The 72089-nt window shown below is 42.2% G+C and overlaps 2 protein-coding genes, 1 non-coding gene and 1 pseudogene across 3 annotated transcripts; 1 reads left to right on the plus strand and 3 right to left on the minus strand.

Annotated features, from left to right (window-relative positions):
* The first annotated feature begins 29494 nt into the window (after positions 1-29494).
* On the plus strand, positions 29495-32896 carry LOC147420070 (pentatricopeptide repeat-containing protein At2g13600-like). The gene has a single exon (XM_086504220.1). It carries the CDS (start codon positions 30014-30016, stop codon positions 31874-31876), a length of 1863 nt encoding a protein of 620 aa, XP_086360346.1. The 5' UTR covers positions 29495-30013; the 3' UTR covers positions 31877-32896.
* TRNAC-GCA (transfer RNA cysteine (anticodon GCA)) lies at positions 29683-29754 on the minus strand. The gene has a single exon. It is a non-coding gene; the product is annotated as a tRNA-Cys (tRNA).
* Positions 32897-38051: 5155 nt separating the features above from the next.
* Positions 38052-39935, minus strand: LOC147420072 (uncharacterized; annotated as a pseudogene).
* Positions 39936-40529: 594 nt separating this feature from the next.
* On the minus strand, positions 40530-40988 carry LOC147420073 (uncharacterized). Its single transcript, XM_086503967.1, has one exon. It carries the CDS (start codon positions 40986-40988, stop codon positions 40530-40532), a length of 459 nt encoding a protein of 152 aa, XP_086360093.1.
* Between the last annotated feature and the right edge of the window lie 31101 nt (positions 40989-72089).

Consider the following 72089-nt stretch of genomic DNA (forward strand, 5'->3'; position numbering starts at 1 on the left):
AGGAGGTAAGGTTAAATTCTTTTCTTTTCTTGTGCTATTCATGTGGTTACTCATCCTATTAGCCTCGTTGGCCTCATGGATTTGCTTCCACAGATCATCTAGACCGTTACAGTCCTTACCCATTTCTGCCAATATTTTAGGCTGGAACCCGTCACTTGTCTCATCTGTGGTATTTGGCACTATGATAGGCTCTCCTCTGGACTTATAGGCATTAGTGAGTCTTTCCTTTGTTTCTACATGTTTCTCTAAAGCTGGTTGGATAGGGGTTGGAGCTGGTGCCTCATGCCAATGTGCAGGTTTACCGAGCGTGTCTTCCATCAATGCTTGAGCTGTTTCGATCATCTTTTTACACATTTCCAACCTTTGTTTTTCTATTTCTGCATATGGATAAGTCATCCACCTTTGCTCCTGGGTTTGGTTCTTTTTGAGTCTAGCTTCATAAGCTTTTAGAAGAGCATCCAACTGCTCATTTACCTTGTCTGCCAGTACAGACCCTCCTGATCCCGCACTTTTGGGCTCTGCTATTTCCTTGGGTGCTATGGTTTCCGTGGTGTGTGAACTTAAGCTAGCTAGATCCTCTAACCTCTCTAATCTATCCTTTGTATGTCTCAACTCCTCGGATAGAGCTGTTTGCTCTCGTTCCTTCCTTGCTTTCATACGCGCCTTTCTAGCTTTCCAAGTGCTTCTCTGATCTTTCGTTTTTGAACTTTGGACATCGGTTTTTGGTTCTTCAACTATGGGTTCGTTCGTCATTCTGTGAGCTTGGGCTCGTGTTACTGCCTGAATAGGTATGATTGTTTCATTTTCCGATCCTCCACTGGAAGGTACTATTTCTAGCATGTTCAAGGTAGTTTTTGCTCCTTTGCTCGGGTTTTTAGGGCAATCGAGAATCAAATGAGTAACTCCACACTCAGTGCAATATGCGTTGACTCTAATGATTTCATCATGAGGACAGTCCTGTAGCCAATGGTCTCCGCCACACTTGTAGTAGGGTCCCTTGGGCTGTTGAGGTGCTCCTTGTGTCCCTCTTTGTTGGTAAGCATGTCTCTATCCGCCCATGCCGCCATTGGCTATGAACATCAGTGTTCGTTCATCTAAGCTATATCTCCCTTCTCCTGCTGCGTGTGCAGTTGTTGATGGTCCTGTACTTCCTATCATGCTCCATGGTTCTAGTGTCGAGGGTTCTTCCGGTGGATAATAGACAGAGTTTGCTGCATATCCATTGGGATCTTCATAATATGCATGCATAGGCACCAAAGCCTTATCCTCTGATTCAGTCACGGTTGGTGTGTATCTTATACCAACAACTGGTCGTAATCCTGGTAGGGGTGGTTGTTGCCCCAACACTGGTTGTGGTCTTTCTACACCTACAGGTCCTGGTAGGTTGCCTACTAGATATCTAGACATCGGTGGAGCTTGAGGAGAAGCTACCGGAGCTTGGGGGGCCTAAGGTCTCTCTCTCACATACCCCTTGTTATAATAACATTCCTTGGTCCCATGGTTTGTCCATTTTTGTTCGATAGCACACCACTTGGGCTGTTTAGCCTGGGGTTTGGCGTACAAGTTAATCTTTTTTAGCACTTCATCTACAAGTTGCTCCTTGTTTATAGCTACTTCTCCTTTTGGTGTTGTCTTAGAAGACTTGCTTCCACTTTGTTGTGAAGATGAATCGTCGTCAAGGTCCTTGAACTCCCCCTCTTTGTAGACCGCACAATTGTCCACAAGGTAAAGAGCCTCCTTTGTCAACTCATTCAACGTCAAACTCCTCTTCATATGTAAGTCTTTCTGGAGAGTCGCATTCCTTAGTCCTTGGATGAATATCAACATGAGTCTGGGCTGAGTTGGCAGTTCTTCAACAAGACAGAAATTAACATATCTTTTTAGTCTTAGGGCTACCTTTCGTACAGATTCCCCATCTTTCTGTTTGAATTTATGGATTTGTGAGACGGTATTATGAGCTATCCCCCTTTGTGAGAATTCCTCGATAAATTCGTCAAACACTTCCTCCATAGACTCAAAGTCTCTACGCTCTACAGAGTCAAACCAAGTGGCAGCATCATCCTCTAGGGTTAGTCCAAACCCTGCAAATTGGGTAGGAAAGTCTAACACCTCTTCGGCTCTAATTACACGCACAAAGGCTGCTACATGATCTTTTGGGTCTCTGCTTCCTGTGTATTTCTTGTTTATCCATTTTTGCACTTAAGAAGGTCTAATTCTCCGATGGTCTACAAACCTTATCATTGGATCTCCCCGTCCTGATCGATATACCTCCTCAGGTCTTCTGTAATAGGCTGGTTCCTCTCCCAGTGGTGCTCCTAAGCCATAGTTTCTAACAGTTCTCGCCAAAGATGGTTCATCTCTTCGAACTCGCTCTATGGGTGGTCCTCCAAGCTCTGTTGACCCTTGAGTCTTTGGCTTACTCTCTCCTTGATACCTTGAATAGAGTGGTGGTTCTTGCAAATCCCTTAGCCCTCGTGCGGCCTGATAACCATCTCGGTTTCGGTCTTGTTCTGCTGTTGCACTCTGTCGGAGCCATGCCTGCAATGATGGATGGTTTGCTGGTGGGTTTTGGTTGCTGAATGCTTGCAGTCGGGTGGAATGTGAGGTAGCGTCATACTCATCAGAAAAGGGATTTGTCGACTTACTTCGGATGTAGGTGTCTCTTTGCACTTCTTTAGGGGCATATGCTGATGCTCTTGGACCTGTTGCCATTTCTACCTCCTCTGGGAGAATACGTTGGTATTCTCGCCCATATCTATCAACAAAAACTATACCCTTCCCCATAGCAAATTCATAAGAGAATAAGTAAAGAACCTTGTCTTTGTTTAATTCGTTTACGTATGGTTCTTCGCTGCGAAAGTAAGAGACTATACCCTCACTCTCATGCTTGTAGATTCCCACGTTCTCGTTATAAGTTGGAACCCTGGTTGTTTTCCTATCATACATAAAAATAGCTCCGGGCCGATCAATGTTTGGTGGCGGTTGTTGAGCTTTTGAAACCATTTTCCCTTTCGCCACGTTATCTCTATATCTTTTGTAATCTTCAGGGTTACTAACTATTAGATAGTGGTTCCCCTTTTCATCTCGGAATCTATCTCCATCATCATAGACTCGGATTATCTCCAATCTTTGAGCTGGCCTCTCTTCGATGCAAATGCACTTGCGTCTTCGATAGTCAGAATAGACTAGGGCTCCCCTCGAGTTTGTTCCCTCTAAGAAGATCATCGTGAGTTTGGAATCATTCAAAGGATTTTGGGAGGTGCTTCCTCCTGGCATCGGTCCGTCATAGGTGAAACCTCCCGGCTGTTGACTACCCATCATGAAGAAATATTTGTCTGACGAAGTGTGAGTATCACTACCTTCCTCAATAATCGGTGCTAGTGGATCTAGCCTTGCCTGAGTTACACTCTCTTCAGTGGACACTAAGCTACCTTGGTCACCTCCCACCTTCTGGTCTCTAACAATGTATCTTCCTGATCTTAAATTCATCAAACTTATCAATGCAATTGATCACAACTCCAACCAATCACCTGGAAAAGGATCAGTCTCTGCACAACTTCTTGCTTTGTTGCTGAATATACCTGTGCACAAGCGTTTAATTTCAGCAATCGAATCAAAGCATTTATCTGTTAGAGGTTATCTTAGTAATGATTGGTATAACTAGAGAGTTAATCTCAACCACTACTGTATTTTATACACTGCTGATGTTCTGGATTGGGTCTGCTAATTTGAAACTGTACTTCCCTCAGATGTTGGTCAATTTACGCGAAGAAGTCTGAATTCAATATTTGCTCCGTCAAATGGGCAAACAAGGTCCAAATTCACTTCTAAAAGAAGTTTTGGAATCCTTAAGCCAAATGGAATCTCACTGTCTGAGCCCATTCAAATTTTCTCTTCAGTAAGCCCCAATACACATCCTACGCGTAGGATGTCTCCTGCTTTGTTTTGCCTGGATTTTTGCACTATGGTTTTCCCTTGATGTATTGAGCCCACAACTATTTTTACTTTTTGATTTGGACACCTATTAGCTGGTCAATGAGTCAAAAATCTGTTTCGACAGCCTGTTGCTGATCTTGATTAGTCTAATCAACTCCAATTTGGACCAAAATTGACTAGGAGGCTTGCCTCAGGCTTTACAACACCTTGCTATGCTCACTGTCAAAGTCTGGCTTCAATTTCTAGCTTTAGACATCCTACGCGTAGGATGTCTTTTTCATCAGAATGGCTTCAAACTCAAAGCAAAGGCTCCCCTTGAGTTGCTGATCACTTTGGTATACTCAAAATTTGGTTTGGAGTCCAAAATCACACAGAAGACATCCTACGCGTAGGATGTCCTTTTGGCCTGTTTGACCCCAGACTTGTCCACAGTTTCCCTTTGATGTTAGTAACCCAGTGGTATGTTTAGATTTTGGTTTGGATTTCAAAAGTCCCAAATTTTAGCTGTTCTTGCCTTTTTTAGTCAAAAGTGCTAAAGTCTGCTCTGAACCCAATTTTCTCACGCAATTGAGGTGAAACCCCTCTCAGTCACTCAATATATCATGCAAGACATGCTCATGCAGCCATCTTATGGTTTTGGTCTCAAAATAATGTTTTGGCACAATTTGGGTAGGATGTCTGGCAATTTCAGTCTATCTGGCCTTATCCTGTCAAGATATGGTCAAATTTTCCACTTTCCAGTTGAAATTAGGGTAAACCCCACCTTCTGAACACATTGGTCAACTCAAAATTCCAAAATTCCCACCAGATTAGCATGTAGACATCCTACGCGTAGGATGTCTCCTGGATTAAAATTAATTTATTTTCTGACAGAAATGCTCCTGATGCTCTGTAGCTCTATCAGAAACACTCACAGTAACTTTTGGATTTCTCTTAGGCTTTCAAACACACTTTTGCGTTTTTTTTTTTCGTCCTTTTGCAAACTTGTGATGAATTTATGAAGCAAGTATACATACATGAAATGCTCTAGATCCTGAATCATGATGTCCTACTTACTCTACTCCTACTCATTATGTGAAATGGTGATAATGGTGTTTTGGTTGCTTTCTGGCCTCTCCGGACTCTCAAGCTCTCCATTCACCGCTTCTACCACTCCAACTCCTACTCAAGAACTCAACTACTACCTAAAACTATCTTGGTCTACCTAATCTACCTAAGTCGAAGGATCTAGGCCAGACACACGCTTCCTAAACTCCCTCTAAGACCTAGAGAGTCCTCCACCCTCTGATCCTATCTAAATGTAAAACGAGACTCTTGGAAAGCCAAAAATCCCAATCCTCAAGGATTAGTCTCGGTCACCTACCTAAGGTTTTCGTCCCCGGCAATGGCGCCAATGTTGGACAAATACGCCGCGACGGACGTCAGCACAACAAAAACTCACCTAACATATAATGTCAGCTAAGGACGAAGCTTGACCCACCGCAGGCGCGTGGAAGCAAGCATAAGGTGTCAACCTACACTCGACCGACTCCTAACTAATTCCTACAGAGGTCTCTACCAATTGTCTAAGTCACAGCCTTCAAGAGTGCATAAGAGGAAACTTCCTACAACGCTTTCTAGAGCCGAACGCCCATCAAATAATCTCGAAACACCATAGAACTTGAAGGAGACCCTACTCATACAAATAGGTCGCTCTCCCTAAGATCTATGAACCAAAACCCCAACACAAAACACTCGGTGCAAAATCACGTAGGATGTCTGGCCAAAATCTGCAGGTCTTTGCTTCCAAAATCTAAAGTGTCTAATGTGTAGTTCTACTCAATGTGAATGCGTGGATATGCTATAGTGCAAAATCGAACAACGTATGCTCACCCAAGCACCAGATGAAGCTCATAGAAGGAGCTTGTAAAACCGGACCGTACGCGTGCAATGTAGGTATTGGCGCGTAGCTCTCGTCGGGGGTATCACGATGCACTTCTCCGCACTCAATTCCGACCACTGGTGCACACGTAGCGTCAAGATGAAGCTCACACTCTCTCTCTCGTACACAGTACGCTCACTCACGGACTTCAAAACTTCTTTTAAAAATGACAAAAGGGTCCTTCACTAAGGTCAAAAAGTGGTATATATACCTGACAATTCTCAAACCCTAAAGTTCCAAAATCAACCATCTACTCAATCTAACTATCAAAAATGGGATACAATCTGGAAACTTCTGTAAGTCCCAATATTTACAAGGTGAAAAATCAGGTTTTCCTCAATGAATGAATAATTACAAAAATAATAATCTTCCGAGTAGTTAGTTGCCGTGGGGTGTGTCCAGCTTCTAGCATGTTGTCACCCACGTCAGTGGAGTTAATGGCTTGAATCATGAAGTTTTATCCCATCACAACCACCTAACCGTGCTATTTAACGGAGGAGAGTATCTTCTCCCACCAGACAGCGTGAGCAGACTCGAAGTGGCCCGATTGGCTTGACATGGCGCAGGATTCTTCTCTCACACTTCCTGCCAATCCAACAGAAGGGTTGCATCCTTCGACTCCTGAGGGCCCTACCTCTCCAGCCGCCTCTACAGCTCCCCCAGAAGGAGGAGGCAGAAGCACTGCTTTATAGGAAGCTTTGGACAAGCTGTAGATGGTAAGCCTCTTGTTATTCTTCCTACTTCCCAAGTTCGTAAAACTCAAGTAGATTTAGCGTTGATGCGGATGCATGTACATCTAGGGAGTTATGGCAAAGATTGTGCAATGATTTTGGTACAAATGAGTCTAGAGAGATGCCTACAGTCAAAGGACGATCTTTTAGACATAGAGATGTTGTGTGTTAGCATTGTGGTCATACATGGCATATACAAAGGCATTGTTTTCGATGGATGAGACAGCGCAGGAGACAGTAAAAGAAAGATGCTATCACTTTGGATGATGTGGGAGCAGTTGTAGCATATGTGGCTACGCATGACGGAGATGTCGCCTTTGCTTCCATGTTTACTCTTGACTTTCTTATGTCAGTTTTTGACGACACGTTACCTTCGCATTGGATACTAGATGTGAATGCTAGATTTCATGTCACGCCGAGTCGTGAGTGGTTTAGCACATATGCTAGTAGTATGCTTGGACATGTGTGTCTAGCTGATGGTTCAGTGCATGACATAGTTGGTGCAGGAGATGTCAAACTATTATTGCTGAGTGGTGCATCATATGTTGCAAGATGTATGCCATGTGCCAGGTTTGACGCAGAGCTTGATCTCTGTGAGTTAGTTACAAGACCCGAATGCAGGTAGTGTTGGATGAGCACAGTTTCAGATTGCATCATGGACAGCTAGTCATAGCGAGAGGTGCTAGTGTTAGCATGATTCATTCAATGAGAGTATGTCATGTACAAGACGACACACTCTTTGTGAATACGCAGCCATGCAGAGAGATAAGGCATTTCTCCTTTGCGGATAGGTTGAATGATGCTCCAGTTTTTGAGCATGTTGAGTCAGTTGTGCAGACAGTTGTGCAACAGGGCATGTCATTCGTGGATACGATGACGGATATGGATGGCTTGAGTGTTAAGGATTCAGTTGTGATTCAGTCATTCATGGATATGCTTAGGCCAGAGGCTGATGCATGTGAGTTAGAGCTAGGCATTGCTCTTACCACATAGGGTGCAGGACAGACAGATGCTCTTGGCACGCATGTGACATGCGATGGACACAAGGATAGATTCCAAGGATTGGATTTCGGGTGTCAGAGTGATTTCCATGAGTGGAGTTCTGAGCCAGATTTGACTGAAATGGTCAAATTGGCAGAATTGCTAGGATTGCATCAGCATTTGGGAGTCTCATGTATGAGAAACTGATCTCGAGACTCGAGCGTGCATTTGCAGTGGGAGCAGTTAGTCGTGCAATGACTGACATTGGCCTTGAGCATAGGGGTACTTTGCAATGTATGGTGAGATACCTGCAGGATGTGTGCGGCTTTGGTGAGGAGTATGATGTCGATCACTCTATACTTTCTCTATGATTAGAGCTGGATGCACACAGATTGAGTGAGCCAGTGGGCGTTGGTTGAGGTCATACTTGTGATGGCCTTGTACAGGTTTTGTACGGTTTTCTTTTCTCTCTCACAACCACATTGGCCTTTATGTGGGAGGTTGTTGGGGTAAAGCCCCATGTGGCCGATTAGTCCAGGTGCCCACCCACTATACTTATTCATTATGTACATAATAGAATAAGGGGGCTCACATGTAGAGAGTAAGTTTTAGCCCCTACAAACACAAGGTCTCCTCTTCTTCTCTCTTCTCCATTGCTGTACAGACTCTCACACGCTCAGGCTCGCGCACTTCATGGAGGTTGAGACCATCCAAGCCCTCCCAAAAAACCAATACGTATTTGTTTTCAAAAATTCAAAAGATTCCTCCTATTGAGAAGCAATCCAACGAGAGAAGTAGACTCAGGGACCCCAATAGATATGCTATCCTAGCTTCTCTACCTGAGTGGGAAGATTCAGAGGTAGCAAACTCTATAGGGAAGGACTCAAGGGAGGATACGGATTCAGAGTCTCGGCTAGAGACACAAGTAAATAAATTTGATAAAGAGGTTACCATTGACCTCAACAAAGACTCTCCAAGCTAGAAACAATTTTTTTCGTGGTGATTTAGTTTCAATTGTGTCAGTCATTTGGAACAGGATCAGAGAAGAATTTTTCTGGATAATTGGCTTGAAAGGAATGAAGGCATATTTAACAATGCTTACCAGACTAAAAGTCTAAGGATAATCTTTGCTCATTTTCCCTTGCAAGTTAACCAGCTCAAGCTTGAACAATGCAAGATCTACAAGGCCAACCGAAAAGTGCTAACCGACAGTATGGGCTTCTACAATAGTGCCAACATCAACAAGCAATAAGAAGTTCTGCTGGATGGCTCCTACACCCATCTCCAGTGTGTGATTGATGAATGTAGGTTTGAAGAAGAAAATCTTAGAAGGAAACACTTCAACAGCTTTCGACTTATAGCACATCTTCAAGACATCCTCAGCTCACTGCCGAGCTAATGGTTGGAAGGCAGCTTCTTTTTTATGTGTGGAAAGTCAACTCTAGCTGTTGAATGTTCTGTGGAATCCTCCTGGAAAAGCCTTTGTAATTATTGGAGACTGATTTTAATTTTGGTACTGTATCCTCCTTGTAATCCCCCATGGAAAATCAGGTTGTAGCCTATCCCTAGCCCAACAATTATATGTAATTTTGTTTCTTTTCTAAAACAACTAAGTCGCCCTTTATGGGAAAAAAAAGAAATTGGAACTCAGCAACACCCCATCCATTCACTCTTTAATGCATTGGAAAATTCAGACTTCTTTAAGTTCTCTGACATCTTTGAAGTTTGAACTTTTCTCTCTAAGGGTCTCTTTCCATGCTGGACAAATGTCAACATTTCCCAATGTTCCTTGATCCCCCCCCCTCTCCCACACTTGAGATCCTTGAAAGTTGAAGAACTACCTAAAAAGATGTGAAAACTAGGAAAAAATTATGAAGAGCGGCCTAAAAAGATGTACAAATGATGGTAAAAAGCCATTATCTACTCTTGAATCTTGTGTAATCCACCTTGGACAGTTAAAGAGCAAGATTTTTAGTGTTAAATTTCACAAATGAGTGAAAAGATGTGATGTCAATTCAATCTCGTTTCTACTAGCACAGAATCCACTTCATGTGGGCTGTATATTCCACACAAATCACCCCAAAATGTGCACATTTATGGAGCGTGGAAACAGACCTAAGACACTCTCTCTGTCTCTCTCTACACACACACACGTATATATATATATATACATATATATATATATATATATATATATTGAGGCTGTCCGGGGCGGGCAACAAGAAGAGTGGCCTCTAAGCACTCTTCTAGGCTCCCATGCTGCTCAATTGGGTTGGGGTTGGAAAAAAACAACAAACACACACACAAACCCGCAACCTAACCCTACACAAATTTGGGGCACCACCTAGTTTTGGATGCGAACTAGGACGCATAAAGAGAGAGAGAGAGAGAGAGAGAGAGAGAGAGAGAGAGAGAGAGAGAGAGATAATGCTCGGGCTGCTTTGAAATGTATCGGCAGTGATCAAGCAAACACAATTATATATGTAAGAAAGAGAGAGAAGGGGGAGGGGGTGCTTGTTGCATTAATACCTTCTTACAAATCTGTCATGACCAATCAAAGTGAGATTAGTATTTATTCAACATAGCTTGAGTAAATTACACCACAACACATCACAAAAAAAGCCACCCCAATCGCTGTCTTAAGGCCAGGGGAGTCCTCTCCACCCTGTCGCCCTCTTACAGTATGTGGGATTTATGGCTAAATCGATGACAACACCCAGAGACAAGCTATCAAGAACTTTAAAAAAACACCAAGACACTTACACATCATTGTTGTCCATTACTTCACGTTGGAAGAGAGACAAAGTATCCAAGCTTAGTCCAAATCCACCCTCCTTGATTCAACAAATGTTGGGCTTACACTAGTAGGGAAATGATAGATTTTCTACTCTCAATTGAATGATCACTCTCTCTTACAATGGAATAGAGTTCCCTTGCTAGTCACCCCTAATACAACACATGCATATGCATAAGACAATGAGCTTCCACTCAAGAGCTCCTTCTAGAGAGGTTGAGCTTGGCTTCTCAAGCTATAGCATAGTGCTCTTGCTTATGGCTCCCCCCTTTTGTGCTAGCTACACCCTCCTTTTATAGTAATTTTGAGGCCTAGGGTTACTCCTCTTACCATGGTTGGGTTAGATTTTCAGCACTTATCTAATTTCTTTTGCTTGGAATTATCAAGAAGTTGGTGGGGATAGATGAAGAAGAGAGAGAGGAAAGAAGTGGACGTGATAGGACTTTTCATAGTAGGTTAGTGTTAGTAAATTAGTAGAGTTAGTATTTTTATTGATTTACAAATGGAATTGGATATTTACAATGGGAGTATCCATGTAGGATACAAATAAGGAAGAAAAAACTCTTAACAAGTAAGAAAATATGGATTTCTTACAATGTTGATACTCCAAGTGTCTTGACTAGGGTCAATTTTTACGCTTGTTAACGTTCCACTAGATTTGACGGTACGTTTTTTCTCCACTCTTGACGTTTCTTGAGAGCCAAGGTAATTGAATATGAGTAATCAATCAACATGGTGCTGTCTTTCAAGAGAAGAGGCTGAATTTTGTGGTTTTTTTGATAGATATGGGTAATATGGAAGAGGAAAAATGAGACTAGGTGGTCAATTTTGGAATGGAAGTGTGTATAGGAGACATGAGTTCACCATGGTTTCTCTTATTCTTCAAGGTTGAGAAGAAGGTGAGTAGGGTGCAGAGAGGAGTGGTGAGAGAGGTGGGGATGATGAGTGGAGAAGTGTGTGTGAAAGAGGAAAATGATAAAGTGGAAGAGGGAGTGTGGCAGCATGGCATGGGCAAACTGGGGTCCACCAATAAAATCATAGCTCACATCTCCTAGCTCAAAAAAATATGAAAAACTTTGAGGCAAAAGTTCAGCCCACGAGCTACAACTTTTGTTTGTATCACCTTTTTAAATTCGGAGAGCAAGTGACCTTTAAAAAATCAGCAAAACCGATCGACTATCTTTTCCCACTGCACAAAGTCCTTGTGGAGTCCTTCTTTGGATGATTCTTTTGAATGCCTCCAAGAGTGAGCCCTCCATAGTGCATGCATGCATGCCATATACCCTTGACCTTATTTGGTAGGTCTATAATTGAAGATATTGTTGAGATCATGATATAAATGAATAGTACAACTAAGGAAATCAAATATTGAGGGGTCTAAAAAAATATGTACATGTCAAATATAAATAATATAGGTGGAAAAAATATAAAGGGGTCAAAATAAATCTCTCTCATTATAAGTCTACCATACAAAGATGAATATTTTTTGTGTTTTAATTTATGAGAGTAATAGAGAATAGATGTAAGAAGGAAAAAAATCACAATAGTGAAAAAATATACACATAAATAAAACTAGTTTTTTTGGATTTTTGTTGGGATGGAGTTACACCAAAAATAAGAGAAGCTTGCATGAAATTATTTCTTTATGGAATAAAAAGTATGGTAAGAAAAAATTGTGGTAATGGTGAGTCAATGTACATAGCATAAATAGCACACACCTAAGTATAAATATTTAAATAAATATCAAAATAATTATAAAAAATCATTATATTTAGGCCCTATATACAATGAAAATTTACACACAAAGAGGCCATAATATACCTTTTCTAAAAAAAATTTGGCTCAACTAGCCCAGTGACTAGCTAATTGAGGGTTTTTAAGAAAATATGGGGAAAGTCCCCTAACTCACACACGCCTATGTACAGTGAAATGGTAGGGATAGCCACAGTGTTTGGGTGATTTTGGTAGGGTGAGGTAGCTCACTATGACAATTTATCATAGCCAAAAAACTGCTATCAATATATATATATAATTTCTTTTTATATTAAAAAGTAGAAGGATATTTCCAGGGATCTTTAGTAAAGGTCCTCCTCCTTGCCTACAATGTGTGCACCTAGTCTTCCTCCGTCATCCTGCATTATGTCCTCCCTCCTTGCCTACAACGCCTTTCGCTTTGTCTTCTGTGATGCATGTCATGGTTTCCAAGGGTTCATCTCTACTACCTTTGCACCTAGTAAAGCTATTAGATGTAGATGGCTATCACAAAGCTCGATCCAATAACAATCATTATTACTACATTAGTCGTGTCACCATGGAACACACAAATCAGCTCAAGATATTTTGCTTCTGCTTCTTCCCTTCTGCTAGGTTGCTATATAAGCAGCATGTCAGCTGCCTGCTTGATCAGCTCCACGTTGCATTAGTTGTAATAGTTACCTCATGACCCAACATGCGTCGAGTATTAAGCACTCGTTACTATTATAGAGGGAGGCTTATGGAGTTACTCAGGCTAGATATGGTGGAGAGGAGGGAGGTACCCGTAGCTCAAGGTGTCCACCACTTGTCAAAGAAGACCTATCTCTTTTATATAGTATATAGATTGACTGGAACTCATTTCCTACTTATAATTGAAGCAATAGGATTTTGCCCAGTCGCAACCGATTCTAGGCTAAGCTGAGGCAAACTTTTCTCCAACACTGGTGTGGAGTTGAAAGAATAGAAATGCAAGGGGAGTTACTGAAGGATTCATGAAATCCTGTATTTAAAAATGGGAGGACCCATGTTCAAAGCTCCTTGATCATCTTCACCTACTGATTTCTCGCCATTTTTTAGAAGCTTGTGTTGTCACCTTGAAACATTATAACACAACATGCTTATCAAGGGTAATTGGAGGTGTAGACGTCTCATGTGTATGGTCCAAATTGAATAATTGCAATTGTTGTAAAAGCAGCGACTTGTGGTCTCTCTCTCTCTCTCTCTCTCTCTCTCTCTCTCTCTCTCTCTCACACACACACACACACACACACACACACATAAATTTATTCTTGTGTGTGAGTCTTATATGTCATTATTGCTCAAACTTCATGAGGCATATGGCCTTGCCACCCGACACGCTTCAACACACTACCATCAATCTATCATTTGAGGACCACGACACACATGGAATACCTTGACAAGAACGCATCATGGTCGTCCACTTGTAAGGATAAAAAGATATATATACCAAAAAATCTAGTTCATGTCTAGAGTCCAGACTTTAGAAATAAAAAATGAAAAAAAATTCTAACAAGATAAAAGGTGGATTCTAAATCTTTAATCAACGTGCTCCAAGAGAGGCAACAACCCATGATTACACAATACCTAGGTAAAACAGATAAGAACATCATTGTCACAGGCATGTTGGGCATACCCTGTAGATAACGTGCAATAAGAGACGAGATCCCAAAGAGGATGCCCATCAATTACATTTTATAAGGGAATCACACTTGGCATACAAATAGATCAGCACACTATTGCCAAGCATGAAATCTTTCTCCAAGTCCTTGAGTATGCAAGATCGTAGGCCTTGTAGGTGCAAGCATAGGTGATTATAGATGAAAACACTATAGTTAAAACTGCCAAGAAATTCCTTGCCATAGCTGCGTTGAAAAATCTTGCAATCAATGTGCTCCAAGAGAGGACATTTCAAAGAGGATGCCCATAAACAAAAATTGAACCTTAAGTTTGTCAAATCCAAAACCAACGAACATCATTCATTTTTTGCACTCTCAATTTTCCTCTTCTTCCAATGTCAAAAGCTCTTACAACCTCACCAAAAATGCATGCCTCTTAGTAGATCTAGAGGTCCATTCATAAACCTTTCTTGCAAGCTTATCAACATACTTGAAGTGTTTGTATGTTTTAAATGCATCCCCAATAGCAAGGGCTTGACGATGGGATATATAGTGAAAGCTAATAAGGTGTGGCACATTTTCTTTCAACGTGGCAATGAGTCTAGTGTGTGGCTCATAGCAATCATAGAGGCTCCATCAATGGAAATTCCAATCAACTTTTCCATGGTAAATCCACATCCTTTGAATACTTTACCAATGCGTCATATAAAACCTCTGCAGAAGCACTTTCAGGATGTAAAAGATCCACAAATTTTGTACATACTTCTTTTTTTTTGCATTCTCAATATATGTCACGTAAAGAATCATATCTTATATCAGTACTCTCATCAACATGTAATGCGAACCATGGACTGCTAGATATATTGCATTTAAGCTTCTCCCAGCAAACATGATGAATTGCATTTCCAAATTGTTTCGCTGCATCTTTGCATATGTAAGAAGAGTACTCATTCACAATGGGCATGTTTGGCATGCTCAATGCCCATAAACTTATGAAAGTTGCATAGCTTAGCATACTCTTCTATAAGAATAGACCTCTTATAACATAGAACAATTATGCATACATGTCACAATTCTCTCTTTCTCACCATCATGCATTTCCTATGTTTGGGCATTGGAGCCATGCTTCTTTTTTTTCATGTTCCTTCCAAACAGCTTTTGCCTTGCGATGTTCATTAGAATTCTCATGGACATGCAAAGTAGACTTTTGAAAGTACTTCGACCCTTCTATATCCACAAATGGTGTTGAGTTAAGTGCAAAAGTACACCATTTGCACTTGGCACAGTTGTTCCCATCATTGTTAATCACACAATAAACCCATGGGTAATCAATGTTTTAAGAATTTAAGAACACTATATGGTTTTTCTTTTTCTCGAAAACCTTTGCTTTCATAATTGCTGGGTTTGGACCTTCTAAAGTGACACCATGTATCTCTTTGGGCAATATGTAGTCCCATAGACTCCTTTAGAGTCTTTTGCTTCTTGGCCTTCTTTAAAGGATGAGAAGAACCCAATACAGAAGCGACACCACTATTTGTAAACGTCATCTTTAAATCCTAATCATTCACGAAAAGATAATCGGTTCGAAGTTTATTTACGATGGATACATTCATTGAAGCGAAATATAGCCAACAATTCAAGTAACATAGTACCTTTAAGTTGGAAAGTGGTAGTACAACGAGTAAAGTCTGCAAGATGTAATGCCGAGTGAAGCCTCAAGTGAGCACCTCTTGATGTAACTACCAAACTCAAGATGCTTGTGCAAATTGTCCTTTCTACTACCTAAGATCACCCATTTCAATAACTCAAGGGTGAGAGTTTGAGAGTCAAGACCAAGTTGAATACGCATACCGAGCTTTGAATAGTTCTCAACGTTCAAGTTGAGAGAAAAGATTACTCAAAAAGATGCATATATGGATACGCATATTGAGCTTTGAATAGTTCTCAATTGAGAGAAAAGCTTACTCAAAAAGATGCATTCCTTTTTCCTTGTTCACGAATCACGAACCCGGAGCACAAAAGACCGAGCTGGTTTCCCATGTCACTCAATCGAGGTAGGACACAACGTGCTTAGGTCATCCAATGCTCGCTTCTGCTCCCCGCCACTACCTTGGAGTCAAATTTAGTCCAGCCAAATTGGCACCATACTAGGCAGTGGCGTGTCCCCCGGGCACTTGTAATGGCCACATTTTATAAAATGTTACTTATGAGTTATCATAGTGTGCATTGTAGAATAGAGTTGGAGCTCATGATACATTTTTCATGTAAATTTTAAAGAAATCAATAAATTTGTTTTAGATGGGCAAATCAAGAGTGCCATCCAAAGACAATCCATGATGAAGTCCATGTATCATGATGGACATGCACTTTTTTGTTTAGTCCTACTATTGACATCCTCTGTGTTCCCTTTGCCACTCGTGTGGCACTTTGGGAGCCTCTCGATGGGTGGATGGCTGTCAAATCCTATCGGATGGTCGAGTCTCTACATACATTAAGGATGGCCGTCAAATCATATTGCCGAAGAAAACTAGTCTTTCTTGGTGGACGTTGCTATAGAACATCTATATAACATAACAAGAAATACATAGATTGACATCAAGCATATAGACTGAAGTAAACAAGTACAAAGAACTTTTTTTGAAAATTTGCACGGGCATTTATTACTCTAAATCATGCGTAGTCAATTTTCTGACTAATGTCGTTTGATGGCCAATTTTGCATCACATTGGCTTCATCGATGATGAGAGTAGGAAACCTTCTATCTTTCTCTCATGCCATATACAACAATAAGGCATCATGCTTGGCAAGATGTTTAAGGATAGTGGACTTGCCACAATCGGGTGGACCTGTGAGAACAAGAAGCTGCCCGGGTCGTTGATCTCATCTCTCCTGTCAAACAAACATTTCCTTCCGTAACTCTTCTTGGCGAGATCGAAAACATGAACTCTGTTAATACTTTTTCAGAACATGCAATACTAGCTTCTCGGCGAGGTTGAAAAGATGAACTTTGTTAATACTTTGTCAAAACAGGCAATACTAGCTTCCAACTCTATGAAAATCTTTACTTCGTTAGCATAGCAGACCCATTCAAAAATCTGGCTTCTTGTCCTCCCACGTGGCACATGACCGTCCCCTATGCTCATCTTTTTTATCGACGCCTCCCTTTCACGCAGTGATTTTAGAGCAGCGGCACATAGCGAAGTGAGGGGCTCTGTCCAGATGCAATCACCTATGCATGCATCTTTTTTTATCGACGCCTTGCTTTTCACGCAGTGACTTCAGAGCAGCGTGGACTCTTGGAATGCACCGATTGCAGCAGGGCAGGCATATGGCTCTACACATGCATTTTGAAGGCATGTGGTTCTACGCAAGGTGCTGATATGGGCACAAAAATTCACAATTATATTGTTATTCATAGGATGTTGAAAAAAGAAAGCCGTGCTTGGCTTTTTCTTCATCGATATGTGTGCCACTCAACAAATGCAAAGCGAGGGTCTCTCTCTAGATGCAATCACCTATGCCGGATGCTAAAGGCATGTGGCTCTACGCATGCATCTTGCAGGCGCTGGCAGGGCACAAAAATTCACAATTATATTGCTAATTAGAGGCTGTTGAAAATAGAAGTAGTGCTTGGAACTGTCTTGGTCGATATGTATGTCAAATGTGGTGCGTTTGAGAAAGCACAAAAAGTGCTTGAGAAGCTTCCTATCCAGAACGCCGCCTCTTGGAATGCATTGTTTGCAGGATGTGCTCAACGAGAGCAGGGCTAGAAAAAGCTCTAGGCTATTTTCAGCAGTTGCGAAGCGAAGGCCTCTCTCCGGGTGCAATCACCTACATATGCCTCTTGAAGGCATGTGGCTCTACTCAAGATGTTGATATTGGCAGAAAACTTCATAATTAGTCGAAGACTCTTGAAAAAAGATGTTGTGCTTATTACTGCCTTGATTGTAACATTTAATGGCCTAATAACTTATGTGTAGCGGAAATTAGCATGAACATAGTGGGCATTTCATTAGAATAGATTGCTAATGAGAATTACAAGAGTGCTTGGGTGGAGAGAGCAACAAAAAGCATAACACCTAGTTAGATAGCATCGACAATACCTTCAAAAGAGAGAGAAATTAAGCTATTGACAACAGTTGAGGACCGGATTTTCATGGAGCTGGTCCCCCCTCCAAAAGGCTTTGTATTATGGTTTCTCCCATCAAGAGAGACATTGTACAATACAATTCTTTGTGTTCCTTCAAGACTAGCTAGTGCAATGAAGATGGAAACTTCATGCACTAAGCAAAACACTTAACAAACACAACTTGAATTATCCCCATTCTCAGACCCAAGACCGCACACACCTTCGAAGATGGTAAGAGCTAGCAAGGTATGAGAGTAGATTGAGAGGAAGAAGGAGTATCTTACGAGAAAGATGTACATCTCCTCACATAATCACTCATATGTAGCATAGCTTAGCTTAGTAATTATCTTGGTAGAGGAGATGAGCATGCATTGAAGCTTGGCTCTTGGTTGGATTTGCATCCACATGCCAAGAGAGTGTTGATGTAGGCTTCTATCTCACAAGCTTGGAGTAGGTGATGAGTTCTCCATTAAAGCTTGGGAAGAGATAGTCTTATCTTTCTTCACACATGAGCTTGTATGAGTGTGTGTGTGATAATCCTTGCAAAAATCAGCCCCCTCTCTCTCTCTTGGGCGAGCCCTCTTGCTAATTGCTCTTGCTGAAGCCTCATTGGCCCTCCCCAAGTCAAGCCAATTACAATTAAGCAGCATAAGTGATAGCCTTCTGACATGTGTCCCCCTTTCCCCTTTTGTGAGAGCTTTAGGTAATTAAATAATTAAACTAAACTCTCATTGGACCCCTTTGCCTCCTGGCCAATAGGAATCAGGCAAGCCATGGGGCTCCTAAATGCTCATTGGACCCCTTGGGAGACTGCCCAATAGTCTTCTAGGAGACTTAATTCTCATTGGTTTCTTTTATTAAATGTTTTTAAATTAATTAAACTAGATTTACTCTAGCTTAATTCTCATTGGTCCACTTCAAGGGTCATCCAATATAAATTGAGCACACCTTGTGGGCATCTGGCCTAGGGAGCTGACATGTGTCCCTCATTCCCTTTGTGTAAAGGGAGCCTGTGTGTGTGTGTGTGGCTTTCTCTCTCATCCCCTACCTTTAGGGCTCGCCCCCTCCCATGTAGGGATGTGCAAAGACTTTTAGGGCACACACAAAGCATCCAATTTTTCCCTAGGGTTGACCTTTGGACACAACCTTTGAATTTTGGAACCTTAGCATTTTGGAACCTTAGCATTTTGGAAGTCTTAATGGGCTGAACCTTAGGGTCTTTTTAGCCCATTGTTGCACATGGCTCTTTTGCAGATGGCCCCCCCTTTGGATCCCTATTTTCCCTCCTTTGGATCCCTACTGTGGCCAGTCTGCTAGCTTAACCAATATTCTAGCTTTTTCTCACCTGGCCTTCCCCACATTAAATGATCAGTTTAATATGAGAAAATCATTTAGGAGAATTAGATATTGATTATTATGACATTACCTCTCTCTTGAAATCATAGTCGTCCTCGACTATGGTGTAGAGAAGATAAAGCATGTTCATGAGTCCTTTTCTTAGCGGGTGGAGGATCCCTATGTTACCCTACGACATCATTCCACAATGGATGACTAGTCCATTTGGCGCTTGAGAGCCTGAGGCTGTCGCAAGCATGTCTGCACATTAGTCCTATCAGTCTTCCATAGTAGAGTGACAGCTCTACTTGGTGTTTGGGAGACGTCGTCTCTGCAAACTTGATCTAAGCATGCATACTACTTCATTTTTGTGCACAAATAAAGAAAAAGAGAGTCTTATAAGACAAAAATTTTGTTCATTTTGTTCATTTTTAACATTTGCTTACTCTTGGGAAGCATTGTAAGCATTGACAAGGTTTAGGTTATCCTTTAATTGTATGCCTTGCATCCATCTAGCATCTTCAAAAGGATAACTCTTAAACTTAATAAGATATCGTCGGATAGTCTTACCGCCTCTTAGTACCTTGTCTTCATGTCGGAGAATGGACTCGGGCTGCAGCACCTCTTCTTGGTCCTCGATCTCCGGTGGGTCTTCAATAGTTGGTTCTTGAGGTGGATCTCCTTTGTAAGGCTTTAATAGGCTCACATGAAAAGCATTGTGTATGAGCCAATGATTGGGCAACTTGAGTTGATAGGCCATCTCATTGATTGGCCTAAGAATCTGAAAGGGACCATAGTACCTTTTTGCTAGTTTAGCATAGTATTTTTGGTGACCCGTAGGATTCTTGCCCGTTGTGTGCCTTAATCGAGCCTTGGGAAACTTTAACAAGACCCAATCGTTTTCTTTATAGGCTTGGGCTCTTCTGTGCTTGTCACCAGCAGCCTTTTGCCTTTGCTGTGAGATAGAGATAGCATCCTTAATCTTTTGGAAAGATTCTTGTAGGTCTCGGCTATACTCATCTGCAGCGAAGATCTTCCCATGTACCTTAAGTAGCAAGGGACTTTTTTATCTTCCCTCAATTACCTCGAAAGGTGCTTTTTCCGTGGAAGTATGTACAGTGTTATTGTAAGCATACTCCACTAAGGGTAAGTACTTCTCCCATTGGGATCTTTGATCTACTTCCATTACATAGGCTTTTAGTAGATCGAGAATGGTTAGGTTAGCTATTTCACTTTGGCCATCAGTTTGTGGATGATAGGCCGAAGAGAAGTTTAGCCTTGTTCCTAAATTCTCAAAGAGACCCTTCCAGAAATTACTGGTCATTCTAGGATCTCTATCCGAAACTATGGACATGGGCAAGCCATGGTACTTGAAAATTTGTGAAATAAAGAGGGTTGCCATTTGATGGGCTTTGATAGTCTTTTTGACATGTATAAAATGAGCTTGTTTACTAAACCTGTCTACTATCGTCCATATTCCCGTATTCCCATGGATAGACTTAGCCAATCCAAAGATAAAATCCATGGATATGCTCTCCCATGGTGAATTAGGGATTGGCAAGGGTTGAAGCAATCCAAGTTGCTTCCCTCTATCAAATTTTGTCTTTTGGCATACCACACATTTGGAAACATACTCTTGTATGTTCACTTTCATGGTAGGCCAATAGAAATATGTTTCAATTCCCTTTAAGGTAGACTGAATCCCTCTATGCCCCGCATAAGGTGGAGCATGAGAGTCATACATTACTTTCTCACGTAGTGAGTTAGTAACGCATAGTCTATTGCCATAGAGAAGATAACCATCTTGTAAAGTAAATGGTTCTTCTTTCTTCCCTAATGCAAGGGCTGAAATCACATCTCTAAAATCGGGATCAATAGCATACTCATCTATCATTGAAGATAGATCATTGTGAGTTGCTATGGAAACCGCATTCACTCTCGGCCGTCTTGAGAGTGCATTAGCTACTTGATTATGCTTGCCAGCAATGTGAGCAATATGAAAATGAAATTGCGAAAGGAAATTTGCCCACCTCATTTGTTTGTCGAAGAGCTTGGTCTGCATCATGAAGTACTTAAGACTTTGGTGATCCGTTCGCAGAATGAAAGGAGTCCCCAATAAATAGTGCTTCCATGAGTCTAAGGCATGTAGAACTGCAAGGAGTTCCTTTTTGTATATGCCTAGAGCTTGCTCAACAGGGTCGAGCCTTCGACTCTCATAGCCTATGGCGTGCCTTTCTTGGAGTAAAATAGCTCCAAGGCAATCACCACAAGCATCGCATTGGACCTCAAATGGTTTTGAGAGATCCGGTAGTGTAAGCACAGGTTGAGAGATAAGCTTTTCTTTAAGCTTTTCGAAAGCATTTTTCTCCTTAGCAGACCATGTATACCTAACGCTTTTCTTTGTTAGGTCATGTAATGGTCCCGCAATTTGTGAGAACTTTTCTATGAAGCGTCTATAGTATGCACACATACCTATGAAGCTTCTTAGTTCATGAAGATTCCTTGGTTTAGGCCATCCTTTTATTACCTCTAACTTGGATGGATCCATTTGGATGCCATCTTGAGAGATAATGTGACCTAAATACTGAATCTCTTGCAAGAAAAATTCACTTTTCTTTCGATTAACATAAAGTTTATTCTCTCTTAAAACTTGAAATATTACCTAGAGGTGTTGCTTGTGTTCCTCCAATGAATTAGAGTAGATGATAATATCATCAAAGAACACTCCAGTGAAGGTTCGATGAGACCTGAACAGCTTCTCCATCAAGCGGTTGAATGTGGCTGGTGCATTGGTCAAGCCAAAAGGCATGACAATGTATTCGTAAAGACCAAATGTAGTACGAAATGCGGTCTTTACAATGTCTTGATCAACTATCCTTATTTGATGATAGCCACTTTTTAGGTCGATCCTTGTAGCTTCTCAAATAGGTCTTCTACCCGTGGAACGGGAAACCTATTCTTGATAGTGATCCTATTTAGTGCTCTATAGTCGACACACATACGATATGTGCCGTCTTTCTTTTGCACTAATAGCACAAGTGAGCAAAATGGAGATGAGCTTGGCCTAACCATACCCTTCTCAACTAACTCATGCACTTGCCGCATAATCTCCTCTTGTTGAGCTTGAGAAACTCTATAAGGAGGTTTATCAGGCGGTGAACTTCCTGGAAGAAGTTCAATTGCATGGTCATCATTACCTCGTTTAGGAGGTAGCTCACAAGGGATGTCGTCAATAAAAACATCTTGAAACCCCTTGAGAAAATTGGATAACTCTAATTCCTTTTGGTTGCTTTTATTTTCTTTTGCTAAAGCATTAGGTTCATTTTGAGAGTCTTTAACAAAAATCATGTACACCGAAATAGAGCTCTTTATTGACTTGTTGAAAGCTGGTGTATGTACAATGGGGATGGTGTTACCCATTTCCTTAGCATCTATATACATGTCTTTTTCCCTGAACTTAAAGGAGATTCTCCTTTCAGAAAATTTAACATCGGTAGCCAGGCAGTCAAACCATGGTGCCCCTAGGATTACATCGTCATGCTTGAGAGGAGAGATAAAGAAGTCCTCTTTGTCCACATAGACTTGGACATGAAGCCTCAATTTCTCGATTAAGGGAGTGACTGAAGCTTCTTGCCCCTTGAAGGCACTGTCTGCGGGTAGGACATCTCCCATCTCGTAGGATTGTATTCCTAGCTTGGTGGCCAACTCTATAGATATAAAATTGTGAGTAGAACCAGAGTCAAAGAGAATAAAAGCATCATGTTCTCTTACCTTTCCCCAAGCATGGCATAGAGTAGATCCTTTGTGGTGAGTTTGGTGAGTCTCCTCCTCTTGGATCTCAACCAAGGAAGCTCTAGGAGGATCTTGGCGGTTGTTCTTTTGGGGACAAGCGTGGTACGCATGCCCTTGTTCGCCGCACTTGAAACACTGGTTATCCTTACGATAACGCTCAAGCTCTTCACGAGAGAGTTTATTCTTACCTTTGTAAACTCCCTTCTCTTTAGCTTTGTTGGAGTTGCCCTTAGGAGACTTTTGGACATTGTCCTTCCCTTTAGGCTCATTGGAACCCTTGTTTTCCGGGGGCTTATTATTTCTTTTTTCCCCCGTTTGGAAATTGATTCGAGAGGCGACCATAGTGTGGTGTATTACCGCCGATATGGTACGTGGTCTTTGGGAGTTGACATACTCCGCCATTTCTTCGGTTAAGCCCGCACAAAATTGTTGCTTTTGCTCTCCAAAATCCAACTTTTTGAAGACAGTGGCTTTGAGTTGTAGGTCCCAAAACTTGTCTACATATTTGTGGATAGATTCATTGGGAGAGAGCTTTAAGCTTCGCCATTCGGTGAGTACTTTGTCTTTGGCATCGGTGGCCAAAAACTGCTTCATAATGGAAGCTCTTAAAGCTTTCCATGTTCGTGGAGCTTCACCGTTGGCTCGTAGGCTAGACCACCATTGTCTGGCAGACTTTTGAAAGTGCATAGCTACATGGCGTAGCTTAGAGGACTCCGTGAAGCCCTCATCTCCAAACGCCGCATCGAATTGTTGGATAAAGGCCAAGAATTTGTCCGTAGCACCAAAGGTACCATCATAGGTAAGGAAAGAGATGCTCTTCCCTTCCTCTTTGAAGTTCTTCAACTTGGACGACCTCTTCCATGCGGTATAGGATTTCCTATGGCCTCTTCTTTTTGATGGTTCAAAGGTTGCACCATCACTTTCTTCAGAAGGTGAAGAATTTGAAGAAGATGGAGAAGAGGGTGACCTCTTTCTCACCTTTTTCTTGTCTTGATCTTTGTCGTCTTCACCATAGCTTTCATAAGAGGAAGAGGATGAAGAAGATGGAGAAGAGGGTGTCCTCTTTCTCGCCTTTTTCTTCTCTTGCTTTTTATCATCCCTCTTTGAATTATGGCGTGGAGAAGAGTGTGATGGTCTTCTCCGCTTTGGTGGTGATGGAGAGCGTTTAGCCCTCCGTCTTCGTGGATCCATCTCCGCCGAGGTGGCGGGAGACTCGCTTCTTTCTCGTTCCTTCGCTGGAGGCTCTTGAGTTCTCCTTTGGAAAGGAGATGCATCATCAAGAAGTAAATTCTTAAGCCCTTCATATGGATTCTCTTCTTCTTCCCGAATCGGAGAGAGACCTCTGTTGGTAGTCTCACAAGGAGGCTTACTAGGTGTTCTCTCGTCATGGTGATGAGCTTGGAGAATCCCGTGAGCACGGAGCTGGCGTTGCACTTCACTTTGGAGAGATGGATTGCCCATGGCTTGTTGAAGCCTAGAAACAAGATAGTTAACAAGCATTGAAGCATCATTAGTAGCTTGCTCATGAGCAAAATCAAAGTTATCAACATTAATTTCACTCTCTTTACTATTGTCAGCCATTCTAACAACTTTTAGGTGTAAACTTTTTAGGTGTACTTTGGCACTTCAAGCCCTAGTTGCTACTCCTCTTTACCCCTTTAGAAAAAGCACTCAAGCTACTGTACTCGCGGCTCGAATACCATTAATTGCAAGGAATAGAAGAGAGGGTCTTTCGACACCAAAACAGCACCGTCTCCTGTCAAGCTTCTAATAGCTCAATAGTGGTTAAACCGTAGGCAAGCCCCGTAGGACTCCGCTATTAAGAAGATAGCTCTCGACGGTGATGCCCCGTTAACTGCACGAAGGCAGGCGCACTGCAAGGCTGAAAAATCCCTACTCTACTTACTCACAGGCAATTAATAATACCAACCATTTGTAGCTAGCTTGAGGACCTCCCTTCTTCAGCAAGAAAAGAGAAACCTTGAGCTCTGATACCAATGTAACATTTAATGGCCTAATAACTTATGTGTAGCGGAAATTAGCATGAACATAGAGGGCATTTCATTAGAATAGATTCCTAATGAGAATTACAAGAGTGCTTGGGTGGAGAGAGCAACAAAAAGCATAACACCTAGTTAGATAGCATCGACAATACCTTCAAAAGAGAGAGAAATTAAGCTATTGACAACAGTTGAGGATCGGATTTTCATGGAGCCGGTCCCCCCTCCAAAAGGCTTTGTATTATGGTTTCTCCCATCAAGAGAGACATTGTACAATACAATTCTTTGTGTTCCTTCAAGACTAGCTAGTGCAATGAAGATGGAAACTTCATGCACTAAGCAAAACACTTAACAAACACAACTTGAATTATCCCCATTCTCAGACCCAAGACCTCACACACCTTCGAAGATGGTGAGAGCTAGCAGGGTATGAGAGTAGATTGAGAGGAAGAAGGAGTATCTTACGAGAAAGATGTACATCTCCTCACATAATCACTCATATGTAGCATAGCTTAGCTTAGTAATTAGCTTGGTAGAGGAGATGAGCATGCATTGAAGCTTGGATCTTGGTTGGATTTGCATCCACATGCCAAGAGAGTGTTGATGTAGGCTTCTATCTCACAAGCTTGGAGTAGGTGATGAGTTCTCCATTAAAGCTTGGGAAGAGATAGTCTTATCTTTCTTCACACATGAGCTTGTGTGAGTGTGTGTGTGATAATCCTTGCAAAAATCAGCCCCCTCTCTCTCTCTTGGGCGAGCCCTCTTGCTAATTGCTCTTGCTGAAGCCTCATTGGCCCTCCCCAAGTCAAGCCAATTACAATTAAGCAGCATAAGTGATAGCCTTCTGACATGTGTCCCCCTTTCCCCTTTTGTGAGAGCTTTAGGTAATTAAATAATTAAACTAAACTCTCATTGGACCCCTTTGCCTCCTAGCCAATAGGAATCAGGCAAGCCATGGGGCTCCTAAATGCTCATTGGACCCCTTGGGAGACTGCCCAATAGTCTTCTAGGAGACTTAATTCTCATTGGTTTCTTTTATTAAATGTTTTTAAATTAATTAAACTAGATTTACTCTAGCTTAATTCTCATTGGTCCACTTCAAGGGTCATCCAATAGAAATTGGGCACACCTTGTGGGCATCTGGCCTAGGGAGCTGACATGTGTCCCTCATTCCCTTTGTGTAAAGGGAGCCTGTGTGTGTGTGTGTGTGTGTGTGTGTGTGTGGCTTTCTCTCTCATCCCCTACCTTTAGGGCTCGCCCCCTCCCATGTAGGGATGTGCAAAGACTTTTAGGGCACGCACAAAGCATCCAATTTTTCCCTAGGGTTGACCTTTGGACACAACCTTTGAATTATGGAACCTTAGCATTTTGGAAGTCTTAATGGGCTGAACCTTAGGGTCTTTTTAGCCCATTGTTGCACATGGCTCTTTTGCAGATGCCCCCCCCTTTGGATCCCTATTTTCCCTCCTTTGGATCCCTACTGTGGCCGGTCTGCTAGCTTAACCAATATTCTAGCTTTTTCTCCCCTGGCCTTCCCCACATTAAATGATCAGTTTAATATGAGAAAATCATTTAGGAGAATTAGATATTGATTATTATGACATTGATCAATATGTATGTCAAATGTGATGCGCTTAATAAAGCACAAACAATGCTTGAGGAGCTCCCTGTCCGGAATGCCACCACTTCCAATGAATGCAATGATTCCGAGATGTGCACACCAAGCGCAGGGCGAGAGTCCATGTGACTATCCTCTTTTTCAACGTTTATCAGCTATGTGGGCACTCTCTTGGTCGATATGTATGCCAAATGTGGTGTGCTTGAGAGAGCACAAAAATTGCTTCACGAGCTTCCTATGTGGAATGTCAGCATTGATTGTGGGATGTGCGCAAGAAAAGAAGGGCCAGAAAGCTCTTGGTTGTCTTCGCTGGATGCAAAGCGGGGGCCTCTCTCAAGATGCAATCACATAAGTGTGCATCTTTAATGCATGTGGCTATACGCAAGATGCTGGTATGGGCTTAAAAATTAGCTCTGAAATTGTTAGTCAGGGGCTGTTGCAAAAAATTTCCGTGCTTGGCAATGGCTTGGTCGATATGTATGCCAAATGTGCTGCGGGATGTCGTCTTTTGGAACGCATTGATTGAAGGATTTGCCTGGCAAGGGCCAGGCCAGGAAGCTTTGGGTTGTTTTCAGCAGGTGCTTGAGGAGCTTACTATTCGAAACGACGTTAACTGATTGTGGGATATGCACAATAGGAGCAGGGACAGAAACCTCTAGGCTATTTTCAACGGATGCAAAGCGAGAGCCTTTGTCCAGATGCAATCACCTACACGTGCATCTTGAAGGCATGTGGCTCTGCGCAAGATGTTGATATGGGCTTAAAAATTCACTTTGATATTGTTAGTCAGGGGCTGTTGCAAAAAATTATGTGTTTGGCAATGCTTAGGTCGATATGTATGCCAAATAAGGTGCGGGATGTCGTCTTTTGGAATGCACGAATTGCAAGATATGCCCAGCAAGGAAGCTCTGGGCTGTTTTCAACAAGTGCTCGAGGATCTCACTACTCGGAACGGCATGAAAAATGATTGCAGGACACACAGAACAAAAGCAAGGAAAGAAAGCTCTACGCTGTTTTCAGCGGATGCAAAGCGAGGACCTCTGTCCATATCCAACCACCTATGCGTGCATCTTGAAGGCATGTGGTTGCATGCAAGACACTGATATGGGCACAAAACTTCACAGTAAGTCAGAGACTCTTGGAAAAAGTGGTCGTGCTTGGCACTATCTTGGTCGGTATGCATGCCAAATATGGTGCGCTTGGGAAAGCACAAAAATTTACTTCAGTTTTAGTGGTTGATGAAGATCGTGTGGCAAGGAAGCACTATCTTGCTCGATATGCATGGCAAATATGGTGTGCTTGAGAAAGCATAAAAAGTGCTTGAGGAGCTTGCTGTCCGGAATGTCGCCTCTTGTAAGGCACTGACTGTGGGAATATATTGTTAGTGAGAGGTTGTTGAAAAAAGATGTCCTGCTTAGCACTGTCTTGGTTGATATGTATGCCAAATGTGGTGTGATTGAGAAAGCACAAAAAGTGCAGGAGGAGCTTCGTGTCCAGAATGTCACCTCTTCCAAGGACTACACTAATTGCGGGATTGCGCAACAAGAGCAGGGCTAGAACTCTCGAAGTCCAATTACCTACACAAGCATCTTGAAGGCATGTCGCTCTACGCAAGATGGTGATATGGGCACAAAAATTACATTGTCAAAAAATATGCCGTGCTCGACACTGTCTTGGTCGATATGTATGCCTAATGTTGTGCGCTTGAGAAAGCAAAAAAATTGCTTCAGGAGCTTCATGTTTGGAATGTCAGCACTGATTGTGGGAAGTGCGCAATGAGAGCTGGGCACGAAGGCGAAGCGAGTGCCTCACACGCAACAGGAGCAAGGTCAGAAAGCTCTCGGCTATTTTCAACGGACTCAAAGCGATGGCCTCTCTCCAGCTGCAATCACATATACATGTATCTTGAAGGCATGTGGATATTCGCAAGATGCCAATATGGGCTTGGAAATTCACTCTGATATTGTTAGTCAAGGGCTGCTGCAAAAAATTGTCTTGCTTGGCAATGCCTTGGTCGATACGTATGCTAATTGTGGTGCACTTCAAAAAGCACAGAACGTGCTTGAGGAGCTTCCAGTCTTGAATGCCTCTCTTGGAGTCCATTGACTGTGGGATACGCGCGATAGGAGCAAGATAGAAAGCTCTTGATTGTTTTCAGCGGATGCAAAAAGCTCTGGGGTGTTTTAAGCAAATACGAAGGGAAAGCCCACCCTGCCTCCAGTATGCACCTACTGTGCTCAAAATCAGTATGCACCTACGCACTCAAAATGGTCCTCTACCACTATAAAAAAGAGCCCTCTTGGCGCTTCCGTACCAAAGCTTGGTAATGCAACTTCAGACTTTGCAATGTCCACTCCGTCTCAATTATCATGTTTGTTTCGAGCAGTGCTGTTATACAAAAGCTTAAATGCAACCTGCGTGCCTCGACGATAGTCAATTTATCGTACAGTGAGTGACCATTACTATTTCTTGATTTGTGACACTGAGAACGTAGTTAATGAACTCACTGAAAATGACGCACTGCCGTGGGAATGGCACGTTCCATCATATTATAAAAGTTGGGGAGGATTGTGCAAACTCTCCCATGCAAGGAGACTTGCATGTTTTCTTTTTTTATAGAATCATAAAAATGGGACAACAAACAATTAATAACATTAACATCTTGTATGATTACAAACATCGAGCGCGATAAAACTCTAATCCTCCTTGTGGTTTTTTGCGAGGTAAACCTCTGAAAGACACGGTCTAACTTCATGTCATAGGGTTTATAGAAAACAAAGCATAATCTCTCTCTCTCTCTCTCCCTCATAGCTTTTCCCTTCTAGGTTCTAATTACTTCGTTAGTACATAGCGAAATTCAAAAAATTTGTTTTCTCTTACCCTCGGACTCACTTCAATTCAATACAAATGCAGCTAACGAAGCACTCTAGTTGAATCAAGGGGCACAAGTTATGATCGGGTTGCGTACGGGCAGGAGGCAGGAGATGCGTGTGTGGAGATAGAAAAGTCATGGCAAAGACCATCTATATTGCCAGTAAAAGAGAAGGTTCTCCAGGGCCCAACCGGGGTTGAACCGGTGACCTATCGGACTGCAGCCGATTGCTCTACCACTGAGCTATAGACCCGGAGATGCATCAGCTTACAATCATACTAATAATGTCTTCAGATGTATTCGTGGTTGCCCTCGTCTCCGTTAGTTGGCGAGGAGGAGGCCGTATCAACTGCATGCACCAGCGTGATGGTGTATCTTAAGAGGTCACCGTTACATGTTCTGAAGACACCCACTCGATTTTCTTTCCCCTTTAACTACACTAATGTAGGATAGATTTGACCGAACTTTGCTGTTTCTGAAGCAGGTTTCGTGTTCATTGAGCACAGAAAGTGATGAGGCTTTCTTTCATGACCTCAGTAAAAGCCTGTGCTAAGAGGAAAGATCTTCATCAAGGCAGCAAGATACATGCTCATATTCGTGCCTGTGGGTTACTTGAGAATGACACATGCTTAGGGAACATGTTGCTCAGCATGTATGCCAAGTGCGGTGCACTTGTCCGAGCCCAGCAAGTCTTCGACGAGCTCCCTGTCCGGAATGTTGTGTCTTGGACTGCACTTATTGCAGGGTATGTCCAACATGGGCACGGTTGGGAAGCTCTCGGTTGTTTCCACCAGATGCGAAGCCATGGCTTCTCTCCAGATGCGATCACCTATGCTTGCACTTTGAAGGCATGTGGCATTGTGCAAGATGTTCACGTGGGTGAACAAATTCATGATGAGATTGTTACTCATGGGCTGTTGAAAAGAAATATCATGCTTGGTGGGGCTTTGGTCGACATGTATTCCAAATGCGGTGTACTTTTGAAAGCACAGAAATTTTTTGATGCGCTCCCTGTGCACAGTGCGGTCTCTTGGACTGCATTGATTGCAGGATATGCCCAACATAGGCAGGGTGAGGAAGCTTTGAACTGTTATCAGCGAATGTGGAGCCAAGGCTTCGCTCCAGATGCGATCACGTATGCTTGCATTTTGAAAGCATGTAGCATTGTGCAAGACGTTGATGTGGGCAAACAAATTCATGATGAGATTGTTAATCAGGGGCTGTTGAAAAGCAACATCGTCCTTGGAAATGCATTGGTTGACATGTATGCCAAATGTGGTGCACTTTCGAAAGCTGAAAACTTTTTTGACTTGCTTCGTGAGCGCAATGTGGTCTCTTGGACTGCAATGATTGCAGGATACACCCAACATGGCCAAGGCCAGGAAGCTCTGGGCTGTTTTCAGCAAATGCAGAGCCAAGGCTTTTCTCCAAATGCGATCACCTATGCTTGCGCATTGAAGGCATGTGGCATTATGCAAGACAGTGATGTGGGGAAACAAATCCATGATAAGATTGTTCGTCAGGGGCTGTTGAAAAACAATGCTGTGCTTGGCAATGCTTTGATCGACGTGTATGTTAAATGTGGTGTACTTTTGAAAGCAAGACAAGTTCTTGATGAGCTTCCTGTCAGGGATGCAGTCTCTTGGACTGTATTGATTGCAGGATATGGCCAACAGGGGCAGGGCCACAAAGCTCTGGGCTGTCTTCAACAAATGTGGAGCGAAGGATTCTCTCCAGATGCAGTTTGTTGGAATGCATTGATAGGTGGATATGCCCAACAAGGGCTGGCCAAGGAAGCTCTCAATTGCTTTCAATGGATGCAACAGGAGGGTATCTCCCCAGATGCAAGCACTTTTCTTAATGTACTCAATGCATGTAGTCACTCAGGTTTGGTCGATGAGGGCCAAATGTACTTTAATAGCATGAGGAAAAAATACAACATTGCTCCGAACAAAGAACACTATACTTGTATGGTTGATCTCTTTGGACGTGCACGGCTTTTTGACAAAGCTATGACAGTAGTTAGGACGATGCCATTGTCTGAAGATCATCGTCCGGTTTGGTCTGCACTTCTAGCTGCTTGTGAAAAATGGGAAAATGTGAAGCTTGGAAGGTTTGCATTTGAGCATGCAGTACAAGTAGACCGATGTAATGCAGCTACATATGTGTTAATGAGTAACATTTACGCAGCTGCCGGCATGCAGGAGGAGGCAAATGACATTGAATGCATGAGAATAAGAAATGCTGCTTGGAAGCAGCCAGGATGCGGCTGCTGGGCTGATACAAGTGAAAATGCTCATAAATTTGTTGTTGGGGAGAGCAAGCACCCACAAAGCCCACAAATCTATGTGAAGTTTCAAGAACTTAGCTTATAGAAAATATTGTTTCCAGCTAGTTAAAAAAGAGACAATTTAATTTCTTCTGGTTAAGCATGCATGCTTCTAAGGTTATTATTGCTAGATTTTCTTTATTCTACTCATGTCTTTTTGATGGAGTTTGGTTGAAATGCACTCACATCAGGAAAATATTGTAATACTCGTAAATTAGAAAAGTGGTTGCAAGGTAAAGTGAATTTAGAAGGTGAGCAGGCTCAATGACATTTTGCGGTGGTCCGGTCCTATGTCGAAGAAAATGGCAATTGATGCTTTTCAGTAGGGTTCTTTTGTGCTTGGGAATTATGCATGTACCTACAAGAGGCTATGCTTCCAAAGGGTCAAGTTTGAGCTCATGTCTTTGTGCATTGAAGTTTCATAGACAATGAAAGCTATGGTGTGGCAAGTGTCTTGATGCCTTGAATCCAGACTTGCATGATGAAATCAGATTGTTAGTGATTGGTTACATTTTGGACAGTGAAGTATTGCCATTGAAGGCATAAAAATAAGAATATGGTTGATGTTTTGCTTGGACATGGTGTGAAGAGCAAGGTAGGTTAATAGTGTTTTCATGCGTTGAATCTAAGAAAATAGGATCTTTCCTTGGGCATAAAGACCGATAACCTGTCCGGCAATGTATGCCGACGAGATGGGCGGACGTTCACTAACCTCGTACCAACAGCGATAAAAAATTCAAGGAAAAATTACCAAAATACCCCTCTAATTTGTGGAAATTCCCAAAATACCCTTCACATTTCAAAAACTCCCAATATACCCCTCATATTTTGTCAAAAATTCCCAAAATGCTCTTCAAATTTTCCAAAATTCCCAAAATACCCCTGGTTGTGAGATTAAACTTATCCAAAAATTAAAAAAATTGTAGCTTTTCATAAGAAGACTGATTGTCTATGAATACAAGATACTAAAACTAGAATTTGAGCTGGTTATGTAGGCTTTGGAGATGAATTGCTTCATTATTTTTAGACATGATTGTCTTTTTTTGGGAGGTAATTTGTGACAAATTACATGCTAAGCACTAAAAAACGGATATACATTGTCAAAAAAGAATAAAGATTAAGAAATCGTGAACAATCCAGCTAAAATAGATACAAGGCTATTCTGGGAATTTTTGAAATTTGAGGGGTATATTGGGAATTTCCACAAATTAGAGGGGTATTTTGGTAATTTTCCCAAAATTCAAATCAAAGAGTTTGCAAACTGAACATTGGACATTTGATCAACCTAAAGTGATCCAAACTTAACCAAAATTACCATTATCATCACTTAATCGATTGCAGGATTGCTGTGCTGCCCTTCTCTCTCTCTCTCTCTTTCGCGTTTCATTGAGTGGTATCAAAGCTTCGGTGTGCTTGGAGCTTGGGAGTGATCATTTACAAAAAGCAGGAATCTGTAGCGGATGCTCGTTTTGGAAAGCCCCAGGATAGTGTGGCGTATGTGGTCAATACGCCATGGAAGGCTCTCGAAGCCGCCGCCAGCGAGGGAGAGGAGCCCTCTCTCGAGCACATCGTTGCCGGCCAGCCGCTGAAGAAAGGGCGTGAGCGCACGTGCAATCCACTTTTTTGCTGGCCAAAAGCCGAAAAGAGCTAGGGCTTGACCAGCCGGCCCTCCGGCCTTGGATGGTGACAAGCTTGTTTGATGGCATCAAGGGTATGCAAGAGGGGCCGGATGCGTGGCGGGCGGCAGGGGGGCAGGGTTGTCCACTGCAAGACGTAAACCTGGGCACGTCAGGGAGCTGCATAGTGCCAACGTGGAGAGGTGACGAGGCAGGCCACGGTGGACGAGGTGGGGCACTCCGTGTCCAGTGTCTGGACATCATTAGGGGATGTAAGGGACGACTACTTGCTCCTCGAGGTTGGTACCTTAGTTAGTATGTTGTACCCTTGGGGATGGGGCCCGCATTTAGTCTCACTCTTCTGCCTCTCTTTCTGACGCTCTCTAACGCGCTCGCCAGCTCTTCTCCTTATCTCCTCTTCTCGGGGCTCCCTTGCTCAAAGTGGGGTTGCAAGCAAGGCACAAGGCAGGGCCAGGGGGTGGGAGGTTGTCACCGAAGGCTGAGTGCGGCTGCACATGGCGCGTGGAAAGACGACAAGGAAGGGGAAGGGTGGCGGCATGCGGGGTGCTTATTCCACGCCCCCCCCTAAGGCTGCAAAAGGAGGAACCCGCAATGGGAGAAGGAAAGCCTGATTGCAGGTAACGGGGACGGGGTTCACGGGCATGGGGTTTCTATTAAGGCTTGGCCTTTGACCTGGGCTCCCTTTTGCAGGTGACGATCCAGGAGGAGGAGGACCTTTCCTCACAAGGAGGGGAGGCAGGCATGCCGAATAGTGAACATGTAAGGGTTTAGGGTGTTTCTCAATTAGCCTGGGTTTACGGCACGAGGTGGGTATGGGATTCTCACCCTTGCACAAACTACATTGCAGATCACGATGGAGGTGGTGGTGTTCGAGAAAAGGGAGGAGGATGATCCCCCTTCCACTCCTCCTATGAAAAAGAACCCAAGTAAGCTCCCTGTAAAGGGGGGTAAGGGTGAGAAGCAACCTCCTGCACAACAAAGAAACACGCGAGCTCAAAAATTGGTGCAATTCGAAAAAAGATCTAAGTTTCGTGAGGATAGGCTTGAAGGCTCTTGTGAATCCTAAGGAGAAAGGTTCAGATGTGGTTCAAAAGCCCTCAATTGTCCACTTGGAGGGTCGTGAGGTAGAGAAACAATCCAAGGTGATGAGTGAAAAGGGGAAGAGAAAGCTTCAACTACAAGAGAATCCCAAGTGAAATGATGTAATTGCCACCGCAAAAGAAGCCAAAGGTAGTAAGAGAAAGCTTCTTCAAGTAGAAGGGGTCGGTCCAGGGCCTACATCCAAGCGAACAAAGGCCAGAACCTCTCAAGCATTGAGCGTCGGTCCTGTGAGTTCCTTCTCTGACCCGGGTCTACATTTAGTCTGGGGCATGCCCGGGTTTATATTTGGGTTAACAAGGGTTGCCTACCATTTCTAAAGTTATGCAGGTATGTTCTTTTATACAGGTGGGGAGAGCCGACTCATTGAAGTCATCACGGCCATATGCAGAGCTTTATGTTGATGGGAAGCTCGTCCGGATGTGCCGAGCAGATCCGGCTTGCCCAAGTAGAAACACGCGGATGGACAAGCGGCAACGTATGGTGGACCACCTTCGACAGCAACATGGGCTGAGGGTATTGATTCCACATAGAGTGGGAGAGAGGGTGACTGGTGCTTCTTTAAACCCCATTCCAAAGTCTACACAAAGAGATAGGTTACGTGTGACAGAGCGATTTGAAGACGTGGACCGCAAGTTCAAGTTGAGTCGCAAGGCTATTCAAGCAAGGGCCCTCATTAGGGGCTTGGAAGCCTGTGATTGTATCAACAAGAAGAAAGTACAATGCACCAAAGATGACTTTCTCCTTAACTTCGTGGCAGCTAGTATGCGAAAGGCTGATGTTGTGCAAGAGATGAAGAAAAAGTGCTATATTGAAGAAGATACGACAAGGCTACGAACACTATGTGAGTCTCTGTGTGTGTGTGTGTGTGTGTGTGTGTTTGTTGCCCATCAATGTCCCGGTCTACACTATCTAACATTGCCTGGGTTTACATAACCTGTCTGTGCAGCGGCGTGTTCGGAGCTTGAGTCCTATAAGTGAGGATGAAGAGACAAGGGAGGAAGATGATACAAATGATGGTGATGGCGAGGATGATGAAGAAGTTGATGGTGACCAAGGGAGTGGCGAAGAAGGTCAAGAGGATCATGAAGAAGGGGGAGATGGGGACGGGGAGTGACGAAGGGACCGAGGGCAGTGGGGATAATGGAGACACTGGCGGGAGTGAGAGTGGTGAAAGTGAGACTGGTAAAAGCGACGATGATGGCGGGGATGATGGAAGGATAGCAAGGATGATGGAAACAGTGCGGATGGAATTGATGAAGGGGATGCTACTGGTGCTCAAGGAGAGGATGCATCAACGGATGGGGATGGGGAAGGTGAGGCACACGAGAAGGTGTCAATTGATGAGGACTCCACATCACACTGGAGTGGAGATGGTGGCACCCCTGGGGCAGTGGCTGTCCTTGCGTTGCTAAGGTTGGTTTAGGCCCGATGCATTGATAGAGCTTTTTTGTATTACATCTCTCAAATTATTGCTATGTAAATTTTGGATGACATGAGTTTTGCCATGTTTTGAATGATAATGTCTTTGCCCCAATGTTGTACCTAACTATGTTGAAACTTCTAACTAGCTAAGGAGTTTTTGTTAATGGCTTTGTGTAAAAGAGCTCTCTCTCTCTCTCTCTCTCTCTCTCTCTCTCTCTCTCTCTCTCTCTCTCTCCCTCCTGGATTTACACATGCCCTGCAATGCCTAAGTTTATATTTGCATATGGCATGCAAACCCCCCCCCCTCACTCCCTCCCCAGTGATGCCAAAAGATAGTCTTGCCCTGAATTGCTTGGGTTTACACTATGCTGAACAATGCATTGGAGCACACTTGCACATGGTATACAAGGTCTCTCTCTCTCTCTCTCTCTCTGTCTCTCTCTCTCTCAAGATACTCTTGCCTTAACTTGCCTGGGTTTACACTAGGCTAACAATGCCTTGGTTTACTTTTTCACATGGTATACAAACTCTCTCTCTCTCTCTCTCTCTCTCTCTCTCTCTCTCTCTCTCTCTCTCTCTCTCTCTTTTGAATAGCATGTCTTGAGTTCAACACTCCTCACAGGATAGATCCTTAAGGCCGGTTGGGATTGTGTCTGAGTACATTAAAACCCTCTTCTTCTTATTCTTCTTCTTCTTCTACTACTACTAATACTTTAGAACAAAACACCTAAACACAAGAAATCTAATTTTTAGAGAGAAGCATAGAGTAAAACGTGGGCTGATTTACATAGACTCGTGCTCCTTGTCGTGAATCTAGTGTCAATAGTGCTTGACACGTTTGGCACGACTCCGCACTCTTGGTCCACCAACAATCTATTGTCCCTTGGGATGCTTCTTCCTAAGCATGCCCATTTTTTTCGAGGGTATAAACATAGGCCTAGGCAGGCTAAACATAAACCTAGGCAGGAGCAAACCAGTTCACATTTCAATACAAAAAATATAAACCCAGGGACACAAAGCCTCATTAGGATAAACTCTCTCTCTCTCTCTCTCTCTCTCTCTCTCTGTGCATATGTACAATTGTCCACACAAAAGGGAAAGTTAAGGCAAAAAAACAAGTTTTAAGTCTACACATGGGTAACATTGCATCTTTTGGTTTCAAAAAGTTACAATGTTTGTTTAAAACTTTACAAAAATTTACAAAAAACTTAAATCCCAATATTTAGATGAAAGCAGAGAGTGAGACTCGAGAAAGAGTTTTTCAATGTGATGCTTTGATGCCCACACATTCTCAATGCTATGTCCAGTGGCCAAGGTCAGTGTGAAAGCATGCTCTTCGTTCTCGTGTGAGCCACACGACACTGATGCAAAAAATGAGGCATTCATGAGAGTTGGAGTCCTCATACAAGACTACTCTCCGACCAATTAAAGCATCACATGTAACTCGTGCCCCATGTCGTGAAGTGAGTGGCAATATCGCTTGGCATGTTTGGCATGAATCCACACTTTGATCCACCAAGAAGGTCTTGGTGCAACAATGATGGCAATACACTCGATTTCTTTTTGCAAAGTGTACTCGCTTTCGACCCCTTTGATGTTTCTTCCTAAGCTTGCCCATTACTCTCGAGGGTTGAATGGGCACCGTTGTGATTGGCTCATCATTTACAACTCTCCGTTGTCCATGCTTGAGTTCGGTGGCTGTCACATGCCCATGAATTTGTGAAATACTTCCCTTTTGTGGCAATTCGATCTCCTTGGGAGCCCTTTCATATGAAAGACATGAATAAGTTGATTGTACCTGCCCTATCAATGATTGTACCTGCATCTCATCATAAGATGGGATACGTCTTTCGATCTCATTTAAATTACTCTCCAAATCTTCAATGCATTGGTTGAGGATATGCGACGAAAGGGACCGTTGGATGACCATGGCATTGGGAGGCTCATCGGGCCCTTTAATTATGGAGCCAATGTCCTCTTGTGTATTCTCCATCGCCATTTCTCTAGCTGTGTCAATGATTGGGAGAATATGGCACAGATGAGGAAAGAAGTCTCTTACTACTAGTCGCATGCCATATAGGTGCTTGCACATGCTTGCTCAATCTACACAATCACAATAAGAGGATTGCAAGCTGACATGATACCATATCTCGTGGAGTGACATACTCAACACCTTGAAAAGGAGGGCCGCTTCATCAATCACTTCAACTGTTGATGGGTCACTTACATATCTGCAAAGTATTTGTTCTCCACCCGACAAGCGTTTCATTTGCCCCTTGTCATTCCCATACATGTTGTGTTTACTTGAGTCAACTGCAAAAGGAAAGGTAGTATAAAGGCTCAATTACTCAGACTATAAACCTAGGCAGGGACATAAACCAAAAATACAGTTACCCAGAATGCAAGATAAAAATACGGTTACTAAGAGTGTAAATACAGTTGAGGAACTAAACCAGGGACATAGTTACTCATCATGCAGTATAAAGATACAGTTACTCAAAATGTAAATCCAGGCTACTGACCTAAACCAAAGACATAGTTACCCAGAATCCAGGAGAAAAATACAATCACTCAGAGTGTATTTACCCCGTCAAGAAACTAAACCAAGGACACAATTGCTCAGAATGCAGTATAAAGATATAGCTACTCAGAGTGTAAACCCAAACAAGGACATAAACCAAAGACACAGATACTCAAAATGAAATATGAAGACATAGTTACTCAGGATGTAAACCCAGACAAGTACAAAAAAGGACACATTTGCTCAGATTGCAGTATAAAGACAATAATACTCCAAATGTAAACCTAGGCAATGGCAAAAGGTAGACCGTGTGATACAAAAAACAAAGAGTCCTGTTTTTGTCTGAAGAACTCCACAGTAGTACCACCCATCCGCGTCCCTGTGATTGAATCGCCAATAAGGGCATGCAATAAGTCCAAGGCTGATCAATTGATCCGTGCATCCAACAAGGTGTACTTTATGTAATGCCAAAGTCTCTCCACCAAGTTTGTGGTGTCAACGTGCCCATGAGGGAAGAACCGGCCAAAATTTTGGCCACAATCGACGCCAAGTGCATGTCTTTGCAGCCCATCCATTGCTAATGTATCTTAGAATTTTATCATGCTCCGAGAATTCTCGAAGGAGTTCTTTGTACTTCGAGTCGAACTCTTCCTCCATCGGGCATTGCATCATACTCTCCATTGCACCATACACATGGTCCTTCGTTTCTTTGGGGACCTGCAAGAACACATGAGGAGGGGGAGGCAATCATAAGCATGGAAAATGGAGAGGCAAAGAAACATAAGCAAGCCTTTGGTCGCACATGTGGTAGTAAATGCTCAACCCAAGTCTTCTTTGTGTGGAACCAACATACTAGCACAATGCATACAACTTTGGGTGATACTACCATTTTCACCCACTTCCCAACAAAATGGATCGACATCAACCACTTTCTTGATGGCTTGTAGTGAAGTGATGCACTTATCAATCACCAACGCCTTTGGACAGATGTTCATTTTTTGAAGGACTAGTTTCAAAGTAACCTTCAAGGTGACTTTTTCTTGGCTAGTTCCTACATCACATGTGCATAGAATGAATAACTAGAATAAGGGCCGGTTTGTCTCCTCAAGTGCATCAGGGTTGTAGGGCTGACAGTGTAGCACCTTGCTTTGCTCTTTCAACTTAAGAGCCTCCCTGTACATTGATGACCATTTGTCACTTCCAAGCCTTCCTACAGTAATGAATATGGTTAACATAGGTAAGTATAAACCCAGGCATGCAACATATAAACCTGGTCAAAGTGTAAACCCAACTGCATTTTAGTTCACAAAAAGAAAAACGACAGAAAGGTTACTACCTTCGGCGCGCAATTTGTAGGACATCATCTGGATTTCCTTTGGAATCATGAAGAATCTATAGGATACTTGCTCTAAAAGAGATTCCATGTTGATGTGGACGGCTTCTTTAGATACACTCACCCTTGCAACATGGCGACATGTACTTACATCAAACAAATCCTCTATGCATCGCTTCTTCACCATAGGATGCATAGGAAGGTGATATAGGTCACTCCGCGACCCTGGAACATGTCCTTTGTGACCTCCAAATACCCGTATGCTGACCTTCTCTATGTCATGTCTTGGAAAAACCACAAAAAACATGAAGGGGCATCCACACTTCTTGGATGTGCGGAATCGCTGACGCTCCTCGCCGTTTCTTCGTGCGCCGCCCCATCGATGATGGCACACAAATTTCCATTTTTTTTGTACTGTCCAATTTAGTCTAACCAATCTAGCTTTTTGGTTGACAACTACATTATCTAATGTTTTTTGAACATCAACAAAGCCCACTATGTGCTGCTCAATACACACGTCACTCTTGCTACCACTCTCACCCCTGTCATGTATACCCAGGCACTGTGTCACATCTCGCGTCTACCTATGTCCATCCTCCAAAGCTGAAATTGTACCAAAAGAGCAAAGGTCAAGGACCTCCTTTCCAAATTCAAGTGAAATAGCATGCATCCTAATGTTGGTGCATCATGTTTTTGCGATTGTTGTCCTGGTTGCGGTCCAATCAAGATGTTCACTTGTGTGGCATGAAACCACAATCCTTTCCCAATCTTCTATGCATGGAATCCTCTTTCCAGTGCTATTGACAAGATACATATCACCTTCTTCATCAATGACCATGTGTAATGATTCTTGGATTCTTCCCCATTTTCTCAAGTCCAAAAGGCCCCGTTTGTCCACTGCTTTGACAGAATCTAAGGTTGGTCCTTGCCCTTTTTGTATGAAAGCAATCATCAAGCCGTATGTTTGTCTATCAAAGGAAAAATACCGATTAGATGTAAATCCAAAAGCATCTAGGCATGGTTGTTGAGCCATTTCAAACAAATCTTGCATTTTGTGGCTATCACTAGAGTCTCGCACATCCATCTCCTTATCAGAGGTGCTATAAATTTGATACATATCAAGAGGACCTTGTCGCCCAAGCATCTGATTTTAAGAGTCTATCCATTGTGGCTGTTGCTCAACGGCTGAGAGTTCATTCAAATCCCAATGACAAGACATCCCTTCCATTGTCGCCCTTATTCCCTGTCTTGCCTGGGTTTACAAAGACTTTTCCACCTCTCCCTAACTATCCAATCATAAAGCCATGGCAAAAAAGATCCTCTGCCCTACTGATAGCATCAGATTTCTCCATTTTTTGTATTGCAATACCCTTAGTTGCCCGGGTTTACAATTGAAGAGCTCAACTGTGGGTGGTTGTGGAGAGATGTCGATTCTCCACGATGAATGCAACTTGGCAATCGCAAGCAGGGACATAGGCTCATAAGTGGCAGCTCTTCTAGAAGAGGAGAGGCAGAGGAGAATTGCATCGACACAAGTCCATGGCAAGCTGCAACATCACCTGCTCTACCTGCTTGTGCTCGTGCCATTCGGAAGAGGGGGAGAGAAGGCTCACAATGCCAGTCCCTCGATGCTCTTCCTGCGTGCCCCTGTGGAGCATGCATGGAGAACCTTCCTAGTACCACGGTGTAACTACCTCCGCAACCCCCAATCATGTGATTTATGAAATCGCATGATGTGGCACCTCATTGCTTGGCGTCCACTCAGTGCAGCTCCCACCTTGAACATTACATGCGTCTCCCTTCTCTTCGCTGATCCTCACGGTCGCCCCTCCATCTGCTCAAGACTCTACCACGACCGACCAATTGCAGAGCTAGCCGGAGGAGACCATGTGCTAAGGCTATCTCTCTCTCTGCAAACTTCTCTCAAGGCGGTGGGCGGCTATACTAGACTTGCTGAGCCCACATCAGAGAGAGGACTCAAGGGTGACTGTCTCTCACGCACAGAGAGCGTGCTCAGGGGCAAGGTTGAGTGGGCAGATGGAGTCTACAAGCCCTCTCTCTCTCTCTCTCTCTCTGGGCCAAGCAGACGGTGCTCACGCAAGGCCAATGCTCATCTCTACCGGGGCTGGGGCCTCGCGTATACGGTGTTGGGCATGCAGCGCGACAGAAGTAGAAGGTGTATCATGCTCCATGCATGAGGCGAGGTCCGGCAGGGGGGCAGAGGGCGGGACTGACAGCAAGAAACGTGCCAGGAGGGCTGACGTAGAAGAGGGGGGGAGTGAATATGAGGAGGCAGTATGGTATAAGGCCACAAATTTTCAAAATTCCCATTAATAGGAATCTTGGCACGATTCCTTCTCGCCGCCCTACGTGGTCTTTCAGCGTAGGTATGGCAGTTGTCAGGTGAGCCAAAGCCTTTTTTTGCACTATGTGGACGCATAATCGAACACGTGGCTGTCAAAAGCTTAGCACCTAATTAAAAAAAAATGCCCCCGTGAAAAGCTCATCACGTAATTAAAAAAGGGAAAATTATGAAAATACCCCTCTAATTTGTGGAAATTCCCAAAATACCCTTCAAATTTCAAAAATTCCCAAAATACCCTTGTTCAGCGGCGCTGGCCGGCTACGATGTGCTCATTACAAGAGAGAGGGCTCCTCTCCCTCGTTGGCGGCTTCGAGAGCCTTCCATGGCGTATTGACCACATACGCCACACTATCCTGGGGCTTTTCAAAACGAGCATCGTCTACAGATTCCTGCTTTTTGTAAATGATCCACACATACTTTGGCTTCCAGCTCTTGGAGAAACTCCGAAGCTCCAAGCACACCGAAGCTTTGATACCACTCAATGAAACGCAAAGGAAGGAGAGAGAGAGAGAGAGAGAGAGAGAGAGAGAAGGGCGACACCACAATCCTGCAATCGATTAAGTGATGATAATGGTAATTTTGGTTAAGTTTGGATCACTTTAGGTTGATCAAATGTCCAATATTCAGTTTGCAAACACTATGAGAGATCGTGGTGTTTACCGCGGGCCATTACCGCAAAACAAGAGAGAGGAATTCAAAATGAGGAGAGAGAAACCCTTTTGTTGTTCAAGCGGCATTTTACCGCGTGTATCTGCGATTATTGTAGCGCCCATTACCGCTAAGTCCATAGACCCCCTTCCCCCTCCCTCTCCCGCTGGTTACCATTTAAATCCAATACAACTCAAAATGTATTTACACACTACAACTCCTACACTCTCCAGAATGCTTGCTCACTTCACTTAATCTCTCTTTCACTCTAAAAATTCTATACATAAATCATTGAACTCACAACAAAACCATTACAAATACTATTCATAAGCACATAACGAAACATTTGCAAATTAATCATATACTACACCAAGTGAAAGAATGGAGAGTTTTATTAATTCTCATCTTGTATAAGATCTCTACAAGCACTAGGATCCATATTTAGACCCATAGTATTCAAATCAATAAACAAGTTTAGAGATTCTTCCTCCTCTCCATCACCTCCTGTAGAATCATCATCGCTTTCTCCCTCTTCCTCCTCCTCAAGATGACTATTTGCAACGCTTGGCTGGCCTTCTTCAACTTCTACTACATCTTCCTTTGCATCTTGTGGTGATGGTATAATGGGATGAATTATTGGCTCAATGTCCGTCTCTGCAAAGATAGATCTACCCCGCGACGTGACTGGAATGACATACCAAAGTCTTCTTTGATATATACATGGCACATAAAAGACCTGTACATCACACACAAAGAATAAGCTGATATACATATATTAAATTTTTAATTTAAGTTAATTGCACATAGCCTAAATTACCTGCTTGCAACTACTAGGATACACCAAGTTGTCAGTTTTTCCCCGATGGAATTGGGTGGAATCCACCATAATGAGCCCATTTCATGTCTTTTAACCTCACCCGCAAACCATCGGCACTCAAAGAGGAATTTGTGAAAAGATCTGAAATCCACTTTGATTATTCTCTCTATAGTACCACAATATCTGACCTCATCTGTTGTTGTGTCAAAGTTTCCCATCACGCCACAATCATTAGTGGTCCGACGCTCATCTATCTTGCGGGTGCAAAAATGTCGGCCTTCGGACCAAATGGAGTTGAAAATGAGACCCTACGATCACAATGCATAAGAGGTTACATCGCATTTCATTAAGTGATTTGCATACATGCATACATAACATATACACACTCACCTTGCGCAAGCATCCTCGCGCATACTCCCATTCTTTAGGGCTTATTTGTTCTCCTTGTGCTTTGGCATTGGTCATTGCATTATGGATACACTCTACTTGAATCAAATCAAGATATTTTACAAGCTCTTTAGGAAAAGGAGGTGCACGTCTACCTCCATGGGATCTCTTCCATGCATCTCTATCCCTTTCTCTAGCTGCGAGGGCTTCCAAGTACATATTGACCCATTTGGTCATGATAGTGGCATTGAGTAAACAATAGTTGTTGACTATGGCATGAAACTCTCTATCCATGACCAAGAGTGAGCCTTTTCCACTGGGAATGGTTGAGTGCTTCCTAGGATCCTCTTCTTCACTCCACAAACGAGGCAATGATGGATCCACTGTGATGAGATACTGTGAGACATACACAAATGCCTCTTGCACCACCCAACCTTCTGCCATGCTCGCCTAAAAACATTAAAACCACATATTTTTATTAGTAACTCCATAGCGTATAAATGCTATCTATATTGTATTGATTTTGCATACCTCCGGTTGTGACCTCAATCTAACAAAATCCTTTAAAGTCTTCAAGAATCTCTCCAAGAAGAGCATCCATCTAGAGTGAACCACCCCACAAATGGAAATCTCCTCAACAAGGTGAAGCAATAGGTGTATTTGGCTAACAAGGATTGTACGTGGGAATGCATCCTCAATAGCACACACTGCCTCTACTGCTAGCTGATGGGCTACTGGTATGGCTTCTACTTCTATCTCCTTGGAGCTCACAAATCTACAGGGCACAAATAATATAGTAGATGAAAAAAAATTCCATTGTTCATGCATGCACAACATGATATAGTACTTGAAAAAAACCCATTACCTCACAATCTCACCCACTTTGAATATTGCAGCCTTCACCTTAGTGTCCCCATAACCACTAATAGTTATGGGAAGTACGAACTACAAACAATAAAACATCTTAGTGAATGTCAACCTATATATAAGGACTACTCTTACGTGACGGATTTTATGCCAATCATGGGATTTCAATCCATACAATTGAGGAGCCACCCTTTTTGGTTTTTGTGAAAGAACCTTTGAGTGACCGCATATATCCCGTTGGAGTTCTGATGGATGCAATAACTTGCTTTGTCCGCTCTTGGTCTGCCTTTGACAGTATCCACGATGCTTTTGGGAGAATCATCTTTCCCCGCTCCCCCATGCGGGGTGTGGCTGAAGGGGGGAAACGTCTCATGGCTCTTAAATCTTCCCTAGCACCCAATGAATCCTTCTTGCCAATTATGTGATCCTATATAGCTTGCCCAACATTTTTGAATACATGCATAGGGTCCAATAAGTGCTGAATTTTCAACGAAGCCCAATAGGAGAGTGAGAAGAAGATTGAGTACCTCGACATGCCCTTTGGCAACCCATTGGGAGGGGGTGAGGTACCATGATGCTCCTCCCAATGCTTCGCCCAATCAGCCATGTTCCAATGGAACGGCTGCACTCCATTGATAGGGGGAGCATATCTATGATGTGAAGGAGGCAGGAAGAGATGGTTGTTGGGATAGATCACCTTCCCAAGAAGAGGAGGTCTCTTTGTCACAAGGGAAGGGCCACAAGTGGGACACGCACTATGTTCAGATGTTGCCAATCCTGCCAAGAGGTAAACAAACATTACACATGAGATGATAAACCTAAAGCAAAGAGTACAATTAACATGTGCATACTTACCAGATATCTCTCCAAATCCTGGGTAATCATGCATGGTCCACATGAGGATGCACTTGATGACGGCTTTTCGGTCTCGTGGTGGCCGTGAAATGTCAATGACATCTATGCCTCTCCATAGTTCTTGAAGCTCATCAATAAGAGTCTGCAGATATACATCCATGTTTTTTACCTTGTGCTTTTCTGGAATGAGAAGTGATAGTAAAATGTTTCCCTTTTTTGTTGCCTCCCAAGGAGGAATATTGTAGTTTACAACCACCACCGGCCAAGTGCTCCATGAAGTAGAGCGGTGCCCAAATGGATTCACTCCATCACTAGCTAACCCAATCCTCAAGTGACGAGGCTCATCCCTGAACTCTGGCCATGTGTCCTCTATATGCTTCCACGCTGGTGAGTCAGCTGACACTCTCATAATACCATCTGTGGAGTGATTTTTTGCATGCCAACTCAAAAGCTCGCTCGTACCCTTTGATCTAAACATGTGTTGGATGCGAGGGATGAGTGGAAAATGCCTCAAAACTTTACGTGGAATTTTGTTGCTCTGCATTCCTTCTTTGAACCTAGGCTCCCCGCACGATGGACATGTGTCACAATCGGCATGCTCATTACGAAAGAGCACACAATCGTTCACGCAAGCATGAATGCGATCATAATCCATCCCTAATGCAGTCACCACTTCGCGTGCTTTTCATCTATTCTTTGGCATGTGATTGCCAGCTGTGGCAGCATCCTTCCTAGCAACCTATCACAAGAAGAACGTACATTAGAAGATAATTTATGCACTCCACAAGCATCCTTCACAATCTGTATACATACCTCAAAAGTGCGTCGACACTAGCATTGCTCCATCCAAACATCTCCTGAAGGTTAAGGACTTCGAGAGATGCCCTTAAAATGGAGTAAGAGCATCAATCATATAGTGCGGTGTGTGCCGAATCGAGTAGCTCACTCCTCGTTCTTTCGGAAGCTTCTTCACATGCACACTCTAGTTCATGCTCCTCCTCTCGTGCAAGGAGATCCTCAACCATCCTATGCAAATGGTCGTCTTCTGCATCCACGTAAGGAGATGGGATGTGGTGACTTGTAGAGGGAGCAGCAGTTGGCTGATTTGATGTGCTTCCTCCCTCTCTAATGGATTCCTGGCGCATGCGGTCTTCCACCCTCCTTTCCCCTCCTCCACCAACCACACGCCAATGAGGGGTGACGTCAATAGCCGCTACAATTCGCGGATCGTTTGTTTCCATCCGTGTACGCTTGCGAGGATCGTCCCATAGTCCATAATATTCTACATGGCTCAAGCATATCCGTCGAAGTCGAGCAATGGCGCATTTGCACCGTACGCATGGGCATGGTAATCGCTCGGCCAACCACCGTGATCTATCCGGTTCAGTGGACGGGCCAAAATCATCCCAAGCAACCTACATTAATAAATTACATACACTTATTAAAATCAAATTACCAAAAAAGGTTAATAAAATATGAGTAAAAAGTAAAAATAAATAAATTTAACATGCATGGTAATCAAAACTTTTAGGTAAAAATGTCATTTTCAAAGTACTAGGAATATTTTCATTTTATATACATTTTATAAAAAACATAGTACCAATAGATTTTGGAAATCAATAGTAATAATGTCAGAACGTGGACATCTGTGTGGATGGGCCGAAACTGCGCCGCGGTAATATGTGCGGTAATGTATGCGGTAGTGCTCGTGGTAATATGAGCGGAAATTCAATTTTCAAAATTTTGTATAAATAGGGGCACCCGCGTGCCCCGTGAAGTTCAAAACCCTAAAATTCGAATTTCGTCGTCTTCTCCACAGAAGCCGAGAGCGCGAACCTCACAACCTTGAGCTCTTCTTCCATCTCTACTCTTCTACTCTCCACCATCTCTACTCTTCCACTCTCCTACCCTCTCCCAACAAGCTCTTCAATTCCATGTAAGTTTTGTTGTTATGTTTTTTGATTTTTTCACACGCATACATACACAAACATATACACACATGCATACACACACACACACACACGTATACACACATGCATACACTCATACACACGCATGCACACACATGCATATACACACACTAATTGGTGCATGTGTTTTTTATACACACTAATTAGTGTGTGCATTATTCTAATGCACACACTAATTAGTGTAAGTAAAGACACACCAAAACCTAAATTTGTTAATTATTAGTTACTTGCAAAATCTAAACTTGTGAAATTTGTCAATTTGTTAAATTTATTACTTGCAAAACCTAAAATGTTAAATTGGGATTAGCCATGTACACACTAAATTAGTGTGTGATTAGTGTGTGCATTAGCGAATGTGATTGGTCAATGTACACACTAATTAGTGTGTGCATAGGCCAATGTGATTGGTCAATGTACACACTAATTAGTGTGTGATTAGTGTGTGCATTGGTCAATGGGATTGGCCAATGCACACACTAATTAGTGTGTGTTAACACACACTAATTAGTGTGTGACTAGTGTGTGCATTGGCCAATGTGATTGGTCAATGCACACACTAATTAGTGTGTGCATTGGCCAATGTGATTGGTCAATGTACACACTAACTAGTGTGTGATTAGTGTGTGCATTGGTCAATGGGATTGGCCAATGCACACACTAATTAGTGTGTGTTAACACACACTATTTACTGTGTGATTAGTGTGTGCATTGACCAATGTGATTGGCCAATGCGCACACTAATTAGTGTGTGCCTCCGTCAATTGGATTGGCCAACATACACACTAATTATTTTGGGATTAGTGTGTGCATTGGTCAATGGCATTGGCCAATGCACACACTAATTAGTGTGTGTTAACACACACTAATTAGTGTGTGTTAACACACACTATTTATTGTCTGATTAGTGTGTGCATTGACCAATGTGATTGGCCAATGCGCACACTAATTAGTGTGTAATTAGTGTATGTGCATTGGTCGATTGGTGATTGACCAATGCGCACACTAATTAGTGTGTGCATTGGTCAATTGGATTGGCCAACGTACACACTAATTAGTTTGGGATTAGTGTGTGCATTGGTCAATGGCATTGGCCAATGCACACACTAATTAGTGTGTGTTAACACACACTATTTATTGTGTGATTAGTGTGTGCATTGACCAATGTGATTGGCCAATGCGCACACTAATTAGTGTGTGCCTCCGTCAATTGGATTGGCCAACGTACACACTAATTAGTTTCAGATTAGTGTGTGTTAACACACACTATTTATTGTGTGATTAGTGTGTGCATTGACCAATGTGATTGGCCAATGCGCACACTAATTAGTGTGTAATTAGTGTGTGCATTGGTCAATTGGATTGGCCAATGACACACTAATTAGTTTGGCATTAGTGTGTGCATTGGTCAATCCAATTGGCCAATGCACACAGTAATTAGTGTGTGTTAATACACACTATTTGTTGTGTGATTAGTGTGTGCATTGACCAATGTGATTGGCCAATGCGCACACTAATTAGTGTGTGCATTGGTCAATTGATGATTGACCAATGCACACACTAATTAGTGTGTGCATTGGTCAATTGGATTGGCCAATACACACACTATTTAGTGTGTGATTAGTGTGTGCATTGGTCAATTGGTGATTGGCCAATACACACACTATTTAGTGTGTGATTAGTGTGTGCATTGACCAATGGGATTGGCCAATGCACACACTAATTAGTGTATGTTAACACACACTAATTAGTGTGTGCACAAGCCAATTACACAAGCCAATGCACACACTAATTAGTGTATGTTAACACACACTAATTAGTGTGTGCACAAGCCAATGCACACACTAATTAGTGTATGTTAACACACACTAATTATTGTGTGCACAAGCCAATTACACAAGCCAACATATGTTAAATTAAACAGTAATCAACACAAAAACATAAACATACCTCCATGATTAAGTCGTAGGTGACGTATTAGACCCCAATGGCCGTCCAAGTGATCGCGCAATCGGTCACACTAATCATAAACACAATAATCTCTTATTAGTCAATACACACACTAATATCTTATTAGCACTCAAGGCTTTGCAAAACTCTTTTATAGGTTGTAGGCACGCCTTGGATTCTTTCCACATTGGATTCTTTCAACATTGGATACTATAGAGAATCCAATGTTAAAAAATCCAATGTTTGGAAAAAATCAATGTGTAAATTTTTAATCATATATTCGAATTTTTATACCCTAGTTTAATCTTTGTCGTAATAAATGTAGACCATGTCTTCTTCTTCCACACCACGCTTTCACAGCATTAAGGATTTCATGGCGGACGGGATGTCATATCCCGACGCTCTCTCTGCCTATCATTCACAGCCGTCGCCTCAGCAGTCATTATCAGGGTTTGACTGGTTTTGGGACACTCTTGGTGGGTCCGCTGCCGTACCTGTGACCGATCCAGATGTGGAGAGGGCATTGCGTCTTTGGGCTGAGTGGTTAGGTTCGCAGTAGGCCCTTACGCAGCGCTATTCACCGGTGCAGCTAGCAGCTTTTGAATTATCAAAGGTCTCTACTCCGACTGGTGGCACTCCATACCTGCAGAGTTTTCCAGCTACAGCTCCAAGTTCATCTTGTCCTTCACAGGGTCCGACGCCGTTGGGTGCGACGCCACGGGCGTCCACCTATCCATCACCTATCCCACCTTCTGTCCCAGATTCACGTCGGCGCTCTTCTGGCAGTCAGCGCCGCCAGGGCAGCTCGCCCGCTAGCGCCGGTCGATCTCGACGAGGGAGCGGAGCTAGTTGTTGTTTTGGGCGGGGGGGGGGGGGGGGGGGGGGGGAGTACTACAGATTCTCCTCCACAGTCACCGCTCCCTACTCCAGCAGAAGATGAGGACCATGACATGCCTTCACCAGATGCTCGCGGGTTATACTACCAGGTTCATAGAGGAGGTATGGTGGATCTCGGGATAGCGTAGGGCAGGAGATTCCGCACACACGTCAACCAATTAATCCACTCCACATATATCAATTGTTTTCTCAAATTTGATCAGCAAGATCCCTACAACCTCACATATATAGAGACAACCATGCACATGCGTTTCCCCAACCCTGAGGGGCAACAATTCTCAAGGCAATGGTTGCAAGAGCATGTCAAAACATTTCTCAAGAACAAAAAATCTAGTGTGAGGAGAGCTGCAAAGAAGACAATGGAGTCTCTAGAGCATAGCTATCGGCCAGGAAATGTCCATGATGTGGAGTGGGAGACAGCTAGGGAAGAGAAAGAGGACGAAAGGGCAACGGGTGCGAGGATGCATACGCGTCAAGTTGAGGCCAGATCTCATCAGACTCCTATGCATTATGGTTCGGGAGGAAAAACGGCTTGGAAAGACAAATATGTAAGTAAAAATATTAGTTTTATTGTAAAAAATCTATTTTTTTTCATTTAATTAATTGGTTGCTATTTTTTGTCAGTATAACATTACCATGAGTCGCCCGACCAGAGATGTGTAGAGATATAGAGAGAACCATACCGAGTATCAAACTTGGTGTTGGTTGTTTAAAAATCAAATGATCTCTCGAGAGGAGTTCAAAAATGCGTGCAGAAGTCTGCAGCATGTAAGTTTAATCTTATTTAAATGATCAAATTGTTGATTTTATATCAAATATTAAATAACAAAGTGTTAATTGTTTCTTTTTCTGGTTTTGCAGAGTCAAGGAGTTCCACGCGAAATGCCGCCATCTCCCCCATGAGCATCCTCTATTTTGTGTACGCGGGCCCCGCTTGCCCTATCCCACATGACCATACTCTATTTTGTACACACGGGCTTTTTTTGCCCTTTATGTAAATGCAATACCTATCATTTTTTGGCTCAATACCTCCCCCAATTGTAATTCCACTTATATAAATGAAATTATCAATCTTTTTTTGGCTCAATGTATTGTCCAATTGTGATATTTTGTTGTAATTAATAATAATTTTGTAAAATATCTTAAATAAATAAAAAAATAGATGACCTTTTGGATGGTCCTACAAACGACAATCCAAACGGTCATCTGTTTTTTATAATAAACCCGTCTGCGGTAATGCTGGCGATAACATTCTCGAGGTAACTGTTGCGGATATATTTGCAGTAAAGCACGCGGTAATAGGCGCGGAAATATAGCCGCAAGCATTACCGCGATTGTTGCCACAGTCTTTTCCGCATACGGGAAATTTCATATTGCATATTTGTTTGTTTTTTTGCGGTAATGTGAGCGATAATACCGCACATATGTTATAGTGAAACTCTGTGATTTGAATTTTGGGAGAATTACCAAAATACCCCTCTAATTTGTGGAAATTCCCAAAATACCCTTGTATCTATTTTAGCTGGATTGTTCACGATTTCCTAATCTTTATTCTTTTTTGACAATGTATATCCATTTTTTAGTGCTTAGCATGTAATTTGTCACAAATTACCTCCCAAAAAAAGACAATCATGTCTAAAAATAATGAAGCAATTCATCTCCAAAGCCTACATAACCAGCTCAAATTCTAGTTCTAGTATCTTGTATTCATAGACAATCAGTCTTCTTATGAAAAGCTACAATTTTTTTAATTTTTGGATAAATTTAATCTCACAACCAGAGGTATTTTGGAAGGGCATTTTGGGAATTTTTGACAAAATATGAGGGGTATATTGGGAATTTTTTGAAATTTGAAGGGATTTTGGGAATTACCACAAATTAGAGGGGTATTTTGGTAATTTTCTCCTAAAAAAAACAAGATAGTAGCTTCGCAGAGGCAGTATGCGGTTCCAGAAGCAGGTCGACAATTTTCTTTGCTGTCTCTGAGAGAGAGAGAGAGAGAGAGAGAGAGAGAGAGAGAGAGAGAGAGAGAGAGAGAGAGAGAGAGAGAGAGAGAGAGATGTCATCGTCCCTCAAAAAGGAGCGGCCGCAAGCTCCAGCGTCCACACATATGGACAGTGGTAGGCACACAAGGAGCAGGCTTCGGGTGTGCCATGGCTTGAAAGGAGTCAAGGGTCTTTGTGCTCTACCTGGTTTGGAAGGCCGAAAACACAACTAGTAGCCACACCAGTCAAGCCACCGGCTTCTCTGCTAGTAAAACGCAACAAAGTAGAGAGTTGCTACTTGATTATGACCAGGCGTCGATGCTCATTCTTGAAGTTACCAAAAATTGGGACTTGTGTGAATTATTTAGACCTTCTCTGTTCTTGAGTAGGAAAGTACAAGGAGTATAATGTAAAACTAGTATGTGACCCGCGCGTTGCTGCGGCCAAGAAGGAGTATCATTCAATTTTGTGTAACCCCCCCTCCCCCCTTCTTTAGAAGGATAACATGTGTAAGTATTTTTTATGCATCCAATTGAAGGTAGTGACAACCATATCTTAAATGCTTTATTATGTGCAATAATGCATTATGGTATCAACCTAAATCACACTGGCTTTGTGCGACAATAGAAAGTGCATAGAGAATTGAATGACATAACAACTACATAACATAAACTTAAAAGACTACACATGAGGTTGGGGGGGGATGAAGAGAGAGAGAGAGAGAGAGAGAGAGAGAGAGAGAGAGAGAGAGAGACGGGAAAAGGGAAACTAAAAGAAAAAAAACAATCCACTTCCATTGCTTTGTAAGCCCTAATATTCGTCTCTAAAGAAACATTTTTGCAAGCCACTAAATCTTAACTAACAAAACAACTGCAACTTCAAAACGACAGCCTTCGGGATGTTGCATTTGGTACTCGTAGAACCCATGGACCCACACAATGAACGCTCCTACCAAAATGACGATGCCCCTCACATAGGGTGTATAATACAATCCTCCAATTCTCATATCTATCCCTATAAGAGTATTCTGCATTGGCCGGCAAGCGATCTCCGAGCTCGCGAACCCGTATGCGAGCTGAACCTGCATTACGATTCAAAGCCACACTGATATGAAAGTACCCTTGGAGTCCTCCGAAAAACTCATGCACTTCCATTAAAATGTTATCACGATAATAGTGATTCCTACAAGCCAATTGGTTAATTACAATAAGTTCAATAACCAAAAAATATTTAAAAAAGCATTGTGCTTCATTGGTGTTCCTTACCTAACAACTTCAAAGCTTTCAATAATGTGTACTACATCATGCGTACTAAGTGGGCCTCTCCAACCAAGTGGATCTAAATGAGAAAATTGTTAGTTTGAACACCAAGTTGGAAAATTTTCAAAGGATATACTTAGATCTTACCATAGATAAGAAACGACGGTTGATGAAGCATCCAGCTAAATGTAGATGCTGTCCAATGCCTTCTTTGATGTGGCATCTATAAATACAATATTTCAACCCCGTCTAAGAAACATCAAAACATCAGCTTTTCATGACAATCTAAGTGTATGGAGAATTGAATCAACATAGCAACTATAGTATGTGATCCACATGTTGGTGTAATCCAAAAGAGCACACTATTGATACCATTGAAACTTTGAAATTTGTAACAAAATCTTAGTCCTCGATCACTCATAGACATGCATAAAGAGCTACAGAAATCCCTCGTTTATGTGTACATAAGCCATAAAATTTCAACATTTTCACATAATGAGATGGAAAAACATGAAAAATATCACGCATATGCAACAACTTAAAGCAGAGGCAACACATAGTTTTGAGATTTTAAGAAAAGAAAATAACTTCAAATGCAATACCAATAAACCTTCAAACATCGACAGATCTTATTTACGATTTACATTTCCAATCCATGCAAAATGTCAAAACTCTTAGGAAACAATCAACAAAATAGTTAGTGACAAAGGATGCTTTGGTGGAGTGTCAATTGGTAATATATAATAACTATAATAACATTCAAGTTTCCTACACTATCATACATCAATGACCCTTTTGTAAGAATAATCCCACAAACTCTATCGTCTTGTTTGAACCTTCCACAATTAGGATACATTATACATACTTTGTGGATACACATCATAACAGGGTCTCAATGGTCCCTAATTTCCAAAAGCAAAGGGTTTCATAGGAGGAAGTTTGTTGTTTGCAAAGAGAAAACAAAATTTAGGCACGTGCATATGCATCAATATAATAAAATATCCCATTGAAGTGGTTTGATGTGCATGACCCCAATCTGAAGTTGTCTACAATGGTCATTACGAACTAATAATGGGGTCTGGAAAGTGCTACCCAATTATTTGAGAGTGCATAAAGTGAACCAAATCTAAAGGAGTAAGACAATTTCTACTTGTAAACCTAAAGATAACTTTCAAAATGAAATGTAGATAGTGGAAAAATATCATGGAATCTATCAAGCTTCCAAGTATTTCATTGCAACGTCCTTGAAGCTCACATAGCTAAGCATAGTTGTAACGATGGAAGCCTCTTTTCTAAAAACATGTTACCTTATGTCCCCAAGACACAAAGGTAGTACCTCATATTGTTTTGACCAAAAATATCATCTCAACCAAAGTCTCAAAACTTAGTTTAAGTATACTCTATGCCATGTAGATCAAACAACACAAGTATAAAACACAAAAACAACATGTTCACTAATTTATCCTACCAACGGAGTTCAAAGCAAGGTATGCTTTAGTACATCAACATAGTGAATCAAATTAACACACAAAAGTACGTGCTTCAACTATTTCTAGTAGCCAAGGTTGAATGTTGCTATATGGCACAGCCATCAGAAGCTTGAGCCATCTTTGTCATCAATGCATTCAATCGATTCAGATGGACCTTGATCCGGGTTACCTCTCCTTCTAAAGCAAGGACCTGGTCCTTAAATGCATCAATTTGGACCTAGATTTCCCTATTGGGCATGTGTGAGCTTTGCATTGATTCAAATTGCTACTCCATGCGCACCAACATGTTGAATTGGTTCTCCTCAACCTGGGCCATTCCTCAATTGAAGCGTTGTGCACATAAACGCACCTCATTGCGAAGGTCTAAAATTTGTTGGCCATTCACTTGCTGAGCCAGGTCCAAAAGTGCTTCGAAGTGTTATTCAAAGTCCAATTGCCTAGACTCACTACGGACAAAGAAGTCCCATAATGCAGCCATGAGTTCATGATTCCCATCATTTACCACAGGATTAATAGAAGAGGATCCTACGCATCGAGCACTTCTCTTTGCCGCTCAAACATTGGAAAACCTTGGAGGAGTGGACTCAATACCATCCGAATTGGTCTCAACGATGGCATTGTTATTCATGTTTCCATAGCTGTACCATTAAAAAGTACATCACAATGCATATAAAGTTAACTATGTGTCAACTACCACAAAGGAAGCAATCCCATGCACAATATTACGAACATGACATCTTATCATACAAAAAAACATAATCTACACAAAGCATAAGAGGTGCAAGTTCAAGAAAAGACACAGAGAGACTTTAATGTTTTCCTCAAGAAACATGCATGATTTTCTCTCTTCCTTATTGCACATCTCTCTCTCTCTCTCTCTCTCTCTCTCTCTCTCTCTCTCAACATAGCAACCTATCCTCTCACAAACGTAAGGATCAATGCATAGAATTGTTGTGCTAAACAAAGATCTCTAAGATATGAACGTAATATCTTGGATCCCTCAAACTCAAATCGCAAGTGGAAAACTCTATTGCATAGAATTACAAAGTCATAATAAACACCAAGACATTTAGAAATGTATCCAGATTTTGAAAGAACATTGCCTAAAATGGATCACAAGCATGGCAAAGCTATTGATATGTTTGTCATAGAAGCAAACAAAATCAAGGACATTATCGTGCCACAAATGATCTAAGAGGCAATTTCAACGTAGCTCGCTTCATCATGCAATTGGAAATCGGCTTGTAGTTTCTCCATTTCTAAATTAAGGACTGTTTTTCCATCCCATGATTATCTCCTGGATTAACAAACAACAGTAGTAAAAAAGGGAGACTTTTTTTTAAATAATACAATTGAAGCACCAAACACAACAATTTACACATACCAGTTATTGCAGCTATGTATGGTACTGCCAAACATGCAAGTTGTTTAGGCAAGTAGATTTGGTAGATCAACTCAGTGAACCTAGAACTCTAGAGGTACTCCCAATCATCGGGAATGGAGTATCCTTCATATCTAGCAAACCATTGAGAATCATCTTCATCTTGGGAAGACACACACTCATTCCTTACCGAGTAGACATCGTACTCAACGTCGGAGGATGTATGCCAAAATACGCAATGTAAAGATATCGATAGATGGCAACTTCCTAAGGTCCGTAACACATAAGGAAACAAAACAACCATGAATCTTACTTTATGCCAAGTGAATTTCTGATTTCATGCACACACACCTGGTCTTGTAGTGATTGCGGATGGTCCTAACAAATTTTTTGTGCGGCAAAGGTGCACACCAAAAAAGTGGCTCTGCTTAAAATAATGGAAAAAAATCAAGGTCCCAAAGATAACACAATAAGTCTCCACATCATGTCTTAATGGTGGACAAAAACATACTAGGATGTGGATGATCTTCTACATTTAATAGAAAGGACACCTTGGAGATGTAAGTCATTTGATCCATGATCTATAAACCCAAATAGAAACCAAAAAATAGACAATGTGAGGAAGGAACAAAACCTTCACATGACATAGTTTAGTATATGTTATGGAGAGAGGTAGAAAATTAATTCACAAAATATTTTAAGATTTGAAACATATATAAAGAAGAAGACAACGATGCGAAGGATTGGAGCCTTCATATGGCATTGATTGATATCTCATGGTACATAATGTTTATTGTTAGTGCAATTGTTTTGTAATTACATCAACGTCTCGTAGGAGAATTTTCACTCCAACAGTTGAGCGTGCGCGGGATAGTGCAACATACATTGTCCATGAGTGAAGACCGGTGTCACCAGGTATAGGCCCAACATGGTAATGCTTTGGCCATGCGACTTATTTATCGTCATACAGAAAGAAGGATTGGAACCTTCATATGGCATTGTTTAATATCTCATGGTACACAATGTTTGTTGTTAGTGCAATTGTTTCGTCTACATCAATGTCACGTAGGAGAATCTTCACTCCAATGGCTGAACGTGCACGTGACAATGTAAGATACAGTTGTCCATGAGTGAAGACCAGTGTCACCAGGTATACGCCCAACATGGCAATGCTTTGTCCTTGTGACTAATTTATTTTCATACAAAAGGCCAATCTAACTGGGAACTGCCTCCGTCTAAGAACGAATGGCAACTTTGTACCAGAATGCACAAAACATATTTGAGGGATGAAAACCCGAGTGTCTACCTGTGTACCTGTAATAACTTCTGCCTCCATAACTCTTGCATGAAATGCCTTGCACACCAAGCATGTCCCATTACATAGACCTCGATTTGGATCAATGTTCCGTAGTAGAATTATTGGGGCATTCATTTTCAACTCCAAGCAATGTGCTGGAAATCAACCACCCAAGGTGAGACTATCTAAAAACTCCACAGAGTATAAGAAAGGATCTTGCATCGAGTTTTCCGCCACAGAGTCAGCACTAACCTTTCATTGTGTACAAGGCCTTAGCATTGACAATATCAACTTCAGAGTTTTTTGGAGCAAGGATGGCCCACTCTCTGAAGTATTCTGCATGGACCACATCTTTATCAATTTCTGAATAGATGCAACCTATCAATATATCCAATGAGGATGAAGAAAGCACCATGTGACGGGGGATTTCTATCAGTTGTTCATCACCGATTGTCAAAGTCCCATTTCCTACATCCAAAAGCCATTCTCTATAGGCAGAATTTGCAACATCACCACCTCCCACACGCATGTTATGTGCCAATCTAAGAATCTTCACACGATTCCATAAGTGCGATCGACAAAGTGTAGCATCAACAATGTAAGCACGCGCTCGTGGGAACACCACTGGTAAGATCTGTCTGAAATCTCCCCCAAGAAGTGTTGGACGGATACGCCGCTACGGACGTCAGCATAGCGAGAACTCACCTAGCATATAATGTCAACTGAGGACGAAGCTCGACCCGCAGGCGCATGGAAGCAAGCAAAGGGTGTCAACCTCTACTCGACCGACTAATGACTACTTTCTACAAAGATATCAAATCTAGATGCCATCGGTTCTGTGAATGTGAGTCTCCTATGATGCTACCACAAGCCAAAAGCCCATTAGACGTTCTCGAAATGTTACGAAACTTGAGGGATATCCTATCAACACCAATAGGCCACTCTCCCTAAGGTACGTGACCAAAAAAACCTACCCAATACCCTCCGTGCAGAAAACGCGTAGGATGTCTGACTGGTTTTTGCAGGTCGAAGTTTTCAAAAACTAAAGTGCCTAATGTGTAGCTCTACTCACTCTGATCGCGTGGATATGCTGAAATGCAAAAACGGACAACAGTTACTCACCGAAACTCCAAAAGTAGCTCGCGGGTGAATCTTCCAAAACACAGACGAACGCGCGTGATGTAAGCATCAACACGTAGCTCTCCTCGTGGGAAACACACTGCTGCTCTTTGTTTGCGATTTCGACCACCGTAGCTCCTGTAGCACACACACACACACACACTCTCACTCTCTCGCAGTCTCCCAACGACACAGAAGATCAGATTCATTAGAAGTCTCTTTACAAAGCTTTAGGTTTTAGCTTATATACTAAGCCTTAGAAAACCTAATGTCCGACCAAAATGACCTGATTTGTCCCTAGGCTTCTATAGAGATTAATTACAACAATGTGAACTGGCTTTGCTCATCCAACAAGCATCTCTAGCCAAAATACAATTGTCGACTTAAAATATAAAGTTCCCGTAAACATTACAAAAGTGTCCCTAATGGCTCAAAATGATAATAACGGGATATTCGATGATGTCCATGAGCTTGTATCTTCACATTACAACATCCATCTTTGTCTTCATCACTTTATCAACATCTTTATTTGGAATCTTTAGAGAATCTTTGAGGAATCTTTATGGAATCTTTGTGGAAGCGTTGTTGAAAGGTTGACCTTTCAACACTCTCCCCCTCCAAAGTCTTGTCGTCCCCGACAAGACCCTATGTATGCAGTGGCCTTGACGAGTGCTTCATGTTTTGGTGTTGGTTGAAGCTTTTGTTGTTGCAGTTGCTTCTACCAGTGCTTTGTATGTTGTAGAGTTACCTTTTTCTTGTACATGTAGTGTAGTTGAAGCCATAGCTCTCCCCCTCCGATTGGTTGTTGTAGCGGGAATAGGTTGAGTGAGGTTTGTTGTTGCAGCAAGTCATTTTCTGGGCCGCTTCCCTTTGATCTTCTAGTTGATGAGCATGTAGCTATTTGGGGATATCGTTCATCTGCAAGCTTGGGTCTGACGCTTGCTCATTTAGTGGCTCAGCTGCCCGACTCGACTCTTATGCCATGATTTTTGTGGCGACTTGACTTACTCTCTGGAGCTTTCGACCAAGAATAGGTTTTGAAATTCAAAACTCCCATCCTCGAAGAGAGGATTTGGACCATACTGGCAATATTGGTTTCTTTTGCCATACCTGGGTGACCTTGGCTGTCAAAATTTCTTTTTGTTTTTGTTGGTCCCTTGGTTGAGTAGATTGGCTCGCTCCATTCTCCATAACACTTTGTCCATCATGCCTTGACATATCTTGAGAGCTAGAGATGACTTCAATCTTCTTCGTTATGTGTTGTTCTTTTGGCACCCATTTGTATCTGCATCGTGTGATTAGAGTGTCTTTGTAGATATCCTTTGCCTTGACTGTGACATTGTTCTTGATTTTGCCTTCCGTGAAATTGCGATTATTTTCAAGTTGAAGTCGTTTGCTTGAAGAATGTTTACCTTGCATCTTTGGTAGCGAGATTCTCCGATTTCCTTGATAGTAACCTTGTGCTTGAAGAATTGTAGATGGAACTTCCCATGATGTTTTTGATGTTGTATTGAGATGTACAAGAGTTCTATTTTTGGGATTATTTATCGATGAAGTCCTATGTTGGTATGAAGGCCAGTTGGATTTGAAATTTCCTCCATCCCTTTGGCGAGCCTTGTTGGTTGGTCTCCTTTGGCGATATAAATATGAGCTTTGTTGCTTTTGGGGACGCTTTTTGAAACCTTTATCCACCACATAAGCTGAGGTCTGTGGTTTTGGTAACCAAAGTTTCTTTTGACCCTCATAATAGCCTTGCTCTGCTAAGCTGTAGTGGGAGGCTATCCATCCCATGTGTTTACCTTTCATCAATTGGCTAGGATCATTTACCCATATTGGGTCCTTGACTTTAATTTCTTCAGCTTTAATGTAGACCGTTGAAAACCTTTGGCGGCGGTGATCTCACAGTGTAGGGTATTTCGGTTGAAAGGTTTTCTTTGGAGCTTGTCTTTCATGTGGAAGCATGTGGTCAGTTGATGTCGAAGCTCTGTCTTGAACTTTTCGGGGCTGGATTGAAGACTCTGATTTAAGGGGCTACTTTTGTGGGCTCATTTTGGATTTTCCTTTGTCGGAAGCCGATAATCTTGGAGCAGTAGTAGGCTGGATTTCTTGAGAGCTAGTCGTGATGACCATTGTTGAAAATTCAGGTTCTTCTGCCAATGTTTTTGCCCATAGCTTGGACAAAATCAAATGTGTACTCATTTTGGAGGAATCCACCACTAGGAATTTGTCTTTGATTACCTTTGATCGTAGTTTAAGGGTAGCTTCTGCAATCCCTAAACTTGTGACAGCTATTCCATGTGATATAGGAACCTGTACCTAAATTTCATACAGTTCTGGCTTACCTAGAAGTAACCACAACCCATAAGACATGACATTAGTCGTGGCAGTGCAATCTATCTCTGCTGTAAATTTGAATTTCGGTTTCTCATACACATACAACGAGAATTTAATCTTCTTGTTGGCTGCCAAGTAGCTGATGTCCTCGTTGCTTTCGGTACTTTTCTTGGACTTTTGTGCCTTGAAGGCTTTGTCATCCTCTTGTATGTTGAACTTCTTCTTCATTTGACTGGTTGTAGCATGTCCCAAGTGCTTACTATCTTCTGCTATAGCTGCTTGTTGGTGTTCATTGCTAGTTTCTGACTGTGATGCCTTGATTCTTGATTTCAGAAGCTCTCTGTCACTATTTACTTCTTCTAGCACTTGAAGTTCATTCAATGGTGACTTTTCTTCTTGGAAATGTTTTGAAGCTTGTGTAGCAGGATGTTGAGGTTGACTCTCTTCTTCTGATGCAATGGTCGCCATGGCCTTTGGTTTCCATTGTTCCATGGGTTTTTGTAGAGTCTCTTCTCGAAAATATTCATTCATATCCTGTATTGCTTGTCCTTGGTAGTCAATCTTGGACTGAGTCATTTCCTGTTCTTCTGTGCATTCTATGTCTTCAGTTACATCTTCTTTTAGCTTCTCATACTCTTTGATTTGTTCAATCACCAATGAAGAGTCCACAGTAGAGAATTTATTTGGTAGACTTCCAGCTTCATCCATTGATTCTATTTGCATGTCTTCCACTTGTGACGTGGCACTAAGATTTTTTGTTACCTCTGCTTGTGTTGGCTCACTATCGTCAGAATCTTGGCTTCTTTTTCTCTCGAACCTTGAACTGCGAGCTTCATCTTCATCACCTTGTGGATGCTTTGACTTATCCTCACTGAGGTTCCTTAAACGATCTTGACTCAGCTGATTCAATTGATCTTTTTTGAAAGCCTAATTCTCTATGATAATGTCGTTGACACCCTTGACTTCAAGCAACTGTGTCTTGAGCCTATCTTTTGTGCCCTGTGACAAGATCTGCTTCTTTTCCGGGGATCTTTTTGGGGATTCTTTCTTTCGTTCCCTTGTTGTCACTGCCTGAACTTTGCTTTTGGCTTGTTGCTTCTTCTTTTCCAGAGCTTTGTTGGGCAGTCGTTCACTAAATGACCAATGGCACATTGGTTGCAATATATTGTTATCTCAACATGTGCACCCTTTGGACAAGGCAGCTCTCCATAATACTACTGATAATGGTTTCTTGTGGTATCTAGATACAGATATGACCTCTTCTTTGCATGCATGAACCTGTAGATTACGACTTACTTAGGTGTATCCCCTGCCTTCGTCTCTTTATCCTTCATCGTCTTGTCCTTGAGAAGCTGAAAATAGCTTCCATTATTGCTTGCATACAAAATCAAATCACTATCCATGCTTTCTAGCAGTTATAATGCTAATTCTTCCATCAGTATATGGTCTTTGACGTGGGGCTTCAACATAGCCTTAGGGCTATGTTTCCGAGTTGATTTTGGCGAGTTCTGCACCGAGGGTGGAGATCGAACCGAATCTTTGTTTTCCGTTTCCCTTGATGGTGCTTTTGGACGGGGTCCAAGTATGTGACTTACAGGTTGCCCACAATTGCTAAACTCATCCATATTTTTCACATCGGATATTTCATAGTGCCTATCGTATTTGTCAACCACAATGACATCTTGACCTGACCTTTTACATTGGGCATTGTGAATTTCCAGTGGCCTCTCCTCCGGCTCGGCATCTTTCAATGCTTCTTGAAATTCCACTTGGACTCCTGAAAAGGACACTACTTCTTGTAAAACTGGACTTCTTAATCCCACTCTTGAAGATATAGGGTCTCTTTGTTGATTTTGAACTCCCCCCCTCCGAGAGGGTTCCATATTTGATGTTGGCATCTGTTTAATGCCTGATGATATGACTTGTTGTGCTCTGTTAAGTAGCTCTTGAGACTGAGCTAGTTCTTTTTGAAGTTGTGCTATCTTCATAGGTGATACTTCCGACGTATTCCCTGTTTGTGCAATTTGGTGTGCTTGTGCTTTGTCTTGTGCTGGTGTGGTGCACGAGACTTGTACCGTGTCTTTCCATGTTGTGCCTTGTTGTGTGTCATGTGGTCTGTCACTCATTTGTGTAGTGACAGCTGTCGTTGTTAACTCTTCCAAGTGCGTAGTTAGAGGTAAACCCATGACAAGATGGTATACATTACCACCTTTAGACATGTAGTCTTCTCCTCTTGAGCCAAATGCTTCTGCTGTAAAGCAATGATTGTTTTCTACAGGAACTTCCTGACTTGTGACAGCCCTGTAGTATCGACCGTCTTCGTCTCCATTGAGGGTACCAATTTTCCGTTTTCCATCTTGTTCTTTGTACAAAAAAATACTTGGAGGATATGTGTAGATATTTGTAAGTTGATCTTTGTACAAAATTTCTATCTCATTGTCGATGTATTTTCCGTGCCTCATGTAAATTGATCCCAGACAATCTTCCATGAAATCTGGATGTGGGTGTAGTACATTCTTCGCTGTTTCAACTTCCACATATTGAGATGTCCGAGTTTCCTCTGTATCTTTCTTTGTCTTGATGTACAAATTCCGATTGTCATCCTCATAGCATGGCTGTCCTTTGTAGTGGCCAATCAGATAGATCCAAATTTTCTCTCTTGTAATTTATGTGGATGTACTTGAATCTTCATCTCGGCTAGTCTGATTCCTTTGAGACGCCATTGCTTTCATCTTGACTCCCTTGCTGTACCTGTTCAGTGATAGATCTAATTGCTTTCCTCAATGCTAATAAAAATTATTAGCACCCTTGTGTTGGTCTTTTTTTCTTGAGGTCCTTCAGCTTTTGTGGATGCCTTAATCTCTGAGTTTTCTGAATTGGGCTTTGCTTGCACTGCTTGAACTTCTTACCTCCCTTGCTTGCCAAGACTGATACTGACTTGTCTGGCTGCTTGCTTTGCCTAGAGCTTTTTAGCAGGCCTCGATCTAGTGGAAGAACTGTGATAAGTTCTGCAACTTACCACTATACTACAACAACTGCTCCCTTTGTAGCGATTCTTGAGTCGAGCTAACATGTGTTCACTTTAGCACACAATCTACAAAATTCTATTTAGCTGGAAAACTTTTTCACAATGAATGCAAAAATTCTTGATGTACCTTTGACGGCCACACTTGTTCCGTGGGCTCGGAAGTGACTTTCAAGTTCGCTTTTAGCTGAACTAAACTTAAGCTAGCACAAGAGAATTATGCACAAGTCGCAGTGATTTGCTAGCAAAAATCTTGTGTTAAAGTTCTCCAAAACTTGCGACTGTTGTTGCAAAATCAAGAGTCCTTGTGTATGGTCTTACTGCTACCAGATTTGTGTATGGACGTACACTAAGCCGTAGTTAACTTTTACACCTTTCCGCGGGTGACCAATGGTTTTCCCAAAAGATAATTTCAATCTGCTAACTTAGCAGTCTTCAAAAACCGTGACCGTTTTCTCACAATTCTTTCGAACTGTCGGTTTTAGACACTCCTGACTTCCGGATGCATTTTGAGGCCTTAAATGATGTTTTTTTCAAAGATGAACTAAATGGTTGCCGTTGGCATGCATTTAGTTCAATTTTTGCTCTAAGATCTGTAGAGTTGCTCTCAGGCTACGTTTTGATATAAAAACTTTTCCGATCCGATACCGTTTGTGAAAGTTATGGCCAAAATAGTGAAATGCAGTTTAGAATGGTCCAAATTCAATTTTGAAAAAAGTTATGAAATCCTTGAGACATTGGGAACACCCCTGTATGATCAAAATTACAGTTGGACCCTAAAACTGGCCTAGAGACATCCTACGCGTAGGATGTCTATATGCTCAGAATTTAACAAAATTTGGTCCAAAGAGTCCCCTCAAGTCTAGCAACACAATGGTATGCTCAGAATTTTATTTGGACCTAAAAATGGCCTTGAGACCTCCTACACGTAGGATTTCGTTTTGCTCAGGATGACTTGAAATTTTCACCCCAGCTTCTCCTTGATGTGTTGATCATAGTGGTGTGCTCATAAGTTGGTTTGGAGTCCTAAATCAAGCTGGAGACATCCTACACGTAGGATGTCTAAGTGCTCAGATTTTGTCCAAACTTGATCCCAAGATTCTCCTAGGGCTCAACAACCCAATGGTATACTTAGAATTTAATTTGGATGCCAATAGGTCAAGATTTGGGCTGCATAAGCTTCTAGTGCACTCTAAGAATAGGATGTCTGACAATTCTTGTCTTTGCTTGGTAAATAGGCCAAACAAGGTCCAAATTCACTTTTGAAAAAAGTTTTGGAATCCTTGAGACACTGGGAACCTCCCTATATGGCCAAAGTAGAATTTTGACCACTTTATGATCTTGGAGACATCCTACACGTAGGATGTCTTTTTGCTCTGTTTCAGCTCAAACTTGCATTGTAGCTTCCCCTTGATGTGCTAAACTCACAGCTAGTTGTACTTTTTGATTCTGACACCTATAGGTTGGTCAAATGATCAAGAATCTGTTCCAAAAGCCTGATGTCTGTTCTGATGAATTCCCAAGTCAAATCAACTCCAAATTGGACCAAATTTGCCTAGGAGGCTTATCTAAGGCTATATGACAGAATGGTATGGTCACAGTAGAATTTTGGTCTCAAAATCATGCAGGAGACATCTTACGCGTAGGATGTCTTTTTGCCTAGAATGAACCCAAACTTGGACCAAAGATTCCCCTAGTCTTCAGCAACCCACTGGTATGCTTAGATTTGAGTTTGGATGTCAAAAGACCCCAAAACTAGCTATTCTTGCCTTTTTCAATCGAAAATGCTAAAGTCTGTTCAATCTTCCTTTCACTAACCCAAATGAGATGAAATTTATCACATGCACTCAATACAACATTTAGAACATGCCTTTGGAGCCTATGGTTTGGTCTCAAAATTAGGCCTTGGACACAATTTGGGTAGGATGTCTGGCAATTCTTGTCTTTTGGCTTTGATCTGTCAAAATTTGGTCAAATTTCCACTTTCCAGTGAAAATAGGGTAGAACCTACCTTCTAAACACATTGGTAACCTCAGATTTTCAAAAAAGTGCCCAGATCACCCTGTAGACATCCTATCCGTCTACTACTTATTTTTTCAGACTGAAGTGTCCCTGATGCTTCCTTATGCTCTCAGTAAGTGCAAGTATGCTTCACAATTGCAAAAACATGCAAAAATCACTCAATTTAAGCCTTTTCTGAAATTTTACGTTTTCTGACTTCGCCTTTTGGCTTTTGGTCAACAAAAATAGGGAAAAACACCCAAGTCAATATGCTACTAGGGTAAAACCTACCCTCTGAACCCATTGGTAACCACAGTTTTCCCAAATTCCTTGCCAAAAGTGCTCTAGAGACATCCTACGCGTAGGATGTCTACTGTATTAAAATGCAAATTTTCTTGCAGTAGTATTCCCTATGCTCTGTAGAGCTCTCAACAATAATCACAGAAACTTTTGGACTTCAAATCAGCTTCCAAACACAATTTACCATCTTTCCTACTTAGAGTTTTCCACTTCTCTGATGAGCCTAACAGCAAATAAGACATGCATAAAGTACTCTAGATCAGCAATCAAGATATCCTACTTACCCTACTCCTACTCATCAATGTGAGATGGTGATTTGATGTCTTGGTTACTTCCTAGCCTCACACGGACTCTCAAGTCAACCTACCACCACATCTACCACTCCAACTCCTACTCTCTACACCACAACCTACTACTACCTAATACTACCTGAGACGAAGGATCTAGGCTAGACACACGCTCCCTAGACTCCTCCTAAGACCTAGAGAGTCCACCACCCTCTGATTCTATCTAAATGTAAATAGTACTCTGGCAAGCCAGATGGACCTCTATCATCAAGGACTAGTCTCGGTCACCTACTTAGGGCCCTCGTCCCCGGCAACAGCGCCAATGTTGAACGGATACGCCGCTATGGACATCAGCATAGCGATAACTCACCTAACATATAATGTCAACTGAGGACAAAGCTCGACCCCCAGGTGCGTGGAAGCAAGAAAAGGGTGTCAACCTCTTCTCGACCGACTAATGACTACTTCCTACAAAGATATCAAATCTAGATGCCATCGGTTCTGTGAATGTGAGAGTCTCCTATGATACTACCGCAAGCCAAAAGCCCATTAGACATTCTCGATGTGTTACGAAACTTGAGGGATATCCTATCAACACCAATAGGCCACTCTCCCTAAGGTCCGTGACCAAAAAAACCTACCCAATACCCTCCGTGCAGAAAATGCGTAGGATGTCTGACTGGTTTTTGCAGGTCGAAGTTTTCGAAAACTAAAGTGCCTAATGTGTAGCTCTACTCGCTCTGATCGCGTGGATATGTTGAAATGCAAAAACGGACAACAGTTACTCACCGAAACTCCAAAAGTAGCTCGCGGGTGAATCTTCCAAAACACAGACGAACGCGCGTGATGTAAGCATCAACACGTAGCTCTCCTCGTGGGCAACACACTACTGCTCTCTGTTTGCGATTCTGACCACCGTAGCTCCTGTAGCACACACACACACTCTCTCACTCTCTCGCAGTCTCCCAACGACACAGAAGATCAGATTTATTAGAAGTCTCGTTACAAAGCTTTAGGTTTTGGCTTATATACTAAGCCTTAGAAAACCTAATGTCCGACCAAAATGACCTGATGTGTCCCTAGGCTTCTATAGAGCTTAATTACAACACTGTGAGCTGGCTTTGCTCATCCAACAAGCATCTCTGGCCAAAATACAATTGTCGACTTAAAATATGAAGTTCCCGTAAACATTATAAAAGTGGCCGTAATGGCTCAAAATGATAATAACGGGATATTCGATGATGTCCATGAGCTTGTATCTTCACATTACAACATCCATCTTCGTCTTCATCACTTCATCAACATCTTTATTTGGAATCTTTAGAGAATCTTTGAGGAATCTTTATGGAATCTTTGTGGAAGCGTTGTTGAAAGGTTGACCTTTCAACAACAAGCAACACTTTTCCACCAAATGGATTTTTTGAGCACATGATATCTTGCAAAGACCTATCCAAAGCTTCAAAGGCATATCGATGCATCATAGGAGCCTCATCCCACACAATCAACTTGCACATTCTAAGCAATTCAGCAAGTTGACCTTGAATAGGGATATTGTATGTGCTACAACTATCAAGGTCCAAGGGTATCTTGAATCTAGAATGTGCAGTGCGTCCATTTCACAATAGCAATGTTGAAATACCAGAATATGTTGTGGCCAATGCAACTTCTCCTTCTCCACGCACACATGACAACAAACAATTATACAAATAAGTTTTCCCAGTCCCTGCAGGACCATCTAGGAAAAAAATAGCCCCACCATCAATAGTCAATGCATGCAACACTGCCTCAAAAGAAATCCTTTGATCTTCATTTAGATTCTGATCCATTTCACGTGACACGGATAGCTCTTGCATTGTGTCAAGGCATTTCTCTTGGAAAAGCAAGCTATTTTCATCACGTGTCACAAAGCGTTCATTAGGCATTGGAATTCCAGGAAATTCAGTTAAACTTCGTCCAAAAGTACGAAGAATGTTATGCAAATCTCTCAATGCATACCCTTCAGCAACCTGTGTACAACCATCTTACGACTCATATCTCATTTCCAACATGTGTTGATAGTCCTCATACAAAAAACGTCGAAATATTTCCCATAAGAGATGAGGGGAGGAGGGTTCACAAAACAATAGAATGGTCACAAACAAATGTCTCAATTGCAAGCCTGTATGTGGACTGCAAGTGTCATAATAATCAATATCTAATTCTCCTAAATTATTTTCATGTTAAAGTGATCATTTAATATGGGGAAGTGCCAGGGGAGAAAAAGCTAGAATATTGGTTAAGCTAGCAGACCGGCCACAATAGGGATCCAAAGGAGGGAAAATAGGGATCCAAAGGGGGGGCCATCTGCAAAAGAGCCATGTGCAACAATGGGCTAAAAAGACCCTAAGGTTCAGCCCATTAAGACTTCCAAAATGCTAAGGTTCCAAAATTCAAAGGTTGTGTCCAAAGGTCAACCATAGGGGAATTGGATGCTTTGTGTGTGTACAAAAAAGTCTTTACAATCCCTACTTAGGAGGGGGCGAGCCTTGCATGTAGGGGATGATAGAGAAAGTCACACACACACACACACACACACAAGCTCCCTTTACACAAAGGGAATGAGGGACACATGTCAGCTCCCTAGACCAGATGCCCACACAGTGTACCCAATTCCTATTGGATGGCCTTGGAGGTGGACCAATGAGAATTAGGCTAGAGTAAATCTAGTTTAATTAATTTAAAAACACTTGATAAAAGAACCAATGAGAATTAAGTCCTCTAGAAGACTATTGGACAGTCTCCCAAGGGGTCCAATGAGCATTCAACAGCCCAATGGCTTGCCTGATTCCTATTGGCCAGGAGGCAAAGGGGTCCAATGAGAGTTTAGTTGAATTATTAAATTACGTAAATCTCTCACAAAAGGGGAAAGGGGGACACATGTAAGAAGGGTATCACTTATGCTGCTTAATTGTCATTGGCTAGCCCTAGGGAGGTCCAATGAGAGGACAACAAGAGCAAATAGCAAGAGGGCTCGCCCAAGAGAGAGAGGGGACTGATTTTGACAAGGCATTATCACACACACACTCTCACACAATCTATGTGAGAAGCAAGAAAAAGGCTATCTCTTTCCAAGCTTTAATGGAGAGCTCATCACCTACTCCAAGCTTGTGAGATAGAAGCCTACATCGACACACTCTTGGCATGTGGATGCAAATCCAACCAAGAGCCAAGCTCCAATGCATGCTCATCTCCTCTACCAAGCTAATTACTAAGCTAAGCTATGAATTCGGCCACCGGCCACCGGCCATTGACTTTCGACCACCGGCCACCGGCCATTGACTATCGGCCACCGGCCAACCGACCGGTTGTTTTCCGACCACTTTTCGGCCGCCGTCCGGCCATAATATTCCGGCGAAAAAGAATATTCCGACGGAAAAAAAATGTCTCGGGGGCCTCCGTGAATATTCCTGATTCTTGTCCGTGAAAATTTTGGTTTCCGGTGAGTGATTTTCCTTCACGCATGATGGCTTCTCCTCATAATGGGGGCCTTACAAATGTGCGCTTTTACCACAGAAAATTACAAGGGTAAATCAAGCTCCATACCTAACAATCTCCCACTTGGAGACTGATCTCCAAACCAAACCTGTGACTGCTTTCCATTATGGCTTCTTATCCTTGAATGCCGATTGAAGATGAGCAAAAGCTCAACTTCTCCTTGTTGACCACCTTTGTAAACATGTTTGCAGGATTTTCACTTGTATGCACCTTTCCTAGCTTTAGTTGTCCCTCTTCCAAAAGAGTGCGTATAAAGTGATATCTCACCTCAATGTGCTTTGTCCTTGAATGAAAGGCTGAGTTCTTTGCAAGATGGATAGCGCTTTGGCTATCACTGTACAAGACACAATTGTCTTGTTTGAATCCAAGCTCTTCTAAGAATCTGTGAAGCCACAGAATTTCTTTGCTTGCCTCCGTCATTGCTACATACTCTGCTTCCGTGGTAGAAAGTGAAACCACTTTCTGCAGCTTTGAAGCCCAGCTTACTGCTGTGCCTCCAACCGTGAACACATAGCCAGTAGTGCTCCTTCGAGTATCTTTGTCACCTGCCATATCTGCATCAGCATACCCTTCTAGAAAAATATCAGTTCCTCCAAAATACAAAGCATTTGTTGTTGTCCCTTTTAGATAACTAAGTATCCACTTCACAGCTTGCCAATGCTCTTTACCTGGGTTGTCCATGAACCTACTCACAACTCCCACTGCATGTGCAATGTCTGGCCTTGTCCAGACCATAGCATACATTAGAGAACCTACCGATGTAGCATATGGAACTTTAGACATATAGGCTATCTCCTCTTGTGTCTTTGGACACATATCCTTCGTTAGTTTAAAATGACCAGCCAAACGTGTAGAAAATGGTTTTGCATTTTGCATTGCAAACCTTTCTAGTACCTTCTTGATGTAATCTTCTTGAGATAGCTTTATTGTCTTCTTCGTCCTGTCCCTTGATATTTTCATACCAAGTATCCTCTTTGCAGCACCTAAATCTTTCATTGAAAAAGATTTGGACAGCTCCTCTTTTAGGTCTTTGATGTCCTGCATGTTAGCACTTGCAATCAACATGTCATCAACATACAACATAAGGATGATGAATTTCCCATCTCCCAAATTCTCCGTGTAGACGCAGTGATCCGAGTTTCATCTTGTGAATCCATGATCCAACATCCATCGATCAAACTTCAAGTACCATTGTCTTGATGCTTGCTTTAAACCATACAAGCTCTTCTTTAATCTGCAAACCATTTTCTCCTTACCTTTTACTTCATACCCCTTTGGTTGAAGCATGTAGATTTCCTCCTCTAAGTCACCGTGAGGGAATGCCGTATTTACATCCATTTGCTCGAGATTTAGATCATAAGCAGCCACAAGGCTTAAGACAAGCCTAATTGAGTTCATTTTTACAACAGGAGAAAATATTTCATTGAAGTCAATACCTTTCTATTGAGAAAAACCTTTTACCACAAGCCTAGACTTGTAC

The sequence above is a fragment of the Adiantum capillus-veneris genome, chromosome 28 (assembly GCF_014529385.1).
Source record: "Adiantum capillus-veneris isolate H3 chromosome 28, ASM1452938v2, whole genome shotgun sequence".
Taxonomy (NCBI): Eukaryota; Viridiplantae; Streptophyta; class Polypodiopsida; order Polypodiales; family Pteridaceae; genus Adiantum; species Adiantum capillus-veneris.

What these genes read in the sequence shown, in the direction of transcription:
- LOC147420070 (XM_086504220.1), top strand. Translation starts at nt 30,014, where the DNA reads ATGAGGCTTTCTTTCATGACCTCAGTAAAAGCCTGTGCTAAGAGGAAA.
- LOC147420073 (XM_086503967.1), bottom strand. Translation starts at nt 40,988, where the DNA reads ATGCTTGGGCGACAAGGTCCTCTTGATATGTATCAAATTTATAGCACC.